Here is a 54,826-nt window from a genome sequence, read left to right as displayed (position 1 = left end):
TGACTCACGTAAATTTCTTAAGTCTTCTGCGTTCGCCATGTTAGAGGAATTATATTGATTCAACTTGGCCTCTGATGTGTAGTGTACTAGAGCTATTCGTTAGAAACATCATGTCACTTACGCAGATTATTAATTTTTAATGAAATTTTTTCATATTTTTTCTAATGGTCAGCGTTTCGATAAGGGTATTTGTGTATGTGAAGGTTGAAATTCGTGGATAATAAGAAATTAATTAAATTCAACGTGAATGGTAAGAGATTTAATCGAATTCAACGTGGATAATAAGATAATTAATCGAATTCAACGTTGATAATAAGAGAATTACTGTAAGGATCGGACTCATTCGCATTTGAATTGAAATCTTCACGTCTCCATTTCATAATTGTAATTTATCATCACCAGCTCTCAGGTTGAAGAATTTGTAATGCTTTTCGATCGTTGCGTGATTTATTTTTTAGCATGCTGACATTCGAACATGGATACGACACATTTCATCAGTGTCCGTCTGATTCCGACACTTAATCGTGTAATTGATAAATTTATTGTAAATGATAATTATTTACGTTTTTTCTGATTGACGCCAAACATGACATTGTACATCTGATTATGTATGACGAGTTTCACAAGTTCAGTTACAGCTTACTTACTTGATGGCGAATGATCATAGCTTCGTCTAGTCTGTTTTTGAAGATGTTCATACTCGGAGCTTCAACGATGCTATCAGGGAGGCTGTTCCACATGTAGTATCAGAAGGCAGAAAAAGCTTGTTTCAACGCGGGTGGTTAATGGCCAAATGGTGGGTAACTACAGGATTCTGAACTAATTATGATGGTTGTCTGTTAGTGGGGCGTCTTGCTGAGTTCGGTCTTGAAGATCCGGCGGCAAAGATGTGTATGAATACAGGATTCCGGGCTAATTATGATGGTTGTTTGTTAGTTGGACGTCTTGCAGAGTTCGGTCTTGAAGAACCAATCGTAAAGATGTGTATGAATACAGGATTCCGGGCTAATTATGATGGTTGTTTGTTAGTTGGGCCTCTTGCTGAGTTCGGTCTTGATTAAGAACCGGCGGTAAGATGTGTATGACTACATGATTCCGGGCTAATTGTGATGGTTGTCTGTTAGTTGGACGACTTGCTGAGTTCGGTCTTACAGAACCGGTGTTAAGATGGGTATGAATACAGGATTCCGAACTAATTATGATGGTTGTCTCTTAGTGGGACGTCTTACTGAGTTCCGTCTTGAAGAACCAATGGTAAAGATGTGTTATGACTACAGGATTCCGAACTAATTATGATGGTTGTTTGTTAGTGGGGCGTCTTACTGAGTTCGGTCTTGAAGAACCGGCGGTAAAGATGTGTACTACTACAGAATTCCTGGCTAATTACGATAGTTGTTTGTTAATGGGACGTCTTGCTGAGTTCGGTCTTGAAGAACCGGTGGTAAAGATGTGTATGACTACAGGATTCCGGGCTAATTACGATGTTTGTTTGTTAATGAGACGTCTTGCTGAGTTCGGTCAATTAATTACCTAAAGAACCGGCACCTATAGTAGAGATGTGCGCTAATTCCGGACTAATTATTAAGGATTAATAAGGATTAAGGAATCAAGGATTCCGGGCTAATTATGATGGTTGCCTGTTAGTGGGACGTTTCGTTGAGTTCTGTCTTGAAGAACTGCATGATAGTTAATATGTCTTTTACCATAATATTCCAGACTAATTGGAGAATATGGCGGACTATTTAATAATGCTGGCTTCCTGATAAATTGATAATCTAGATGAATCTGTAATATGTTCGGTGAATTGGCGAGTGCCAACAATTCAGATGGTCAATAGTCTCGTTAAGAGCTTATTATGATTACAGGATTTGGTTTTTAAGTGTTTATGTTAAATGCAGTTACTAGCCAAAGCTAAAATTTGAGACGTTCACTGCTTCTTCTCACTGCGAGACGTTCACTGCTTCTGCTCACTGCGAGACGTTCACTGCTTCTGCTCACTGCGAGACATTCACTGCTTCTGCTCACTGCGTCATTGCATCCAACCAAGCATGTTATTCGACGTGATTGGTTGGATGCTATAATAACTTTGTCTCTCGGAATTTATTGTGTATTTAATGTGAATTCAGTCAATTTCTTAAACGAACGATACAGTGACTGGCCGAATACTGCTCAGGCTTAATTACAGTAAATACGTCAGAGTTAATTACTTTAAATTTTCGAAGTGCTCTGTTAAAATTGTTTTCCCGGTCTGTTCATCTTCTCGACTCCGTGTATGATGAATAGTTTTTTCTCTTATATTTTAAACATTATTTATCTATGATAGAATCTGGGTTGCTAATCCTCCATTCATCCAAAAAATTATGAGAAATATTTTTGTGTTCATTGAGCCGAGTATATCTCGTAGGGCTATTTGTAACGTCACCATCGCTTGCTTTAATATTGACCATTACCGCTCAGTTAGCTATAACCGATATTTTGATGAACAACAGTGCACAGTTCAATTGTCTTATTCGATTATGGTTTTAATATCTTTCTTATTGTCTGCTCGTTTTTCTCGCCTATTCTGCATTGAAAGATTCATAGAGCATGCGGGATCAATTTGCGCAGTTCCCTTCAGTCCGAGTTGAGGTTATGATGTATTCCCTTCAGTCCGAGTTGATGTTATGATGTATTCCCTTCATTCCGAGTTGAGGTTATGATGTATTCCCTTCATTCCGAGTTGAGGTTATGATGTATTCCCTTCATTCCGAGTTGAGGTTATGATGTATTCCCTTCCTTCCGAGTTGATGTTATGATGTATTCCCTGCCGGGTTCGCTGTCTTGAGTAATTTCAATTAAGACCCTGCGTATACGCGCGAGCATAGCAGTAATTTCGGTGCCGTTCTATTGTGATACAAGTCGTGACGCTGAACTCACGCTCCACTCGACACAGCCGGACGTTGCCAGCGTGAGTCAATCATCAACTTTGTTATACTCTTTAGTTTAGTTCTCCTCGAGATACTGTGTAAGAAGTGCCTATAAGAGACTATTGAAAAATGTTGGTTGAAATTAATGGGTTTGAATGTAGATGAAATAACTTGGTCGAAAATATCACAGAAGTTAAGCGGTGAAAATTGGATTTTCTGTCACTTACAGATAATCTGCCATCAAATTATGACGCCACCTAGTTCTTGAACTAGCAATTTGTTTTCTTTGGTGATGCGACCATCAATTCTTGCCGTCAGAATTCTTCCAGTGCGCCATCACTCGCTCCAGTGTTCCGTATTTTTTCATGTTTTTTTTACGCCACGAAGCTCACATCCTCATCCTATTCTATGATTGACGCCACGCAGTTAAACATTGATGTCCCTTTTGAAAGCTTGCCCTCACGATACCCTACTGCGAGTTTCATAACCCATCGCACTCCGACGTCCGTCTGACCCGCAGACAAAATACGATTATTTCACAGAGTAACTGCCGTGTTCATATGTTCCCACACCTTCACCATAGCGCAGGTTTTTCTTGGAGTTCTCCTTACTAATTTTTTTACGGCTCTACTCCTCTTTGCTGATTGTTTTCTTGTACGTTAAGGCCATGAAATAGGCCATGGGCCTATTTCTTCAACGCCGACATTTCTGTTCTATTCTATTCTAAGAGATTTGCAACCTAAGACAAAAGTGATCAACTAGTTGTTCTTGATTGAAGCTACTAACTCGTTAGAAATGCGAGAATTTACAATACGAAATTTTTTCACTGTTGCAAGTTCTACTTCACCATGAACTACCACCCTTCAACCAACAACAACCCTGTTTGACAACCACACCTGGCTAGATTTCATCTCGTACGTTAATCAGTAGGTACTCGGTCATTCATCGTTAATTACCGTCGTATGTGTATAATTAGCTGACAGGTCGTGCCTTTGAGACACCTTATTCCGAGCCCCACCCTAAATCTTGCAGCTATCATTGATGGAAGTTTATCGCCGATGAGCCGCTCTCAAATCGCTTCTGATTTTTGGACTTTTGATTGATCACCTTCAAGTGAAGTTTCGAGAACCACTGTCGTTGATCTAAAGCGAATTGCTGGCCAACGATCGGCCGTCCTCGACTCGACTAAGATTTTTCTACTTATTTTCTCTACAAAGCAGATATTGCTTCAGATGCGACCCGAGGTCGCGGTATTGCGATCCGTGTTCTCGTATCAGTGATCTTGATGCTTCTGATATACATGCCGGGGTAACACGATTCTTTACGTCGCAAATACTTCCGTGACCGCCTTCATTTCTCTCTTAATACCTAATTTAACTCAAGATCTATACGTTCCAAATATTCATACCGGTTTTTAACAATTAAAGTTTAGACTCGTCGATTTAGGCTCTTGTTTCAATGTTTAATTACGATCTTTATGCCTGTTGTTCTGCATATTTTAAGATAGTTTCAATATGTTTGGCAATATGATTGGCCATGGATTTCGGGCAAATTTCAATAAACAATCTGCCCGTCAACGGTGAGTTGTACAACTCTATGCCAAACTCCTGAGAAATCAAACTTATTTTAATTCAGCCAAGTAAGGAAAAAATGTTAAGTCTCCGTTTAAATCATCGTTAGCCGTAGCTCATTGCCGCCTTGGATATATGGTTAGCAATTAAGTTGACTTGTTCAAGCTCTTATAAGGTAAAACTTTGCACTTTTTGACGAATTGGAAGGAAGTGGAAGTCCACTTCCACTTGAACCAGTCGTTTCATATACAATAACCGTCGATCACATTTGGCTCTTAATGCCATCTTGTGTTGATCTTGTAAATTACCGACTTTTACTACGGAATAATCAAATCTTCACGGCTCGCGGGTCGCCATCGTTTGACATCAGTTCGTGTTTTTTTAATGTAATTTGTTAGTCGAACGCTGCGTGGGATCACAGAAAGTGCCTGTTTTATGACTTCCAAGCAGGCGGTCTAGGGCTTATGAAATGCTACAGGCTTTTAAAGATCGTCTCATCCACCATGCTTCCTGAACAACGATTAAATGTCATTCATTCGTGCAATTTTTGTGCAATTTCGTTTCTATGCTGATATTTTCTTTGTTTGCATGGGTTTATGTCGAAATTTCAAAATTTTTTCAACTCCTCTTGTTAATTTGGGTACGAGTGACTTGCGTACAGATCGTGGTGTAGAATTACCATACGTATTGAGCAAAATCACTAGAGAAAATCCAGAAAATTTACATTTCTGGCCTGTTTTTTCTTTAAATTTACAGTATTCGTGATGCGAATTCCTTCTTCAGAGGTCGTTAGTTTTTTGTACTAAAACTGTTCTACCGTACAAGTGTTGACAACACTTGTACGGTAGTACGGACAACACACTGTCAGTAATTAGATGTTAGATCGCTCTGCAATGAAGAGTAGAAAACACAATATTGCCACGTAAATACGGAAAAATATTCTAAAGTCATCGATCATACTCCGTTCTAACCTTCCACTACTTTTTATTCAGTGATATGCTGATATCTTGAGAGCGCCCGCAACTTGTACTTCTTTAATTTTCAGGCAACAAATCATTGGGTGTGGGTATGGGGTGTGGCTTGCTGCGTGGCTGTCAACAACCTCAGATGATATGTGTTACGCACATGCAATAGATGTTTGCTGTCAAGAATCTTGATGTTTGTTGCACACAATAGATGTTTGTTGCATACAATAGATGTTTGTTGTCAAACATCTTGCTGATGTTTGTAGCATACAATAGATGTTTGTTGCATACAATAGATGTTTGTTGTCAAACATCTTGCTGATGTTTGTAGCATACAATAGATGTTTGTTGCATGCAATAGATGTTTGTTGTCAAGCATCTTGCTGGTGTTTGTAGCATACAATAGATGTTTGTGCACACAATAGATGTTTGTTGCACACAATAGATGTTTGCTGTCAAGCATCTTGATGTTTGTTGCACGCAATAGATGTTTGTTGCACACAATAGATGTTTGTTGCACACAATAGATGTTTGTTGCACACAATAGATGTTTGTTGTCAAGCATCTTGATGTTTGTTGCACACAATAGATGTTTGTTGTCAAGCAACTTGCTGATGTTTGTTGCACACAATATATGTTTGTTGTCAAGCATCTTGCTGATGTTTGTTGCGCACAATTGATGATTGTTGTCATTGATGTTTGATGTTGATGTTTGTTGCTCACAATATATGTTTGTTGTCATGCATCTTGTTGTTTGTTGCGTCCAATAGATGTTTGTTGTCAAGCATCTTGATGATATGAGTTGCGCACACTAGATGTCTTATCAAGCATCTTGCGATGTTTGTTGCACGCAATCGACCTGTTCGTTTTCAGATAACATGTGCTGTCATATGTTATCTTGTAACGTCCGTCTATATTCTTCCACTGCAATATACCAAGAGGCTCAAATACAGCATATCGTGTATCACAATATCGTCTCTCTCGCTTAATCTTGTCATAATTATGTATGTTTCTTCTCATTTATTTTTTGTAAAAACGACTTAACTATTTCGTCATGTGGCTAATGCCGAATTTGTCATTGGTTTTTTTATTAGTGCTGAAATGCGAATAATTATTCTGCTCTATGACCATGAACGTATCTGTGGTTTAGCAAGTTCCGTTACTTCATAAATAGTCAGTGTAAAAATTTTTGATGGTCGAAGAACGAACCTCTCTGATGTAGTTGTCGTACTTAGATTGACTTTCAATATGAAATTCTCAGTTTTAATAAAAACCAGTTTTTCTAGAACGGGATTCGCTCCCACATTCTTTTCAGAATCATTTTACCGCCCTCATTTCGAGGTTAGTGTAAATACCTTCTAACAATTTGCAACCTCATTATGCTGCCCGGCTTGTAAAATCCCAGCTCATTCCCAATAGCAGAAAAAATACTGACCTTTAGAGCACAAGGAACTTTCCGAAAATTCGATTACTGTTGAATCGGCCCTCGGACGGATTGGTAGCAGCTGCTGTCACTTCTGCATGTCTTTCTTTGTGTCTCAATTGCATCACTTATTGCAATGCCGGCCTTGACCACACCTCATTACGGCTACAATTACTGGGCATAACAAGCGTCATGGACGATGATGGCTCTTTTTAATTTCTGGTCATTGATTTATGAGTTCATGATTCGGTGGTTATGCTTGCTCGTGTTGGCTCACGACCAGCGCCCCTGAATGCTGGCGCGCCCGTAATTGCGGTCTTGCTCTGTGCCGTAAACTTTTTCCCATCGAAGCTCTAATACTGAGTGACTACGATCATACCGTGTGAATTTTGCATATATTACAGCTGTGTATGTGAAGGAATCTCTAAATCATAGCTTGGTTATAATACTGAATGACTACGATCATACCGTATGAATTTCGCATATATTACAGCTGTGTATGTGAAGAAATCTCTAGCATCGTAGCTTGGTTATAATATCATACATATACTTTTAAAATGTACAATTCATTATACATATAATGTGAATTTTGCATCTTATGTTGTTGTACGCGAAAAAAAGCCATCGATTTAATATCGGTGAACAGGGCTTCGGTATTTATCACACGGTTTGTTAGTGCATTATTTGGTAGTGTTAGCTTAAAGTTGCGTGATTAATTAAACCAAAGACTAGACGTTACGTTGGGAATTTGACAAAATATCAGCTAAATTTCGCGTAAACCATGGAAGTAATATGGAATTATTAGACACCAAAACCCTCAATATGAAGTAGCATGAATATTCTGGTGGCTATTGAGCATTTCAGCGAGCGTCCCGTGGAGTGGATCGAGCTGCGGTCCACTCGGTCCTTTGGAGTGGACCGAGCAGTGAACAGCGACGGTCACAGGGGGCGGCGCGATCTCTTTGTCCTCTGACACGCTCCTCGAGTTCTCGACTCACAACACTCTCGCCCTCGTCATCCGTCCTGCCAGTCCTTTCACGCATTCTTTTCTTGTTATGCCAAGCCAGTTGAAGGTCGATTGTTCCGTCTTCAAGAGACACGGCGCAGGCTCTGGTTCAACACTCGTCCGTACCCTGGCCCCCTGTATACCAGCGCTTGGACTCGGGCATCTCATAACACGTTGGTTTGACTGATAAACGTTTTGCATGACGGTGCAACTTGAAGGAAATTGTGCACTTATTTTGCATTATGTACTCTATTTTAATTAAATAGTGAATATTTTTCAAGTTTTTGTGTATTAAGAATATTTATTTTGCCTGTGGACGATATTGTTGACAGATCTTGAAGAAGTCAGTGTAGGAATCACTGAAGAAATCAGTGCTTGATTGAACTGAATATCAGTAATCCCGTTGTTTTTAAGGCCTCTAAATCAAGATCAAATTCAAGTCTCTAAGTAAGATGCATTAATTTATTTTCTCAACAATCTTTTTGATTTCTTAGATTGTAGCTATCCATGTTCTAACTAATGATGTTATAATAATGAAATATTATTTACTATCAAAAATGCTAATTTTTTAGTAATCACTGTATTGCATATGAACAATAAGAAATCAAAGGATCCAATGAAGTTGATTGATTATGTTAAAGGTGTAGATGTTTCTGGTCATCTAGGTTAAAGAATTGGTAGATGACTAGATTTATGAATGTTTATTCTAAACTAAGAATAATGCAAAGACTCAAAATGGACTAATTTTTGTAATTTGTAATTTTTTATAGAACAGAGATCAGAGGTGGATTAGACGCGACACGCTTAATCGTGCGCTAGAAAATTTACTTCAATTTGCTTTTGAATTTGAACCCATCCCAATTTTTCTAAAAAATTTCGACAACATTGGTTCCTTGCTTGAATCCAATTTCCTATTGAATTTGAACCATCCAAAATTTTCTTAAAATTTTCGACCCAATTGGTTCTTCTCTGCGTAAATGCACCGAAGTAATGAATACCAAGTAAAGTTCTTTTTACGAAAGTTTTGGTTATCTAATCTAAAGATTAAGGAGCAAGAGAAATTTGTTTGCCTTACATATATATATATAGACGATGGCTGGGCAAATTTTAAAACGAACGAAGTAATGTTGTTTCGTCAATCTAGCAAAAAAAAATGTTACACAATTGTAATCGGAATAACAAGTTTAGCTATCAGGTACAGACCATGTTATTCATTAAAATCATTGACATTTTATGAATTATATAGATGAAAAGCATTGATATTTGTGAATTATCTATCACCTATTGAATCAATAATATGCGTAGATTCACCGCAACCAAGTTTAATCAACTTTTCTCATGTAGTTTAGTTCACATATTGTCTTCTTGGTTTCTCATGATAATCTTTAGTAAAACTTCCAATATTTAAATTATTTCCACTTACACAAAAACTATCATTTATTATTTCAACTTGGTTACAAAACGATCTTTTCCACGCTCGTGATTCGCTTTCCTTTCTTGCATGATGTACGACGGGTTTTACCACACTAATGCGACGAGGTGGAGTAATATTTTGTTATCGCTTACCTAATATCGAGAGTATAGGGTGGACCTCGCTAACGGTGCTGAGATGAGGGGCGGCAAGGCCCTTAAGTCTTTATATTTTATCTGCCAGCGACTAAAGCGGCTTCAGTTCTCGTGGCGGTAAGCTTTGTGTTCTGCTTTGTTGCACTTGGCAGTCTTGCACTCAGAAAAATCAAAGGGTAATTTCTAGATAGTGACTCACTTTCCGCACGTAGCACTGATACGCTCATTACTCTGAGTGTAGGGAACTCTTTGCTGCCATGGAGATCCCCAATTAAGACTGTGACATGTGTACGCTCAACTCGGTTAAGTTGGTATTTACTGCAAACTGCAAACTTTATTACTATCCAGTAAATTATTCTTATATGGTCATTATATATTAAGTAATATGTTGAGTAAACGTGATCATATGTGAAATTTTACTTCATAGCCTTGTCTGCGGTGTTTTAATCTTATATTAAAAACAAGAGAACGCAAATAATTGCAGCTATGTATCGATGGGTACACATTGCGGCATAAGATGAAATTATGGTCGTGTATGAATACGAGGATGATGCTCCCGAATGAAAAATACAAATTCATTCTCCAACTACATATATGCAGATTCATAGGTGCCATGTCCTAATGATGACACATTTTATGCACGTATATATAGCACAGATACATACTTTGACAGGGCTAAACTTAATTAGGATGGACCCACACGAAGGCAAATATTGCATCGCTATTTGAGATAAAGTATCATTTATATATCTGAGTGTAGTTTTTGTCCCTGTGACCTCAGACGGCACACTTCGAGTGCAAATGGTTGGCGACCGCCGCAGTCGGAGCTGTCGAAACCCTCGCGTGACTCCTGACCCTCAGCGACGTGCCCTCTGCGCTGCAAGGCTTATCTCGCCCGGGGACCTTAATCGCGCTGCCTTTTGTGTGGGGCGTCTTGCTGAGTTCGGTCTTGAGGAACCGGTGGTAAAGATGTGTATGACTACAGGATTTAGTATCAGAAGGCAGAAAAAGCTTGTTTCAACGCGGGTGGTTATTGGCCAAATGGTGGTTAACTACAGGATTCTGAACTAATTATGATGATTGTTTGTTAGTGGAACGTCTTGCAGAGTTCGGTCTTGAAGAACCGGGGGTAAAGATGTGTTATGGCTACTAGATTCCGGGCTAATTGTGATGGTTGTCTGTTAGTGGGACGTCTTGCTGAGTTCGGTCAATTAATTACCTAAAAAACCGGCACCTAGTAAAGATGTGCGCTAATTATGGACTAATTATCAAGGATTAATAAGGATTTATTAAGGAATTAAGGATTCCGGACTAATTATGATGGTTGTCTGTTAGTGGAGCGTCTTGCAGAGTTCGGTCTTGAAGAACCGCGTGATAGTTAAGATGTCTTTTACTATAATATTCCAGACTAATTGGAGATTATGGCGGACTATTTAATAATGCCGGCTTTCTGATAAATTGATAATATAGATGAATCTGTAATACGTTCGGTGCATTAGCGAGTGCCAACAATTTAGATGGTCAATAGTCTCGTTAAGAGCTTATTATGATTACAGGATTTGGTTTATAAGTGTTTATGTTAAATGCAGTTACTAGCCAAAGCTAAAATTTTTGATATTTTTAATTTTGTTACGTGGCTGCTTGCTCATGATGTGAAATTGATTCATATTTACTTATGTTAACATGTGATGCAAAGCAAGTGTTGATGTTATGTTACTATTTCAGCTATAATTTCAAAGGTTTTGAGTAAAAATTAATGCTCGAATTGTTCGCTGGAGGGTAGCGTGAAGGAAGAATAGCAAACGCTCCTCAATATTTGCCGGGTAAACGCTCCCCTGTTTTGTGGTGTCGCGGGTGAGAAGTGACTTAACAAGTGAAGCGAATATATTCATATATATTCATATATTCATCGGTCGAAATACGGTGCGAGGGCAGCTGGGATCTTGCAAATGTCATTGCATGTGATTAATGGTCAGCACGGCGATGGGCGTTAGACGAGTTCTTCTTAATTGCCTCCCACGCCTCTGCCAAAGACTCTTTTATAATATTTCGGGTCACACGTGAACTCGCAAGTAAAAGATATTTTTCAAAGAAATGACTAGACATGAAGACATGAGAAGGACTTGGAAACTTTACCATTGGTTAAAATTTACTTCGTGTGATTTTTTTCCACTCGTTTAGTTCGGAGGACCCTTTTGGCTTTATTCCAGCGTGCATGAATAAATGTGTCGCATCGTTGAACTCTGAGAAATTTTCCCATTTTGGGATGGATTACGCTATCGAAGTGGCGTCGATTGTGCCGTTAGCGATTGAAGGTCGGTCATTGCATTGTGTAACGAATCTGAAAATCAGACCAATTCTTCAGAGCAGGTCATTGCGTCATCCATGGTAGTTTTGAACAATTGTCCTACTTGCGAAAGATTGGAAGCGCCCAATCAATGGGAATCGCGGCGGCGTGATGGTCGCGATTGCATGTCATGTGACGCGGACTAACGGGACCATTTTTACTTTAGTAGTCTTCTTGATTTTGTCATTATTGATCTCTCTAATCAATAATGTTGCGCTCGTAGCAAATGCAAAGATAACCATGAGATTTGAAAGGATTTAATGATAAGGTTTAATGTTTAATTAGGAATGGATATTGTTGAAGGAATTGTGCTTAGCACCATACCACACATATGAGGTACGCTGTGACTGCCACACACACGTACATTGGCCATGTACCGACACTTTCTGCAAGTAGCACTGATACGCCCTTTTACTAGATGCAAATTATTTCGCTAATTGGACAAAGTCTCATTCTTTTTAGCGCATTTTCTCATTTATGGAAAAAATGCACTATTGTGCTCGCCATATGTCCGTCTGTCTGTCCGTGATTTCACATTTTCGTCGACGAGAAAATGCGCTCTCTGTCACTCACTGCAGTGAGTACTGAGTTATATTTTTTCTGGGTGCACTCGTCAGCAAGGTCCCGGTGGGCATCCGTGAGATGTGGTTCAGTGTCACCGCTTGCGTAAGATGAGTTTCGGTTGGTCGGTCACGGAGTGCGCGTGAGTCAAGGGTCAGTCTTAACAAGCTTCAACTAATGCAATGCGCGAGCTTCTTGCCATCACGCTGTCTAAAAAGCCATCCACCACCAAGGTTATCTCTCCACTTGTATTTGGAGTATTGCAAAACTATTTTCAAGTTTGCTTCTTATGTTCATTATTCGATGCTGCTGTGATTTCTGATGCATTTCTTTTGGCTTATTGAGCTAGGATACCACAAGGACATAATTAGAAAAGAAATAAAACTTAAAATTTTTGCGGCTAAGGTTTGGAAATGAATTTTAATGAGGTCAATATTCAGGGAGAATACAATGAGCGTGAAATGGCCAGAAAACGTCACACTTATGTAGATGACAGGTTAGATTGTACTCTTCAAATAGCGTTCTTTATTGAAATACCAAAAGACCTTTTGCAATTGCCCTTTCGTACTGGCTTTGGCCTAATACCTCAAAAAGGAAATCGAGTTTTTTCTTTCCAGTGTTATCGATAATTGTTTATATTGATACCCGTAAATGGTAGTTATATTGACATCTTTTGATGCAAACCCCCGCGTTGTACCACGATGTCGTCGGAGGGTTTGGGATTATTTTTGTGTGTGAATACTTGAAGTAATTTGCATTACCATGGGATTTTAAAGTGTACGATGGTTGAGGATAAATAAGACGGTTATTTGATGATTGTGAAGTTTTTTACCTTGGATGGAGTTTATGCTTGGACTAAAAGGCGACCCGCATTTGCCAAAATTTCGGTTAATTGTGGGAAAAATGGAATGTCTTCGATATTGGTCTTTAGCGTAATTTTATACGCTATTAAAAATGTATCGTTCTGTCATCAAAGTTTCGATAGTAATCATGTCTACCTATGCGGGGATCCTGTATCTGTATTTTAAGTTTCCGTTACTGAAGAGTTCTTCACAGTGACGACGGCGAAATATTTAATAAAAATCATATTTAATTTTTTTTCATCAGATTCCACGCTGTTAGCGCCGCCTCTTCGGCCAAAGAATGGCTCACTCTCGGGTATTATTGTCTATTTATTTGACAAGGAGTCTTTTTAAAGACCTTTTCAAGGCCCCAGAACTGGAATCTATGAGAACTAAACTCTTCAGTCCATGGGAAATAATGCGACTCATCTTTCGGCGCAGCACGAACTTTACGCAGAATTTCCTCCAGCTGAAAATTTACCAACTTGCGATATAGAAGACTGCGGGACTTGATTATTTATTGATTATAACTTATAAATATCCGTTAGTTACTTTATTTATCCATGGAAGCGATGCTTCGGGTGAAAAAAATACGTTTTATGTTTTCGAAGCTTCTCAGTAAAATATCTCTAGTGGCATCGTCAATACAGCTGTAATATACAATTGGAGTTTCACCGTAGAGAGATGATGGCGTGCGTTATAGAGAATGACCATAATTCTGTATCGAGATCCTCTTAATGGCGTCCAAGTGGCTTCATCAATTCGAGAGTTTGAATGTCGTACCCTTGGTCTTCATTTCTTTGGTTAGTAATCCTTCCCTTATCATGTTAATCTTATTCCGCTCCTCTCCATGCTGTGGATTTTTCCTTGGTTGGGGTTGTGCTGTTCGAGGGCACGCAGAAATTTTGCCTTACAGTTTTAGCTATCGCCTATAAAAAGACTAAAAATTTCCAAATTACTGGAAAATTATGATAAATTTGTCTTGTCATTTATGCAGTTTTGCTGGGTGAATTTTGCTTTCTCTTGATCTGTCTGTGCTTCAGCGAGAACAGCGAGTGTTTATGAGTGTACTGAGTTTCAGTTTTTAGTTTCAGCTCAGTTTGGTGAGTTTTTAAGAGACGTGAACTATGTTCAGTTTGTGAGTATTCAGAAGACGTGAACTATATTCAGTTTGTGAGTTTTCTAAAGACGTGAACTATATTCAGTTTGTGAGTTTTCTAAAGACGTGAACTATATTCAGTTTGTGAGTTTTTAAGAGACGTGCACTATATTCAGTTTGTGAGTTTTTAAAAGACGTGAACTATATTCAGTTTGTGAGTTTTTAAGAGACGTGCACTATATTCAGTTTGTGAGTTTTTAAAAGACGTGAACTATATTCAGTTTGTGAGTTTTAAAGAGACGTGAACTATATTCTATATTCAGTTTGTGAGTTTTTAAGAGACGTGAACTATATTCAGTTTGAGAGTTTTAAGAGACGTGAACTATATTCAATTTGTGAGTTTTAAGAGACGTGAACTATATTCAGTTTGAGAGTATTTAAAAGACGTGAACTATATTCAGTTTGAGAGTATTTGAAAAACATGAACTATATTCAGTTTGTGAGTATTTAAAAGACGTGAACTGTATTCAGTTTGTGAGTATTTAAAAGACGTGAACTATATTCAGTTTAATTGTGAGTATTTAAAAGACGTTAACTATATTCAGTTTGTGAGTATTTATAAAAGAAGTGAACTATATTCAGTTTGTGAGTTTTTAAAAGACGTGAACTGCGAGTATATGCATGGTGTGTAGATTTTGGGCTTCACTTTCCAATCTGAATATCCCATATGTTTAGAACAGAACTTATTTTACGAAATAGAGGATACTTATAAAGCATCTTCTTTCTCTCAATGAAAACTTTTGTTCTTCATCACGCATGGGTGAAGGTTCAAAATTTTGTATCCTTCCATTTGACACAATTTTCCGTCGTAAAGCCGTTATCATTACTAAACTCGAAGATCTAATGATTTTGATGCAATTATTTTGACCATTTTCATTTCGCGCTCTGTCACATAGTAGGAAATCTTATTTCCCAACATCGATTGATACGAATTTTGCTTAATACATGTCCCAAAAGTTCCTACTCAGTTTACAATAAGTAACTATAAGTAACTGAGTTATCAAGTAAAATATATGTCCTTCGCTTTTTTGCAATGACTTTGAAATGCCTCACAGGAAAACATTGGCCACACTTTGGATATGAGGTTCTTCTTGACAAATTATTCGAAACTGCTCATAGCTCTCGGTTTCTTGGTCAAACAGATGAACATTTTTTATTTCATGACCTTAAAACATTCGGCTTGTTTTGGGAATAGGCCTTTGTACGATTATATTCCCCTCTTTGTACTGTGATTAAATGACAAATTTTTTACGATTCTTAAAAATAAAATAATAAGTCAGGCATGATGGAGCTGCATGCTATAGTCAATGCATTTCTTCATTGATCTATTATATTCGATTGGACACGAGTTTCCAAAAAGTATAATTCTTCGTTTATTATATTAATATTATTTTTTAAGGATAAATCTATGTAGATTTTGTTCCTTTCCTTCTTAGTGTTGCGACGCTTTGCAAGAACTTGGTTTCTCATATTCCTTTTTCTTGATCTGAAATATCTTCTCACGAGAATTAAAAGATTTTAAATCAATATGCTGAATGTGTGAGCAACAATAAAGCCTTCTATTGTTTGCTGGACTCTTACGCAAGACTGTTTATCCCCGCGTCATATTCTTCTCTGACCTCGCGCGCATCAACACACTCGTCTTTCAATGGAGTTGCTTATGTGTCTCAACACTCTCGTCTTTCAATGGAGTTGCTTATGTGTCTCAACACTCTCGTCTTTCAATGGAGTTGCTTATGTGTCTCTTTGCAGCATCGCACACTATATGCATGGAGCTTGCGTAATACTGGGCATGCCAACGTCGCGACGTACGTCTACTGCATGATGGTATGAATGAACGCCATTTCGTCTGTTTCTTCTAGCAGAAGTTAGTAAATATTTTTATAGTAAATATCTTTATCTCATCATTCCTCTATAGCAGAAGTTAGTAGATATCTTTATAGTTTATATATCGAAAATGTGTTGCGTTACACACGGTGAGTTATTTTTATTTTTATTGGTTGCTATATTAAAGTTTTTAATACTCTAGGCCTTCAGATGAATCCATTGTTATTGCAACGAGTTGTACTGTATTTCTTTAAAAAGTTTTTCGATGCGACTTATTACTACTGATCAACATGGGAGTACGGTTCAAATTTGTCTTCAAGGACTGTATTAAATTTATTACGTTAAAATTACATGAAGATATGGCGCGAAGTGATTGAGAGGAATTTAAACCTGCTAGCTTGCGTTGGATGTCACATGTTATTATATTTACTAGCGTGAGTTATTAGTCATATTACTTAATAATTGCTTCTTGCACTGCGATGCAACTTCGATATCAATCCTCTGGTGATGCACTCATCCGATTGCTGTTACCAGCAGACGGTGTAGCTGTTGTATGTTCATTTTCTTGCGGTTGGAAGTGCTGTATTTTTCCTTCACTGTAATGGGAGAAATTTTAAGCTTTGCTTATTGTCTACTGGGACACAATATTTGGTGACCAGGTTTAAATAAAAATTAATACGTATATTTAATTGAAAAATTCAATTGTATTCGAACGACAACTGAGTTGTTATAACTGGACTAATTATTGTTTTATTGTGTCTTTCCAGTTCGTTTTTATGGTGTTGAATATATTATTATAGTTGTGTATAATTTTTCTATAAAAATAAAAGCTTCATATGTAAAGCTTTCAGTGTATTTTTAGTTTTATGTGAAAATATTACGCTATTAGAGAGCTTGATTTTACATTGCACTCATTCTGCATTAAGGTCGAAAAGTCCCCGTTATATTAAAGATTAACTCTGAATTTCGAGATGTGGTTCACGTCGTGCTGTCGTCCGTATTTCTAACAGCAGGTATACTCTTAGGAACTCAATAATGAACTTGTCAATTTACATGGCCGCTCGACCTCATATAATTTCCTGTTCATTTGCATTAGAGCATTAATAATCACGCTGGGAAGTGGCATGGTCTCTTACATGCTATCTCTCGAAACCCTGGGCACGGTCTAAACCTGACCAGACAGATTTATGTCATGTATTCTGATGCAATGTCCCCCAGAAAACCTCTATAAGAAACTGCATGGCTATTTTTCCTGCATGCTTTTAGAAACTTGATGTTTCGAAAGACGTTTCCTCATCGAAAGCCGATCTCTCGAAGCGACCGCCTTATGTTTCTTTCGAACTTGTTGAGCAGGATTGTGTTCGGTTCAGTTGCGGGAACTCTGCTCTGTAATTACATCATAATTCTCGCACCTTCCAGACATTATGAACACGCTACTCCCTTCGAGAATTCATTCTCGTGTCAATTTTGATGACCGACGGCATCATGAAGCGGTTTTTATAATCTTAAATATACTTAATATTTATTAAATGTATCTAAATATATTTAACATCAGTGACCTAGGTCGTATTGCATATGTTTTAATTACATTAAGAGCATTCCGATGTTCTTCGTATTATTCATTACAGACTTGACACGAAATCATGCGGTTTTGTGATTCAACGTATCCCATTCTCCCGACTATTCTTATAGCTAAAGTTCGGGTAGTTCGGGTCGCAGAGAGGCATTCGATGGATGAAAAATGTGCTCATGTGGTCGTTGTTTTCTCGGCCCGTGGAAAAAAATGTGAGATCGTTTAGAAATATCCTAATAATGTATAGGGAACTATAATTAATACAGATTTTTTCATGCTATTCCAGATTATTATATGAATCCTCCTAAAAAAAGTATGCAAATTATATATTTTGGTTGAACTTATATCGAAAAACTGAGCGTGGTTTTACCTCATTTTAAAGAAATATTGTGCTCGGCTGCAAAAGCATGACAAATGCATAATTATATTCCACGCTCTTGCTGTGTTGGGTGTTCTCGGGGGCGCACATTCATAATGAATGGAAGGTCTCACAGGTTGCATCACCTGCACCGCCATGCTCGGCTACCAAAACTATAGAGGTGAACTCCGAGGATATAATATTTTGTTGTAAACAATGTAACAGTGAACACCGATAAATAGTACAAGAAGAAGAAGAAAAAAAAGAAGAAGTGACTGATTTGTGGAAATTCTGAAAGAACGGAATACACGATGAAAAGAGTGACAAGATGACATAGACTCGTGCAAATTTCTGCTGAACGCTAGAAATGAAGAAAATAGTAACATAAAAAGAGGTATACTGTTGGAAAATCCCACTGTTAACAATATCGGTGCTAGCTCGACGGTAGGCCAATCATAAATGATTTTCACTTTTGATTAGGGTTTTATTTTTATATTTTATAAAATTTTCATGTTCAATTCTGTTCAAGATAATTAAAGGTTTATTTTTATGCCTGAAAATTTATGCCCAATTAGGATCCTTTCGTGACAGTGTCTCAGTTTCGTTACGTAAGCCAGTCTTGCTAGTTGAAATGACTAGTTGATGTGGAAAGCTATACAGACGAGTGGACGAAATTCTTTGAAAATCATTCGGTCGATTCATACCACACATCATGCCTAATGTCAACGTAAATTTTAAGGGAAAAATCGGAACCAACTATCAAGTCAATTTCGTTTTCTCGCAAATTTGTGTGCAGTGCTTATATAATTTTTCGAACAATGAATTGTTTATAATTTTTATAAAACTAGCATTATTTCAATTATGCATCAATAACGAATTCTGGTGTTGAATTTGCAGGAAGAATACAGTTTTGTCTTCACAGCGCAATTCGAGGAATTCTTATTTGCACGAGATAATAACATGAAGTAAATAAAACATTACTTGCAAATTGTTAGAGGTCGTAATGATGGTTGGAGTAGCTTAGTTCCCTTAACTAACGACCACTAGCTTCGTATTGCGAATAAGTTTCTCACTAAGACCAAGATTAATTGGTCTCTCAAGACGTGAATATTTAAGACGGTAACATTTAGGTCATTTTTAAAAGTGGCTGGAAACTAATTCAAAGTAGAATGCATATTTTTACATTGGATTGTCATTTAAGTTAAAGTAAATTGTCCGAGTAAACGGAGATTCTAATAAAAAGATTGCAAGCACGAGAAAATTGTAAAGTGCAAAGATTCAAAATTGGGACATGATAAAACTGGTCGATGACAGACTCTTAAGTGAACAATTCAAATAATAATGCAGGAGAACTTTTTCTGTTGCCCCGTCTCAAGTCAGAAATTTTCCGTGATTTTTCGTTTATTAGATAACTTTTCGTTATCGAATTATTCTCTTTAAAAATCACAAATCGCTCGCATAGATAAAATTACCGTTTCACTGCCCTCCAAATTACCTCGGAATTTTCTTTGCCCTTTAATTTAATGAGCCTTTTTTATGAGTGATCTTTAATATTTATTATTACTTGCCATCTTTCAGTTATGTTTAGTGTTACTACATTTTGTGAAAAATGTATTGTGATCATTAATTGTGCATATCAAAGTGGGGCCGAATAAAATTTTGAAAGGAGCTCTCTCTCCTCTAAATTTGTATTTCTCAACTTCGTTTCACTTTCAAAGTGTCTTACTGAATTAGTCCTAGAATTTTATTTTGTGTAAATTGATGTCAGAAGTCTCAGTTCTCTGGATCTGGAATACCATCTACGATTGGTCACCCATTTTGACTCGCCGTTCTCTCTATCATTGTAAACACTTTCCCTCCCAAATCCTTGCTTGCATTAACAAACGACTTAGCTTCCCCATGCATGATCAAGTTATGCTAACATCTGGCTGGGTTTGAGCTAATTTCTTATCAGTTGAGCAGCATAAACGGTGGAATATTTGCATTTGTAAGCTCTTAGGACGCAGCATGCGTCCTATTTTCCCTCGTCTGGGACACACAAAGTTCAGACCTAAACTTCACGAGGAGGTCAAGCGCCGCCGTCTTGGATCCTATGCTTGCTCAACTGCGCCACGCCGGTGATAGGCCAGAGGCCACATGCATTTTTCATGCAAGTTCCTTTTCATTCCGTCCTTTTATTACTTGTTTTTTTTTTAAACTTTTTCATATTCACTACAGGTTTAAGTTTTTTTGTGATCACTATTTTGGAATGTTTTTTAATCGAGTTTTTTTCCAGAATCTCAGTACCAACTATCCTTTGTTATTTTTTTAAATATTTTATTATTCAGTACAGGTTTCAGTTTTTGTGATCCCTAATTTGGAATGTTTTTCAATCGAGTTTTTTCCAGAAGCTCAGGACCAACTATCCTTTTATTTTATTTTTTTAACTTTTGTTATTCAGTTTTTTGTGATCACTATTTTGGAATGTTTTTTAATCGAGTTTTTTCAAGAAGCTTTGTACCAACTAAGGACACTGCTCGACCATCCTCGTCTAGAACGGGATTCAAGCTTTCATTTGAGGCTTATTACCGGAGAAAAGTTTGCGAAGAATCTCTTGTAGACCTCGTCGACCGCTGTTAGTTTGGTAGATCTTTTAATTTCATGAGATGACGGGAGAAAAATTTTCTTACAGATTTTCTTTCAACAAATTTTTTCTAATTCTCCGACCATGAAGATATGGGCACTAGCTCATTCATTGCATCTTTGTATGTTGAAATTAAAAAGATGAATAATCTTGAAAACCCTAATTTTTGTGCGTAGATTAGACAAGGCAAATATTGAACTCGAATCTAAAGAAGGCTATTAAATTTTGCACTGGTTGTTATCAAATAGTTTGAGAGCACGAAGAGCTTTGTGAAAATGACTGGATCCGATAATATATGGCTCGACAATAATAATAATTTTAAAAAATCATCCCCTTTTTTAAATTTTCGTAAGTATTGATGTATCAAATTAAAACTTAATTCACAAATTCGTCTATCTGTACTCTTTTTGGTAAGCACCTACAACGCTTTGAACGGCGTTGGGAATACGCATTCATGCAAGTAAAATCGCAAATATTAGGGAATACGCCGATTGAAGCGTAACTCGAGCGGTCGAAGCCTTACGTAATAGTTGATAATCTAACCCATAACTATCACGGATATCGAAACGTCTATCTGCTTTCAGTTCCAGACAGTTGAACACCTGAAGAACTGAACACAAAAACTCTTCTACTGAAAAACACACTCAAGAATTGATGAACACACACTCAAGAACGAAACACACTCAAGAAAAACACAGTCGTTCAAGAATTTTCTGACATCTGAGCAGAACAGTGTTGCTTTGTTTTTGGTTCGAAAATCGCATCCCCACTTAATTAAACTCACATAATTTTATTAGAACTGTACCTTGATGCATGCGGCATCTTGATATTACAACTATCGTTTTCGAATATTGTCTGAATGAACTACTACAACATTGTGCCGGATAAGCGGTATTTGTCCTTTGATTGGGTAACTACTACACTATTGTGCCCAATACGTAGTATTTCTTCTTAGGTGGGTTACTTTGAATGGGTAACTGCTAAACCCTTGTTCCCGATACGTGGTATTTCTTCATAGGTCGGTTACTTTGAATGGGTAACTACTAAAGCATTGTTCCCAATCCGTGGTACTTGTTCTCAAGTCGGCTAATTTGAATGGGTAACTACTACACTATTGTGCCCAATACGTGCTATTTGTTACTTTGATTGGGTAACTACTACACTATTGTGTCCAGTACGTGCTATTTGTTCTTAGGATGGTTATATTGATTGGGTACCTACTAAACCATCGTTCTTAATACGTGGTATTCGTCTTTAGGTTGGTATCTTTAATAAAAAAGATAACTACACTATTATGCCTAATATACGATATTTGTCCAAAGATTCTTTACTGTAGCCGTGGTCAGTGGGTCGCGTTGAGCGAAGGGCACCGCGCTGACAGCCATTAATTTTACTGGGAGTTGCTCGTGATGCATCGGGAAACGATCACGCCAATTGTCCGTCTTAATTTGGCATGTTTGTTGCGTTTGAGTCCGACCTCTTGGGCTGATGCTTCCACTAAACCTGCAATCAATCCTCCTAGGTGCTTATTATTCCCATAAGTCTTTTGTTTCATGTAATACCAGAGAAAGAACTCTTGGATGAATATTCCTATTAAGCATTTGGGATGTCCTCCCACCATTCAGAGCTTTCCATTAACAAATGCTCTTAGAACTGAATAAAGATTGTTTCTTCGCCTCCAATCGTTCCCGTTTCTTTTTCAATGGATATTTGAGCCGACCCTCACCCCTGACAATCTCATTGCGTTCCAAAATTCTCGTCACTAGTAGCACTATCAGTCTTGAGTTATCGTATAGTCGTTTATTTTCACCCGCTGCACCGACAAATGAAGTACGGCATCTCGATGGCGATTTATTAAGTGTGCCCTTCTCTGCATGGCTGTCCTCGATCGCGTATGGGGCAATGCGCTCAACCCGCTTAGGGTCAATAGCTTATCCTTTCGCCTCCCTTGTAATTGTAACCTTTTTGTTTTGAAGCGAATATCTTGTATTGCGATGGCGATGATTTCATTCAATAACACGCGGTATAATCAGTTTCTGTTATAATGTGATTCTGTTTTTTGATGATGAAGATTGCATTCTTTCTTTGTGATACTGTAAGTCTTATGTTTTAATTTGTAAAAGATAGTATCTATAGGAGTTCATTCAGTTCTTTTCAATGCGCTGATATTTTTTATGGCAGCAACTGAATGAAAAATTTGAATTTACATTGTTGCCAAGTTTATGTCCGACGCTATCATGTCTAAGTCTTTCATCTCCGAGTACATGGTACATAATATGTGTAAGTATACCACATATAAGTATACCTATTATGTCTTATGGCCATTAGACACATAACATGTTAACAGTACACCATGTCTGAGTCACCTATCGCAGTCTACCGGGGCCATACTTTCAAATTTCGCTAAGTGAACGTAAGTACTTGCGCTCTATTTTATTGTCTGTAATTGGTGGATTTTGCTTGAAAGGCCGTCAATGATTTGCTGACAAACTTACCATCTCTCAACTTTTTTTGAAAGTATAGGCCCTGCTTATTAGCGCGATGCCTAATAGTGTCTGAGGATTATATGAATGTGTGCATATGGCAGCCGCTGTCGGGTAGCAGTTTTTCCAGATCTTCTCGTGCATCCGATATGTCTACAAGGCTACCCTCTCATTGAGTGGTGCCGTGCGTGGCAATATCTTCATTTTCTTTCCTGGCCATAGGTTAAAATTTTACCAATAGTGAAAATTTTACAATGCTTGGTGAAAGCTTTTCGTTCATCGTCCTTTCAGGTGTCGTAAAATTAATTGCAATTGCCACATATGTGATATTTTGTCGATTTTTTTCAAATAAAAATTCCATGTTAATTATATAATTATTGACATAAGGTATGTTAATAAGTGAATTCTTTTGTGATATGCATTGAAGAAACGCACAAACGACGGCATTCGCCAGATGTTATCGCATTTGCTTCTTATACCGCAACACTTGCATATCTCACAAATCAATACCTGTATTCACTGCAACCGGTGCTGCATTGCTGTCGAATGATGCTATCGCTAGCGAATGTTGTCAGTTGCGCCGAATGTCTCGTGCAGTGATAGTGTCAAGAAGAAGAGAGAGGAAGTGACTGATGACTTTTCAGTGGCAGGTTGTCGTAAATAATGAGTGTTCAAGACACTGCTTGACGACCGGTTATGTGAGCGTTCAACGTCTGCTCAAGTTTTGTTGTGAAGATTTGCTTGCTATTTTGTCACCATTAGAAATGTATAATTATTTGTGGACCTTTCTGTTAGCTCAACTTGCTCTGAATAGAGCATTTAACTATGGTAATTGACATAGGGAGCATAGACTTACTTCAGGATTTGAAGATAGTAACTTGAGTTCAATAAAATAAAGATATTATATTAACGTGTACTGCCTAACTCAGGCATTTAGGGATTGTCTCTGGAAGATATGTTAAAAAATTTCTATCAAATCTGTAAAGTGTGGTTATCACTCCAAACCAAAAGTTATTCACATTTTCAGATTATTCGGTTTTTCATAGCTAGTATCTGACGTTAAATTGTATCCCGGGTTTCTTACGGACGAAAAACCAATTCTTTATTTTTATTTTCAACAGATGTAACTTGTGAGACCTTGCGCTTTGAAACTTTCGTTGTGTTGGCATTGGAAAGTGTGTAGGTTTTTGCTTCGCTGAAGTCGTTTGTCTCTAATGCCTGACAAATCGTTTGGTATCGCCGTTGAAAGCTATCTAGGGAATCTGTTTGCTCTTATTGCGACTCGGATGACCGTGACGATTATTTTTTCTCCAGTTTCCGATCGCTTCATAATTGTGCAATTCATTCAGTGAATTGTGGATCGTTACGGTCCAATTGGCGGTCGGCTTGTTAATCAAATGGAAATAATATTTACAGGCTCAATTATGGATTAAAAAAATCGATGATTGCTACTATTGATTTGCAGTGCTTCTTATATTGTTATATTTTTAATTTGTTCGATTATTCCTCTCAGAAAATCCGCTCTTTATTATTTTTCAATAAATATAAAGGTTGATGATTTCATTGGTTGCGGTTGTTCGTTCTATTAATTCAAGTCGTGCAAGCGTTTATGTAATTTTCGTAATTTGCACTTTTTGCACCTAATTTACACTCTGTGCTTCTTTGCCGATTTATAGTTTTGCAAGAAAAACGTTTTAAATTTATGGGTATGGTCTCGGTATGAAACACGGAAAATTGGTACGCATTTCAGCGGTATGAATAACGGAAAATTGGTACGCATTTCACCGGTATGAATCGATGAATATTGGTACGCATTTCACCGTATAAATCACGCAAAGTACATCATCAGAATAATTTTATAAGTTGGAGCAAGTTTATATCGTCACATGGTCATTTCCATTAGATATTTTGTATAATTATGAAACTTGAAATAAAAGTATAACATTAATCAACTAAACATGAACCGTAATTACCCAACTCATACTCTCCACAGCTGTATACTTTTGATATTTTACGTGCATGCAAGGGTACGTTACGATACGGTATAGAGCTTCACCGTAAACGAACCGCACTGCAGATAAACTGCTGTAAGACTCTTATTCTGTTCAAAAATTTCCGATAGCAACTTATATGGGTCCTGAATGTGCTGATAGAGGCCCTAGATGTGCTGATATGGCCCTAAATGTGCTGATATGGGCCTATATGTGCTGATATGGGCCCTAGATGCGATGATATGGCTCTGGATGCGCAAGTATTACGAGATCGTGGCTACTTTTTTTATTTAACTTTTTGTTCATTAGTGTGCCTTATATGCTTACTTTCAAATCAGCGCTCTTAAATCGTCTCTCTCTATAACCTTTTAATGAATATATAGGAACCACCGCATAACGTATATCAGTCACCTTTATAACAGGCTTTATACCGTATAGGGTTACCTTCTTTGTCTCTTGCCCGGAGCTTGGAAACTTGACATTTTTCTGATCCCTCATTACATAAGCGCGGAAATTATTGGTCACGGGACCAATAGGAGGACATTATTGGTCACGTAATATGTTTAATGTATCCTTGGATACATGATTATTCAGTTTTTAATGATATTTTTGAAACACGCGTTACGTTATTTCGCTCGCTCGTCTGCAGCGTGCGCCCAACGTCCTCGGCGACGTTATCTTCGTCGTGCTGTTGTGCCCCCAGCGCTTTATAATCATTCTTATTTACTGCAAATTCAAGTCCTCGTAATAATCTTTTATTATTAAATTAGTATTATAAGTTAATTTATTTGATTGTTTATACTGTTAATTTGTTCCTCAAATGCTCGGTTAATATTTTCATTCATAAAAGTTCCATAGAAATTTTTAATAAAATTATTTCTCGAAATTAATTTCATGTAGGATCCAAACCATTGTAGGATCTTGGGTTATTGTAAAGGTTCACTTTGAGGTTAACTAATCTCACGAATTGATAAATTTGTTGAGTTAAATTATTTGATAGAAATTACAGGTTAATTTCTATTTCTTTAAAGTTGCCTGAACTTCAGATGGTATTTCAATTTTCGATGCGGGAGGATGAAATTCTTTGTTGGAAATTGGAATAATACTCAGAGACTTTATTTATATTTTTTTATTAAAGTATCTGCGAAAGTAGTTTTTCGCTCTTTTTCATGCTCGGTATATCAGATTAAAAGAAGCTATCAATTGTAGAATTGCGTTTAAATGTTTCCCTAAAGCAAGGACTATCGTCACGTAACTATTCTCATGTGTACAAAATATTTAGTCAATATTTTGCTTTCCAAACTGCTGCCTTGTCATTCTTAAACTATACATCGTTTAACGATAAGAAATTATTTACCTTTAAACTTATTGCTTGCTTAAATTTTCATTCGTAAATTTTTGTTCAATATTGAGCTATCGCAAGTATTCTTATCTGTCCTCAATTTTAACTTCAATATTATTCGAATTTCGTAAGTCGATCTTTTCCCAATAGCTATCATTGAATATCGCATCTTATTTTGACTACACAGAGACTTTTTCTGCTTCGAATGTTTTAGAATTTCATAAGGAGATATTTTTTTCTATCATATATAACGTTCCATATCATGCCCAGATCAAGACTTTGTTCTGGTTGAGCTTGTTCTGCTCGTTCTCTAGCCATGCACTTCCGCATTTGATGGTCAGCTTGAGGTTCGCTCCCGCGATCTCTTCACGCTATGAGCATACAATCCGAATAGTTTGCACAACGAGTTGGAGCAAGTTTCTGTCACATGGCCATTTCCGTTACATATTTTGAAGAATTATAAAATTTAAAAAAAGTATGACATCAATCAACTATGCATGAATCGTTATAACCGACTTCTACTCGATTTCACTCTGTATACTTTTAATATTTTATGTGAATGCAACGGTATGTTACGTTACGGTATAGAGCTTAACCGTATATGGCCCTACATGTGCTGATATGGCCTGGTTGTGTAATTATTATGGGATCGTGGTCACTTCTTTATTTAACTTTTTGTTCATCCTTGTGCCTTTTTTTATTACTTTCAAATCAGCGCTATTTAATGGTCTCTCTCTAAAACATATTAATGAATAGGGAACCACCTCATGCAGAATGTGTTTCAGTCACCTTTACAAGTCTTTATATGGGGTTACCTTCTTCGTCTCTTTCCCGGAGCTTGGAAACTTGACATTTTTCTCATCCCTTCATTACATAAGCGCGGAAATTATTGGTCACGGGACCAATAGAGGGACATTATTGGCCACGTAATATGTTTGATGTATCCTTAGATTTCATGTATCCTTGGCTACATGATTATTCTGTTTTTAATGATATTTATGAAACACGCGTTACGTTATTTCGTTGGCTCGTCTGCAGCGTGCGCGCTACGTCCTCGGCGACGTTATCTTCGTCGTGCTGCTGTGCCCCAGCGCTTTATAATCATTCTTATTTACTGCGAATTCCAAGTCCTCGTAATAATCTTCAATTAATGCCATATTTTATTGCACGTATTTCTACTGGGAGCTTTTTTTTCTAGCAACTAATTCTCAATAAAATATGGTTCCCGGCCCTATAGGTTTCCCTGGTGTATTATAAATTAATTTATTTGATTGTTTCTACTGTTAATTTGTTCCTCGAATGCTTGATTAATGTTTTCATTTATGAAAGTTACATAGAAATTTTGAATAAAATTATTTCTCTAAATAAATGTCATGTAGGATCCATCCCATATAAGTATCCGGGGTTATTGTAAAGGTTCACTTTGAGGTTAACTAATCTCACGAATTGATAAATTTGTTGAGTTAAATTATTTGATAGAAATTACAGGTTAATTTCTAGCCATGCACTTCCGCATTTGATGGTCAGCTTGAGGTTCGCTCCCGCGATCTCGCGTGCCCTCAACGGAGGACATCTTGTTTGTCATCTGACCTGAAGACGATCTCGGCAAACCCGGACACGCGTGCAACTATGTCACCTTGACGGTTGCCCCGCAAAAATTTATTTAACATCAGATTCCCTTGAGTTTTGGAAAAAAGGTATTTTAATTTTTTAAATTTCCGAAATATCGGTGCTTCAAGATATCAACAGTTGAACTAAAAATATTCATTTTTTAAACGCTTCGCAGAAACTCGTCTCCCACGAACGATGATGTTGGACATCTATGTCTCTTTGTGGGTTACTCCTTCAGAATTTATTTAATACCGTGTATGAAGTTTCCTTCTTTCTTATCAGCACTACTATGTGTTTTTATACATAAAAATTTCGTATATTTTTATTTAGAAAACCAATTTTTCTACAAAATATTATTATTATTTATAATTAAATATTTTAATTATTGTTACGTACGGAATAAAATTTTCTTTTTGGGCATCAAGTCTATTCGTGTCTCGAAAAATATTTAATATATTTTTTACCCCGCTTTTCCACCAGAATTTTAGAAAGAGACTCCTATGTTTTTGTTGAATTTTAGAGTGTATTTACTGAGGACTCGTATATAATGAAAGTTAATTTTACTTTTTACCATATTCGAATTTGTTTCATAATAATTTTATGTTCCATTATTGTTCTGGTTCTTATTGTGCCAATTTAAATTATGGAATAATTCTAAGAGAATCTAAGAATAATAATATCTTTCATATCAATATTTCTCTCAGTATATCTAACTATATAATTATCTTGTTAAAAGCATTTAAATGACAGTTTGGATAAACGTGGTTTATATGGCAGAATAGCTCAGTCACTTGACGACAGGGGGCCGTTGTATCAAAAATAGTTACAAGTTCGATCTCAGTCAGCCAATCACTGACGGCCTTTCAAGCTAAACCCACCAATCACTGACGAAAAATCAGCCGCTACGTGTACTTAGGCCGCCACGTGTGCTTAGGCCGCTACTTGCAGGTAAACAAGTTGTGATAGTACGGCTGCAGAAGCGCAGCATCCTTAAGCCCAGCAACGCAGCATCCTTAAGCCCAGCAAGGCAGCATTCTTAAGCCCAGCAACGCAGCAGAATAAAAATGCTCCCCTAAGCGGCTTACGGTACCGCGGCAGCTCGGGAGTGAGGACATGTAATGACTCCTTACAGTAAAGTTCATCTTCAATTCATCAGAGATCTTCCTAGAGGAACATCTGTGCCCTAAAGGATCCCACGGCCCGTGAATGACGTCACGATTGGGTCCTAACTCACTTTATTGGCGCTTATGCCTCTTTTACTGCCCGCCATCGTCTCTTTATGGTCCATGATGAATGGTTTCGGCAACTGTGTCTATCACGCTCAGCTCGCTGAGTAGCTCTCCACGTCGAAATTAAACGCTCTGGGGGTAGTCGATATCTTTTTTTGCCCATTTGTGTAATCGAATCAATAACTTTTGGTTTTTAGCGATTTAATTTTTGTGTGAGATGGAATGCCCTTCTGGGTTGCTTGAATCTTTGTTTGAGATAATTGCTTAATAGACTCCACTTAAGTTTTGGGGGCACTGGTCTTCAATTTACATATGTGCCTTTGTCATATGGTCCATTTCCAATTTTTTTCTAGTTTTTAGCTAGTTTTCTTCTGGTGTTGGCTGAAACAGAATCGTTACCATAGCAATTTCGTGTTCGTGTTTTGGCCTTGTATTGAATGTTTTTGAGTGAGACACGCAAATATAAACGAATTAGTTCTCCATGAAGCGTCAGCACATAACATAAGGTCAAGCGCACAGATATTTATTTTAGTTTATTTTGACATTTTAAAAAAGTAGATAAGAAACACTCGTTTCCATCAAAAACTAAGTGAAGCTAGATAAGATCTTCTTATGTACGATTAACAATGAATTATTTTTTTTAGTAATCGAAGCCTAATTCTGAGTTTGTTAACTATCGAATTAGCAAGTGGCCAGCAATTTTGCTCTTCGTCAAGTCCCTGGAATACGAGTGTTGCCTCGCGTTTTCTTTACCTCTGGTCTTAGTCCAATGTTTTCTCAAGACGATATATAACATTCATTATTGTATTTATATTAATTATTAATCTCCAATAAAATTTTTTTTTTGTTTTTCCTATGGATTTTGCGTCCCTGCAGTGTACCTTTCACTATTGTTGAACGACGGCAAGTCACGGACTACACTTCCATCACACTTCATAGGCGGCAAATTACCAGGTGGACACAACTGATCGCCCACACTGGTCTTTTATTTATAAACTCGAACCCTACACTAATGTGGGTCTTTTATATATAAACTCGAAGCCGACATTAATGCAGGTCTTTTATATATAAACTCGAAGCCGACATTAATGCAGGTCTTTTATATATAAACTCGAAGCCGACATTAATGCATGTCTTTTATTTATAAATTCAAAGCTCACACTAAGGAGGCAGCTGTACAAAGATTGTCCAATTTGTCTGCTGAATTTCGAAAATATAATAAGAGAAGAGATGGTACAGAAAAACACGTTTCTAGGCTTCATTTCTCTTCAGAAATGTCCCTCATGCTTCCTATTAATTGTGCAATATTTGGAACTGTGTTCTAAATTTCATTTTTAGCTTCATAGGCTGAGCTGCAAATATGTCGATTGTTTTTTTTTTTTTGCAGCTGTTGTACTGAATTCGGTCTCTTGAACTTGGAGTTATTTCAGTTTACATGAATGTTTATTGTTTCAAAAGTGGGGAGAACGTTGCAGCCATAAAGACGTCAAATTTCAACGGTGATGATGGATTTAAAAAAAATTGCAGTTAAATTTTAGCTTGTCCACTTTTGCAAAATGTCTTCCTGACATTTTTTTCCTGACTTGACTAGAAAATCGCTTTATGACTTTAAGATTTTTAGTCAACCGCAACTCAAGCTTAGGTCTCAAGTGTTACTAGCTAACGCTTATTAGCCACTTAATGATTAATACTAACGCTTATTAGCCTCTTAATGATTAATGCTAACGCTTTTTAGCCACTTCATGCTCCTGGGATTTGATTTAAGGCGAATAAAGATTTCATGGTTTCATGTCGCAGTAAAGTACTTCGGAGGCGCTGATAGTTTTTTGCTTCAGTGCAAGCTTTAGGCATTCAAATCTAACCAACACGCATTCTTTATCTCTTTAACTAGCTCGCTATTCGTAAGCAGAAATCTATGTTCATCGACTAAAGCGAAATTCAGGCAGGAGCGTTTTAAATAAGATATATTTATAGTTTAAATCTTAACTGTATGAATATTTACCATTCTAACTCGTCATTGCTTGAAATAGATAATTATAATCCATAACCGGGCCAAAATTCAACTTGATATAAGATTAGTTAAGTAGAGCAGCAGTACGGAATGTTTAACCAGCGTTGCAGTTATCGTAGCACTGCAAAAGTGAAGGGTTGAAACCAACATAGTTTGCATAATAAGAGATGTCGCAGGAAAACGCCTTCATTCAAAATTAAAATACAACGAAAATCGTGGTTCTGCAACCCTAAAGTAAGTTGGTACCTCCTAGGGAATTTGTAGTTCTGAAACCCTAAAGTAAATTGGGGACCTCCTAGGGAATTGGAATCGACATAAGGTAAGGTTAATTTTCTGTTGCGTAATAAAACGATCAGTTATTAATGACTTTTAACATACAATATTTTCTCATTTCTACTCTCTAGATTCGAATTTTATAAGCTATCATGATCATTACGTTTTATTGTTGTATAAGATCTGATTATGATTCATTTAATGACAAGCAGCTAAACTGACAAAGAGTTGGCCGGCCATGATTCCCGAGGTTTTATTGCGCGTAAAAGTTGCAACATCTCACGGCTATAATTAACAAATTGTACTAACTAATAATAAAAAAGTACAACTAGAGCCACAGATGTTTAGTGGTCCAGGGTAGAGAATTCATCGCTAGCATGCTGGTCATGAGAGAGAAGCGAAGTTTTGTGGCGAGTGTTTTGGTCTTCATTACCGGCCATTGTCTGATACTCAGCTAGGGGCTCCGCGATCATGCATGCATACCGGCTTTTTATTCCTGTCTGGACACACATAGCCAGGAACGGTCTTTTCTTAGAAACCCTCTGGTCTAAATTGAACCTCATCAGTTACTGTGTATATGTTTTAGATTTTCGCTACGAATTTATCACCATCTAATGATTGATATCTAATAATATTTCGAGGTAGAGCAGCAGCTGTAGGGACAATCTCTCCCTTTTAAAGATACGTCGCGTCGTGGAGTCAGATTTTGCTATTGGTATCACATAAAAAAATTTTTTTTGTCTCTGTATTATTTTTTTATGGAATTGATCTCACCGATTCCTTCATTCACATTTATTCATTTTTTTTACTGGCTAACTGCATTATTACTAGAATTTCAATTACCTTTAATTCATCAATACTTTGCCTCTACAGAAGAATATTTGATTATTAGTAATCTGGTAATTGTTGACTTATCGAATTACATTCATCTGATGAATGTGAATGAACTGTGTAAGATTTTATCTGACTAATAGATTTCGATCTGTTTAAACTCTGTATAGCTGACGATGTTCGTTAGTGCAAGCTCCCTCGATCAGAAGTGAATTGTCTCTTTTTTTTTCAAACGTCGTTGTGTCGATTCTGAACATCAAGATTTTTCTCTATTTTATTCTCATGTATTGACACGTCGAGACATGTTATGCCCTCATGTTTTGACATGTCGAGGCATTGTAAGGCAGTCGCTGCTTCATGGTTTATAGTGAAACGCTTGTAGTGCAGTCACTGCTTCATGGTTTACAATGAAACGCTCGTAGTGCAGTCGCTGCTTCATGGTTTATAGTGAAACGCTCCCAGAGCAGTCGCTGCTTCATGGTTTATAGTGAAACGCTCGTAGTGCAGTCGCTGCTTCATGGTTTATAGTGAAACGCTCGCAGTGCAATCGCTGCTTCATGGTTTATAGTGAAACGTTTGTAAGGCAGTCGCTGCATCATGGTTTACAGTGAAACGCTTGTAGTGCAGTCACTGCTTCATGGTTTGCAGTGAAACGCTTCCACAGCAGTCGCTGCTTCATGGTTTGCAGTGAAACGCCTGCAGTGCAATCGCTGCTTCATGGTTTACAATGAAACGCCTGCAGTGCAGCCGCTGCTTCATGGTTTACAATGAAACGCCTGCAATGCAGTCGCTGCTTCATGGTTTGCAATGAAACGCCTGCAGTGCAGTCGCTGCTTCATGGTTTGCAATGAAACGCCTGCAGTGCAGTCACTGCTTCATGGTTTATAGTGAAACGCCTGCAGTGCAATCACTGCTTCATGGTTTACAATGAAACGCCTGCAATGCAGTCGCTGCTTCATGGTTTACAGTGAAACGCATGCAGTGCAGTCGCTGCTTCATGGTTTACAGTGAAACGCTTGCAATGCAGTCGCTGTTTCATGGTTTGCAACGATGCGCCCGCAGTGCAGTCACTGCTTCATGGTTTATAGTGAAACGCCTGCAGTGCAGTCGCTGCTTCATGGTTTATAATGAAACGCATGCAGTGCAATCACTGCTTAATGGTCTACAATGAAACGCTTGCAATGCAGTCGCTGTTTCATGGTTTGCAACGATGCGCCCGCAGTTCAGTCACTGTGATTCGGATTTCATCAGACCTCTCGCTTGGCATTATCGCTTTGTATTATCATTTGGCATCTTCTTCCCTAAACATTGACCTTGCAGCACTCGGGGATGGATCATGGCTCGCGCAGATAGGCGCTTTGCATAAACATGGCTTGGAACCCAACTGCCCTCGATGATTTTCGTTGAGGGAGCTGATAGATTTCGTGACTTCTGCGAGCGTTAAAACTGTCCGTCAAATTGGCAGTCTCAAGGACTTTTCTGTGTAAAATTCGTTCGGAGTAAAGGCGAAGTTTATCGAAATTGCTGCAGTTTTTGACTTTTCTAAGTTACCCAGCGTGGACTTTTTTAATTTAATTATTCGTGCTGCACTGTTATTAACTATTAATCTAAATAACCTGATATTCTTGCAGAGAATAATTTTCATGTAGGAATGATGTAAATTGGAAGTTTCTTTAGTCCACTTTCAGGATTGTTTCATTTGAATGATCCTATGTTTTTATCAGTCTGAAACGATCTTAATTGTATGTTTCGAGGCAATAAACCCATCCGTTTGGCGGTATTGACTGTAAAATTTAGCGTGATTATCTTGGCCTACAAACGATTACTATCGGTAAATTTTTATTGACAATCTCTTGTTATCATCTTACAAATTTGGTTATGAATTAACGTCTAATTCTAATAATGAAATTACACTGCATGGCTAGATTCAAGTGCGTTTTTTTCACGAGTTTTTCAAGGTAGATGATATTTTTTTCTCACTTTGTACTTCTCACGGAACTCTCAACTTTTACATGACTGACATGAAAAAGCGTGCATAACTTCATGCTTAACCGACCAGTAACGCGGCACTTTCTTGGTGGCGTGCGTCGTGGCCGTCACTCGACATGACGTGAGTGACATTTGGGTCTCACATGGTGAGAGCAAAAGAAGTGCCCTCACCTCTGCTGATGCCCCGAACCGTTGAGTCGTTGACAGGCGTGAGAAAAGGGCATGTGACCTGGCAGTTAGGTGCTCTTCTGTTCTCGACGAGCTCTACGTTATTAGTCCCGTGATATTAAAAAAAAAAGAAAAATATATCTTAGTCCCGTGATATTGGAAAAAAATATTTCGTATGGAAAAAAATATTTTCGTGATATTTTTTCCTGAAAATTGGAAAAAGAAACGGTTCACAATGAATTCATTATTCATTAGTCGATTGTAAAAATTACAGTCGATGTTGTTTCATGCAAATAAAATGCAGATATTATGCTATAATAAAGTTGAAATCGCACGTTTCAATATATGGAGGAGAGCAGATTGTACATATTCAAAAACTGATTAGCAGTTAGCTAACTACTTTTCATGGAAAATTCCTACAGGTCTTGGTAAAATTTGTTCACGAAATATATCGCCACAATATTCTGTTCTACTTTATAATATAAAGGCCTTGCATTTGATTACGAGCTAAGCAAAATGTATTCAGCATTATTTCATTCTTGACTTATTTTGTCTACCTTGATATGTGGCACATCAGTTTCATGTAAATATTTTAAATCTTTAATTTCACAAGAAATTGAAAAGTTTTGGCGGTGATGGTTCATTTGATCTGAATTTTAGTGCCTTAAGTCGCTCGCGTCATAAGCTTCGCTCGCATGAGTTGGAAAGCAGTGGGGCCATGCTTTCAAAACTCGCTACGTTAACGTAAGTACTTACGCTCTGTTTTCTTGTCTATGATTGGTGGATTTTGCTTGAAAGGCCGTCAATGATTGGCTGATGAACTTACGATCTCTTAACTTTTTTTGAAAGTATAGACCCTGAACAAAAGCTGGCCACCGTAAACAGAAACTCATAACACGGCGCCTTCACTGCACATGGCAAGCAGGCAAGTCACTTGTTCCTAAAACAGGTGTAGATTAGGGCCAGAAATATGCTCGAGCACATGCCGACTACTTCACTGAACTCTTGGCTTGTCGCCATTGTCTTGGAAGGAAAAGTTTGAAACATTTGTGAAAAGAGGTCCGTTTATGAAAGATCGCACGGGTTCAGAGTAATGTAAAGAGGAATAAAATAATAAAAAAAGTCAGCGATGGTGACATCGCTAAAGCTCTGGTGTTCGCTGATTGACGTTTAACGGTTTTTTTTTTGTATTGAAACAGATTTCTATTGCATTATATTCCCTGTATTAAGTTGATGACTCGATATTTTTGACACGAGTTGCAGTTAGTTTTTATATATTAACTTGAAAATGTTGTGCCTTATTTCGAGTTTTATTATACCTAGACATGCTCGTACTGAAAAAAATGCTATGGATATCCTACAAGAACGTGTAGTGCTTGGGAACGTAACAATCAAGTTGTGTTTAATTAACGGGAACGACATGCTGTTGACGAGTCGAGCCAGCCAGCAACCCTCAGGTTGATGCAATAGGCACCCAAAGAAATTAGTTAGACTGTCTAAACAACGATGCATTTTTTCCACTTAATTTTAATTGTATGTGTCATTCTGGCTTAGTTCGGTTCGGATAACTAGCGTATCAGTGCTACGTGGATGAAGTGGGCCACTATTTCGACAGTATGACTCGTCAATTTTTCTGAAGTTTTCTAGTTTCAATTCTGGAACTCAAAGACAATTTCAATCACGAAATTTTAAGCGATACTCAAGTAGTTAATTTTAAAAACTTCAGTTAAAACATCTTGGATTTTGTGTGTAATCTGCGTTTGTGGGTATCAAAATTGTTTTTAATTGTTTTTGGAAGAATATTAGTAGTTTTGGCGTTTTTATAGGTTCATTCAATCGTTTCATTTGCAATTACGATATTTTTGCAAATACGCGCCACGGGTATATAACATGATAATTCTCTCGAGTTCGTTTCGGGCGCACCTATTTCTCGTTTCTATTTTCACATTTCTGGCTGACGTAAAATGTCAGCAGGTCGACAACTTAGCTGTGACCTCTTCGTCTCTTCATCTGGCCAATGAATGTATAACTTACATGTTTAAGTTTTTCTGAACCTATGCTCATGTGATCCTCTCTTCATATTCCATGCATCATTATCAGTCGGATTATGGGTCGTTAGATTTCCATGACTCTGGGTCATTAAGAACTAAATATTTTTTGGCTTTCACAATTCCGTTGAATTTAGTTCTTTTTATGGCCTCGTGAAGGCCGATGATTCGTCATCAGAAATTTTCTTACTAGAGAACATCTTCGGTCATTATATCTGAGTATAATTTGCCTTCGTGAAAAGGTGATATTTTTATTGTTTGTTCGTGAGGAGTGATGTTTTCGGAGTGTGGCAACATCATGTGAACATAAATTGTTCTGTAGTCCATCCATAAATTATACGAAAATTTAGTGTTCTTGCATCGCCGTTATACTGTATTTAAAACGTGTTTTGTGATCAAATTATTTATCCGGGACGATGTTTGAATATATGACACAGCATTGCTACCGAATTGGATTTTTTATTGCAATCATCAGTGAATATAAGTATCAATAATTATTGATTTCTAGTAAGACTGTGTTGGGTGAAATCCTATCTTACAAATATATGTAACAAATACTATATTACTTCACTAGCTTAACTTGAATCTTTCAATCAGTGTGTTATTATTTCATCTGTGTCAGCTCGTAGCTAGAAAAATTCAATATACCCTGATCTTATATGGAATTCATGGAATGTTGTATACTTATAATTTATTCGTTGCAGAAGCACCATAATGCACTTCCAGATGTACACTACAAGATAGATGTGATTGTTGCGTGAACGGTCAAATTCCTTCAATCTTCTGATGTATTTTATTTAACTTTTCGGATGAGTTCGTGACGATGTCGGCACTTTGGCCTGGGACTGCTACGTCCGAAACACATACGAAGGATAATAAGGATGTACCTATTTTTGATGCAGCTTGAGATTAATCTTGTGTTTAGCAGACGGGTGATGTGGATATTATTTAGCTCTTCCTATGTTTTCTTGATTACGCATATATTTATGATGCAATTTGAGATTAATTTTGTATGTTTAGCAGACGGGTGACGCGGAGATTATTGAGCTTCTCCAATGTTTTCTTGATTACGCGTATATTTATGATACAGCTTGAGATTAATTTTGTATGTTCAGCAGACGGGCGAAATGGATTTTATCTAGATTTTCCAATGTTCTATTCATTATCTACATATTTTTGGATGCAGCTTGTAATTAATATGGTAATATACTTACAGATGGGCGAAGTTGAGACGTGCAGCGCCCTGTGTGAGAAGCTTATGGCGCTGGGACAGCCAGAGTCCTGGGAAGTGTGTTCCCTGCTGGCTCAGGACACGTCCTACACAGACGTCCCAGCCAAGACCAAGCTTATTGACTACGCCCTCACGCACTGTCCTGCACAGCACCTGCCGGAGCTACTCAACCTCAGGTGCTCTTGCCTTCTGCACTCAATGATATTAAAATTAATAGTACAGTGATTACATATATAGAATGATCTTGATACAGTCATTACATTGAATGATCTTAAATAGCAGAGTGATTATATTGAATGATCTTAAATAGTACAGTGATTACATTGAATGATCTTAAATAACGTGTGGTGGTTGCATTGTATGCTCTTAAATAGCTTGTAGTGTCTTGCGATCTGCACTCAATGCTCTGAAATAGTACAGTGATTACATTGAATGATCTTAAATAACCTGTGGTGATTACATTGAATGATCTTAAATAGCTTGTAGTGATTACATTGAATGATCTTAAATAGCTTGTAGTGATTACATTGAATGATCTTAAATAATGTGTGGTGATTTAATTGAATGATCTTTAAGCGCCGTTGATACTTACATTTAAAGCTCCTGAATCGCTGTTACTAGCTGCATGGAATTCCTATTTATCGCTTGAATTATATGAGATTAGTACTAATCTATCACAACAGATCAATAAATTACGTACAACGAACTCTTTCCGGCCTTTTTTGTCCTCGTACGGAAAGTTCTGTTCCAACTCCTGAATCTCTGATTAGTTTAGTTCTTGTAATCCGTTTATGAATGTGTCAAAAACTTCTTACGTTTCTTAACGTGTAGTAATTTTATCCTCTAACTTGAATAAATCACCGCACTGTAAGATTATTTATTGACTTAAATTATATCAAAGAGTTATTGCCGTTGAACGATTTCAGGTGTATAATATGAATTTATTCATTGGAGGCAGGATGTACTGTTATACGTTATGAGTGAGTTTAATTTTGACTGCGTCTAATTTGAGTGAGTTTAATTTGAGTGAGTATAATTTTGCGCGAGTTTAATTTTGAGCAAATTTAATTTTGAGCGAGTTTAATTTTGAGCGAGTTTAATTTTGAGCAAATTTAATTTTGAGCGAGTTTAATTTTGACCGAGTTTACTTTGAGTGAGTTTAACTTTGAATAAGTTTAATTTTGAGTGAGTTTTATTTTGAAAGTTTAATTTTCATTGTACAGGCATTCAGTGGAGCTGGCAGCCGTGTACGAGGTTGTCAGAGGCACGATGGCTCGAGAGGAGCTCGGTGGAGCAGAGGACGTCTTCGTGGACGCCCGAGAGGTGCGCGCGCGTTTTTAATTACACGCTGTTACAAAAAAATATAACTCAGTACCCAGTGCAGTGAGTGACATAGAGCGCGTTTTCTCGTCGACGAAAACGTGAAGTCACGGACGGACAGACAGACAGACGGACAGACGGACGGACATGGCGAGCTCAATAGTGCATTTTCTCCATGAATGAGAAAATGCGCCAAAAACGGTAAAAAATATAACTCGATACTCACTGCAGTGAGTGACAGAGAGCGTATTGTCTCGTCGACGAAAACGTGATGTTACGGACGGACAGACGGACATGCGAGCACAATAGTGCATTTTTTCCATAAACGGGAAAAATGCGCTAAAAACGGTAAAAAACGGTTTCACCGGCCTCCCATTGGCCGGCCGTCACCTGAAAATAAACCGTTTATCAGTTTTTTCAGATGTTGTATGGGTTTCTAGTGTTAAATTTGAATAAAAACGGTCATACGGTGTATCTTTTCACGTGCCGACCGGCCACTAGAACACCGGTGAGACCGTTTAACGGTGATTTTTCTTAGTGTATAAATAATATCTTTATGAATTATCAGCCGATTCATTTTACGACTGCTTCATTTCATATTTTACGTTTCCATTCGAGAACGTGTTGATCGCGTTTCTAGAAAACCCCGTAATTACTGAGTTTAATATTATTTATAACCACTTCCTGATATATTTCAGTCATCGTGCGAAGTAGACGAGCCATCCGTGGTCACATTGTTGAGGTTCTCTGAACCACCAACTAACCTTCATGATCGTATAGGTTCATTAATGCACGATAATTAAAAGACTTTATTACACCAATTTTTCAAATAAACAAATAAATAATAAGGAATGACACTAGCAAGTTCACTTCATGGCTTTCATCGTGGTGCTTAGCTCTTGAAGCTTGATCTCCAAATGAATCTAACTCTCCGATTTGAGGCTAAATTTCCACTCGAGTCTAACTTTCCATTTTGAGTGTAACTCTCCGATATGAGGCTTTCCTATAAAAGAACCAAATAAAAATACATAAATGACTGCTAGTAAACAAACATTAAAATACATATAAACTTAAAAATTAAAATACACAAATCGATTCCGCATTCGAACATTAGAGAATAAAATATATTCCAGTCATCATCTGAAGTAGACGAGGCACCAGTGGCCACACCAGGAGGCGGTGGGGCACTGCTACACGCCACACTGGACGCCACACACGCCGTCTCTGCCACAGCCTCGTCGCTCCTTGCCACCGTCAGCAGGGCCTCCTTCTGGACCTCCGCCATCAGGTATATCGTGTCTTGTGCTCCTAAATTATGGTAGTTAATTGAAATAGTGTCTTTAGTCAACATAATTGACTCTAACTTTATATTTCTGCATTGTGTCCTCCGCCATCAGGTGAGTGTATCGTGTCTTGTGATTCAGGATTTAGGTATTTAATTGAAATATTAACATTAGTCATGATGCATGTCTTTATTTTCCTTCAATATTACGCGCGTCCTCGGCCATCAGATGGATATATCGTGTCTTGTGCTCCTGCATTTAGGTATTTAATTGAAATATTAACATTATTCAACATACTTGACTTTATTTTCCTGCATTGTGATATTACGTGTCCTCGGCTACTAGGGTAATGTCTGGAATACGGTGTCTAAACTTGAGCTGCAGCCTTCTGGTATATGCATGGTATATTAACGTTAATTAATATATCTACAACATTATGATATTATGTGCGACAACATAATATCAAAAGACCCCTGAGGTGCTGGACGCCAAAGAAGAGGCTGTCGAGAAAGGTGTGATGAAAGAATCTTGTTACTAATTTCAATGTCCCAATTCTGCATTAATAGCTTGGTTCTTGCCGACGATAAAACTGTAAACATCAACGTGAAAATAATTTACTTTCGCAAGTTATTATGTTTTAACGCTTTATTTCGCATTAGATCTTGGGTAATCAGCTTTACAATCATATGACGAAGGAAAGATCCTCATGATCAACTTGCAAAAATGATTGGCATGATTCGTAATTTTTTGTCATTGGGTTCACTGACGCCAGTTTAAAAATACGTTTGAGTTGCTGGAGTATTTGGAAACAAAATTTTGTACTGTATAACAACATGGGAAGATCTGCAATATTGTAACGTGATAGAAGATTTTGTTAATTTTTTGCACGCATGCAGATAACTATTTTACTCTGGACTAGCGTGATTGTGTAATTTGATTTTGAAATTTTGATTTGATTTTTTGTAATTTGATTTGATTTTTTGTAATTTGATTTTATTTTCAGTTTCGTGGTGCCGCTCCGTGATCGCGCACTCGACCAAAGCGATGACGAAGACAGAGACAACAACGCGGACTTCCAGAGGCAAGGCTGCCATGCCTTCTACCTTGACTGTAACCCACAGGCGCACTGCAGCAACATCGGTGAGTTGCACGCAGACTTCTGTGACCTTATGATGAGTTTGTAACTTCCTAGTCCCCGGTCACGCTGATGCGCCGCCTTCGTCGTCCTCCGTCTCCGAGTCGTCGCTAGGCAGGTCACCCCGCCCTCGGGTCCGGATATAACGTTGGACGTGTTCCGTCTATTTGCCCTCCTTTGGGCCAGCTGATGCAAGATGCTGTTGCTTGTCACTTGCTGATGGTAGTTTCCCATTACTGGACAGTCCGGGATCTTTCTCAACCACTTGTCCAGTCGTCTCTTGAATGTTGCAAGGGTGAACTTCTCTCTGTATCTCATTACTTCGAACTTGGTGCCGTTGAACTGCATATTGTTCGCTAGGGCCCAATCGTAGAATATCGACAAGTCATCTTGTAATCTCTCGCAGACATAGAACATCTGTTATCTTCATCAGCACTCTTGTATCGTCCGCAAATGACGATGTATGGTTGCAACGAGAGAATAATGATTGAAAAGTCTAGTGTGGAGAAAAATCTCGGAGTTTACGTCAACAAGGAGCTGAAATTTTCCAAGCATTTTGAAACGCAAGCTAATACATCCAACAAACTTTTTGGACTAATCAGACGCTCATACGAGTTCCTATCTCGGTGACCACACAACGTTTCCAACTCTCGATTCGGGCGCATGACAGCAACAAACAACTGCTCCATCATTAAATGCGGATGCTTAACTTCCCTACCTTATATTTTACCTGCTTTTTTCCAACGCATTAAGCTAAAATGATGAGTTTTTGGTTTAATCTATAATTTATTCATAAATTATACATTAAACTGAAGTTGGTTTGTTGAAGCTGTAATGTTTGCCAGGTTACAACTACTGGGGCTACAGCAACACCACCTTCAGCAGCCCCAGCCTGCGCTTCTCCATGGCGCTGCTGAAGGCCTTCATGCTGGAGCGAACCATCGCTGCTGCTGATGCTGCTGCTGTTGGTGCTGCTGACGCTGCTGCTGTTGGTGCTTCTGACGCTGTTGCTGCTGATGATGCTGCTGCTGACTCTGGCCAAAAGACCCCTGAGGTGCTAGACGCCAAAGAAGAGGCGGTCGAGAAAGGTGTGATGAAAGAATCTCGTTACTAATTTTAATATCCTAATTATGCATTGATAGAAATTAATAGCTTGGTTCATGTTACAGCTTGATTTGATTGTATTTATCATGTAAAAGAAGGAATGCTATCTGCGCTTATTTATTTTCTTCCATAAAAATAACTGAAGAGCTGGCCACATTTAATGGTGGCAGAGATTGAGAATGCACATGAACAGTTGATGACAATCCTGCAAATAGTTTAAATAAATGGAATTATTCTTAAGTAATAAATTTATCGCGATGTTAAGAACTGTCTAATTCAAATTGGCATTCATAATGGCGGTTAATTATTATTCATTATGNGGTACGGCAGTATTACTACTACTTGATCACTATTACTTGTTCGGTAGGTACGGCAGTATTACTACTACTTGATCACTATTACTTGGTCGGTAGGTGCGGCAGTATTACTTTTACTTGATTATTATTACTTGGTTGACAGGTGCGGCAGTATTACTACTTGATAACCATTACTTGGTTGACAGGTGCGGCAGTATTACTACGCGCTGCAGATCTACAGCCTCCTGCACCCCTGGTCTCAGCCTCGCCTCGCCCCTCTGTACCTCCACGACCCCGCCGTGGTCATCGCCTGCGCCGCCTTCGTCACCCTCAAGCACCAGCAGTGTCATCTGTCCTCAGATGCCAAGCCCTCAGATGCCAAGCTCTCGGGTGCCAAGCTCTCAGGTCCTAAGACCTCGGATGTCAAGACCTCAGATGCCGAGACTTCGGATGCCCAGACCTCAAATGCTAAGCCCTCAGATGCTAAGCCCTCGGATGCCAAGCCCTCAGATGCCAAGCCCTCGGATACCAAGCCCTCGGATGCCAAGCCCTCGGATGCCCAGCCCTCGGATGCCAAGCCCTCGGATGCCCAGCCCTCAGATTCCAAGTCCTCGAATGCCCAGGAAGCCTCGAGACGTGAAGAACCAAAAATGGGCTGCACGCAACTTGAAGTGGACGGCGTCAAGTTTCTGACAGGCAACGACAAACTTGATGCAGATCTGATATTGTTGTATGAATATTTCCGAGCTTCTGAAGAACTTCTCGACGATTACGTTCAAGGCGAAGCGTTGCATCGGCTGGACGCTGGGGTTGACACCGTACGTTTTCTGAGCGACGCTCGCTACAAAGAGGACACTGTGCTAGGACTCTGCCTGACCTCAGATGAAGAAATGCTGGATTTAGCCTTCGTGTTGGCAAAAAAATATCAAGTGTCGCTGTGGGAAGTACATATGACACATCTCCAGTATATGTTCAGTTCGGATCTCTCGACGGACCAAATTAAAGATAATATTCGAAGAAGAAACGCCATGCTTGAACTCAAATCTAATCCAAAATCTTTCGTGGAGACCATGCAAGAGAAAATCCTTGCGCTCATCGACGGTACTGATCATGAGAGATTAATTTTATTTTATTCACTGATTAACGATGTTGCTGTTAACTCCCAAGACACTGTCGCTGCTGCTGCTGCTGAACAGCACATTAGTGTTCTTAATGAGCTGCAGCAGCTGGCACCCGCACTCAACTATCACTATTTGCTGGGCAAGCGAGCAGACGCCATGCAGCATCTCGGTGAGAGGCTAGATAAGTTGTTTTGATCGTCATACCGTATAATAATTATTTGTTTATTTGAATCTGTTTTTTATCTTTTGGTATTTCGAAGTTTTCTGAGCTCATATTTAATTTTCCTGATTTGTTTTGAATGTATTTTTCTCTTAATAATAGTTACAAATACTACTGAACTGAACAAATGGTTCTTTCGATTAGGACGTCTCGTTGGGTAGAATTTTCGGATAGGAATTAGTCGGGTAACGTTACCCGACTATTATGTCTTTATTATGCGTGTCGTGGATTGTGGCTAATGCTGCGATTTTTTTTGATAAATGCGAGTTTTTGATGGGCTGCGAATAAGTGTCTGTGTTTGCTAAAAGGTGGAATACAAATTCATCTAGTCTAATTAAAATCTTATTAATGATGAATCGTTTTGTGCTGAATTGATCAGAACTGAAATAAAAAAGACTGACTTCTAAACAAATAAACGCTAAGTTCATTGTTTGTATGTCTACAGTTAAATAAAGCGATTCAACACATTCTTGTTCAATTCTACTTATGAAAATATCTGAATAAACACATCGTTATTCAATAATTCTGCTAATGAAATAATATTAATATTAAAGGATAGATTGAAATTGAAACGCAGCATGTAACGTTGTTGTTGTCAGGCGCGGTGGTGACCGACAGCAACATCAGGCCCCTTGCAGCTCTACTGCTACGTGTTCCTGCTACGACTGCACCGGTGTCCTGTAGTAGCCTCTACTGCGCCTACTGCATCGAGCGCTTCTTCTCTACGGCTAGGCAGACAAAGGCGCCTATGAGCGTACAGCAGTGCAAACAAGCGTGCGTTCCCTCCATATCTAATTTGCACTCAATACTGAAAACTTAAGCCTAAAATTTAGATAAGTTTTTCCTACCGTATAACTCATATGTTTACACTCGTATTTATTGCGGATGTGTATACTCGTACATCTGACTCATACTTATTTCGAATGTGAAACTTTTTAATTTTGGATATTGAATGAACCATTTCCTATATTAGAATTTTATTTCTCCTATCGGAATATCCCTATTTCATTTGATAAATACATTTTGTTGGATCAATGTAGGTTTTGACCCTCTCGTTCTCGGACACAGAAAAACGAACTTGTTCATATTATTCTGATGAGATTTAATTTAAATAATAATTCCTGCTTTTTTTTGGATCCATGTATGTTTAGACTCTCTCGCTCTTTGACATAGAAAAACGAACTGGTTGATATTACTCTGATGACATTTAATTTAAATAATAGTCACTTGCTGACATAGAAAAACGAACTAGAAAAATAAACTTGTTCATATTATTGTGATGACATTTAATTTAAATAATAATTGCTACAGATACGAGGGCAGCGTGGGGCGGCACTGGGGGGCGCTGTGCCCCAGCGACGCGCTGGTGCTGGTACGAGCCCTCGCGCTGTCTGACGAGGCCTTCAAGCTCCTGCCCCTAGCGTCGCGTCTCGTCGTCGCTAAACTAGCGCGTGACGACGCTGAAAGAAGCAGCAAACAACCACAACAGCAAGAGGTCACTTGAAAAGAATTTTAATTGATTTGTCTAATTTATTTTACGAATTATAATGTAAAATCCTGCCCCTGGCGTCGCGTCTCGTCGTCGCTAAACTAGCGCGTGACGACGCTGAAAGAAGCAGCAAACAACCACAAAAGCAAGAGGCCATTTAAGTAGAATTTTAATTGATTTATTTTTAGAATTGTAATGTAAAATCCTGCCCCTAGCATCGCGTCTCGTCGTCGCGCAACTCGCGCGTCACGACGCGGAACAAAGCAGCAAACAACCTCAACAGCAAGAGGTAACTTGAATAGAATTTTAACTGATCTATTTAAAAAATTATAGAGCATTTTTAGACGTTGCTTATCATATAGTGTAATTTTTTGGCGCTAATTTCCACGCGTCTGAAGTGGGTGGCTCTGCAAGTTGGCTAGCGTGAAGTTCGGCGAGCGACTCTGGTGGTGTGGGGTCAAAACAATCGATTAAGACCCGACACAAAACTGTACTTCCCTCGGGCTGTCGTAGAAATAAGAAACAAGGAGGGTCGTTGGAAAGAAAAAAAAAATGTGTGAGTGTTTTTCTTTGATACGGTCGCCTTATTATTGGCAGGTGAGATAAGGAACCGGCCTCCGCTAAACAAATGCATTAAAAAGCGAAGGGACCTACTGTGTCATCCCTGAATTTGAGCCGGGCAATGAAGGGGAGTCTATTAGCGAGTCCAGTAACTCTGCGTTGTTTTCTCTACAGCAAAAATCGCAAACACGAGCGTGAATTGTGTTGTCTGAGTTTTGACGCCCTCTTTCGCTCATTTTATTTTTTCGCTCATTCGCGCAGTTTTATTGTAGAGGTGTGTAGGGTAGAATTTGTTTTGTGATTACCAGAGCCTTTTGAATAATTGGCGTAGTATATATACAGTGGGTGGTCAAACAAACGCTCTTCGTGCTGCGTGAATTTCTTGTTCATTCTGAACATAACTTGCAAAGCAGTTTAAATTGAAGGATTCAGACGGGTAGAAATTTATCTGATTAAAATTCAAGCATCAACATGTTTGATTTCCTATTCATGTGTTTGAAATTAAAGTTGTAAATTTTAAAGGACATTGTTACAATCATTGTAAGATAAATCAATGCACATGCGTATGAAAAAATTTGAATATTTCCACGTGATTTAACCTTACCTTTTGTTCGAAGTGCTGCTTTAGGCAAATTGTAATTACCACTGAATATTTATGAGTAACTATTCAGCTCTAATTTTGTTACGTTAATTATCGTCGATATGTAGCAGATTGGTAACTATATGCGATTGTGGTATAACTCTCGTAGTGTGACAATGTTTTGGTGTCACATTGACATTGTTAACCTTCACAAAGCCTTGGAATATTGTACAGACGTCAACATGTGTCTTCTTTAAATTGTGCAAGTATTCCAAATTAACTTTCGTTTACCTGCAGCGCATTGCGCTCTTTTTTTAAATATCAGTAAATTGTATTGGTTACTTTAAAACCTAGTTGCAATAACTATTCTTATCTCCGCATCCTTTGTTAGTTAGTCCGCATCCTTAGTTATTTAGTCCGCATCCTTTGTTAGTTAGTCCGCATCCTTTGTTAGTCCGCATCATTTGTTAGCTAGTCCGCATCCTATGTTAGTCCGCATCATTTGTTAGCTAGTCCGCATCATTTGTTAGTTAGTCCGCATCATTTGTTAGTTAGTCCGCATCATTTGTTAGTTAGTCCGCATCATTTGTTAGTTAGTCCGCATCATTTGTTAGCTAGTCCGCATCATTTGTAAGCTAGTCCGCATCATTTTTTAGTTAGTCCTCATCATTTTTTAGTTAGTCCGCATCATTTGTTAGTTAGTCCGCATCATTTGTAAGCTAGTCCGCATTATTTGTTAGTTTTGTTAGTTAGTCCGCATCATTTGTAAGCTAGTCCGCATCATTTTTTAGTTAGTCCGCATCATTTGTTAGTTAGTCCGCATCCTTTGTTAGTTAAGCTGCTTTCACAGCAATCTTTCACACGAGGCGATTTTTAACGCTGGAATCTATCAGTCTAGCAGTGCTGTTTTATGCACCATCAGTTCATCTCTATGTTTATGTAACAATATTTCTTTTTGAAATATCCCGATATTTATGTAACAATATCAGTCTATAATCTATCAGTCTTGCATTGCTCTTTATTATGCACCCAAAATACGGCCCCACTGTCTGTACCACACTAGGATATGGCGTAAAAAATCGCCTAGTGTGAAAGATTACATTGAATACCATAACAAGCTAAACTGTTGCGGCAAATCTACCGCCGCAGTCTTAGCAGGACAAACGCGGGCGTCAGGCGTCTAATTCTACGCCGCGTTAAAAGTAGTCGTGTGTGAATAGCAGTTCACAATTTCGTATGTCCGCTAAGGTTCGGCGGTAAATACCGTCGGACGCTGGCGGTATTTACTGCTCTGTGTGAAAGGGGACTTAGTCTGCATCATTCCTACGCACTTGCCTCAAATCTCTTTTTCAAAATACCAGGTTCCTTCCTAATTTCGTTCACAAAAAGTCACGCTTGAGCAGGAGTGGAATAACGCTGTGTCGGAACTCGAGGCTTGGGTCGCACACCTCACGAGATTACAGAGTCCTGCCTTCACAGCCCTCATCTCAGGACCTGACCTCGCCCTGCGACACTACGCTAAAATGGTGGGTGTTCTGCTCCTGCTCCTTCAAATTTATTCCCAAAAATAGGTAGTGCTACAGACTCCTTGAAATTTTATTCGCAAAATTAATTTATTATGCGGCTTCCTTGAAATTTTCTTTGTAAAATTTGTTCGTGCTACGACTTCCTTGAAATCTTCTTCGTAAAATTTGTGAGTGTTGCGGCCTTCTTGAAATTTTCTTCCCAAAAATGGTGGCAGCACTGAACTTTCCTCCCACATATAGCCGTCCCAGCAGCTGGTTTTGCAACTTTATCACATCGTTATCTTAATCTTCTTGTTGTGTGCAATCATTTCGAGTGACGCTTACGATAAAAGGGAAAACTGCTTTTAATTCAACAACTCCTCCGACACATACTGTAAATTTAGAGCTTTAGCCCCATGATGATCATTTAATTTGTATGTTTCTTGTACACGAACGAGTTGTTCTAGCTTGCCATACGAGTCTCATCATAATATTATTTGAATCCTATTATTTTATTACGTTTCCCAGTACGCCACTAGTGAAGGCACTCCTGCGGCGGCGACGGCCGTATGCAACGCAGCGCTGCTGGGGGGCTGCGACCTGCAGGTGCTGAGGGCGCTGGTCGAGGTGATGCCCGAGGGCGCCGCCCCTCAGCCTGAGGACGCCCTACACGGCCTCGTGCAGCGCGCCCTTGACGCACTGACGCAGCACTCGGAGGAGGTGGGTCACTGTGTTGTTAATTTCTTTAGCTTGTAGAAATTATTTAAATTTTGGTGCCTTTTCTCATTTATGGAAAAACTTATAACTCAGTACTCACTGCAGTGAGTGACAGAAAGCGCATTTTCTCGACGACGAAAACGTGAAGTCACGGACAGACAGACAGACAGACGGACATGGCGAGCACAATAGTGCATTTTTTTTACAACCTGATCTATAATTTTACAGCCTGATCCATCACTCCCTGAGATGCTGCATCACAGCAGCACTGAAGAGCAGCACGGGTGGTGGGTGGAGCGGTTGCAGCATTTGTGCAGCGTGCTGCGCTGTGAGCTGCAGCACGACAACGACCTGCTCATGGAGGAGCTGCTGCTGCAGGCGGCCAGGGAGGCGGCCCTCTGTGACACCCTCGCCCTGCACCACAGGGTCGCTATGTTCTCTGCATTTGTCAAGGTTAGGGAATATTTATACAAGTTCATAATACAAAAGATATTTGTTGAGGAAGATAATTGATGAGCGCTATGTCACACCCTCGCCCTGCACCACAGGATCTCAATGTTCTCTGCATTTGTCAAGGTTACTGGTGGTAGGATTCCTGAATTGTTTAGCAGGTACTATAGTAATGCTTGCTTATTATTAAGGTTTATGTTGCCTCCGAAGGAAAATTTTATAAGCATCCCTTTGTTAGATTTTATTTTTTCATGAGTAATCGGATCATGATCCAGACATGATCAGGCGATTCACAGTTAATTAATGAACGTTTCAACAAGTTTATAATCTAAAATATATTAAGTGTGGAAGATAATTGATGAATAAAAATTTGATGATCTAAAATACGTGTATTGTGGAAGATAATTGATGAATAAAAATTAATCTATTTTGGTAGATAAAGATACAGACTCGCTATGTTCTGTGCATTCGTGAAGGTTAGGGTATATTTATACAAGTTTAAAATCAAAAATACATTTTGGATTATCACTTCATGGGATTATCCTCGAAAATATTAATTATTATTTGTTTTCCGGGATCAATTAGTTTCGTTCAAATTATCCGGGATTACCCTCGCGCTGCACCACAGGGTCTCAATGTTCTCTGCGTTCGTCAAGGTTACTAAATATTTATACGAGTTTATAATAAAAAATACATTTATTGTGGAAGATAATTGATGAGCGCTCCGTGAAACCCTCGCCTTGCACCACAGGATCTCAATGTTCTCTGCATTCGTCAAGGTTACTGAATATTTATATACAAGAATATACAAGTTTATAATCAAAAATACATTTGTTGTGGAAGATAATTGATGAGCGCTCTGTGACACCCTCGCCCTGCACCACAGGGTCGCTTTGTTTTCTGCATTTGTGAAGGTTAGGGAATATTTATACAAGTTGATAATCAAAAATACATTTTGGATTATCACATCATGGGATTATCCTCGAAAATATTAATTATTATTAGTTATCCGGGATCAATTATTTTCGGATCAATTATTTTCGTTCAAATTATCCGGGATTACCCTCGCGCTGCACCACAGGGTCTCTATGTTCTCTGCGTTTGTGAAGGTTAGGGAATATTTATACAAGTTGATGATCTAAAATACATTTATTGTGCAAGATGATTGATGAATAAAAATTAATTTGTTCTGTAAATGAACATGTATGCTCATTGCTCATGTATTTGCAATGAGGTGCTGCAAATACATGAGCTTTTCGTGAAGGTTAGTGAATATTTCAATAAGTTTATAATCTAAAATACATTTATTGTGGAAGATAATTAATAAATAAAAATTAAATCATTCTGTAGATAGAGATGTTCATTGTTCATTTATTTACGATAAGGTGCTGCAAATACATTATCTTATGCCATACTTGTTATTTTGTCAATGTGTGAGAATATTTGGCTATACCTGACTTTCACCATTGCTGCCTATAGGTAATGATGAGATAGAGATTCGGTTTTTATAAAGATGATGCCTTATATTCATATAGGGATGAAACTAATGCAGTTTTTATGAAAAAAAAAATTTAGTGCTCTCGCTATCTGCGCTGCTAACCACCTCAGCTTTTTAAACTTACCAATCAATGCACCCTACATCATCTATCGATCTTTTTTTCTTTAGATGCGTCTCGAGAAAGTATTACTTACTCGTCCTTTAGAAATAATTTTAGTGTATAAGGAAAATGTGATCATTCAAAAATAATATTAAGGAGTGTGTATTATAAAATATTTATAAAATATATATTAATATATTAATTATTTAATTTAATTATATAATATTTATGATAAAAATAATAAATATCATGATGCAATCCGTTATCGTGTTCAGAACCTGCCGGCGTCAGACGACGACATGAGCTTGTTGCTTTATCTTGAGACGCGGCGAGTGTTGAGCGCTGCTAGCTTCCCGGTCACCTACGACCAGGAGGACGATACGGCAGCAAGAGGTCGGTGCAAACGCTTGGGGAACTTTAATTAAGTCAAGAGGTTTAAAAAAAAAAAGTCAAGAGGTCGTTTGAAACGCTTGGGGAGCTCTTGAGAAAATTAAGAGGTCGGTTGAAACGCTTGGGGAGCTCTAAAAAAAACAAGAGGGCGGTTGAAACGCTTGGGGAACTCTTAGGAAAATCAAGAGGTCTTTTCAAACGCTTAGGCAGTTCTTGAGAAAATTAAGAGGTCTTTTCAAACGCCTGGGGAGCTGTTAAGGAAATTGAATGGGCGGTTCAAACGCTTGGATAGCTCATGAGAAAACCAAGAGGGTGGTTGAAACGCTTGGGGGAGCTCTTAGGAAAACCAAGAGGGCAGTTGAAACGCTTGGGGAGCTCTAAGAAAACCAAGAGGGCGGTTGAAACGCTTGGGGAACTCTTAAAAAAACTGAGAGGGAGGTTGAAACGCTTGGGGAACTCTTAAAAGAGGGAGGTTGAAACGCTTGGTTAGCTCCTGAGAAAACTAAGCGGGCGGTTGAAAATAAAGTCTTGTTTTTAGATGGTAAATTTTTTGATGTTAGCGCAGGAGCAGAAGACTATTACCATCATAACATTTATTGTCTTGATGTGAGCGCAGGAGCAGAAGGGCTGTCCAGCGCTGTGGTTATGAGCGTGACTTCAGTTAGCACATCAGGCGAGCGCGAGGCGCTCTTTGAGGCGCTCACGAGCGTGGCGAGCAGCCGTGAGCACACAAGAGCACTTCTCGAGCTGCTACAACTCTGGCCGCCCTTCAAACAGTCGGTCCGTACACTTAGCATGTATTGTTCACGCTTAATTAATGTCTCACTGCATATGTAGTACATCTCTACATGAACTCGGTGTGATTATAACGTTAAATTATGCAGTGTGTCGAGGGTTAAATTTTAAATTATTTATATATCCTTTGTATGCATGAGGCTGAAGGTAATATTTATGGTTGAGGTGCACTAGGCTGAATATGGTTCACTGCATGAGGCTGAAGGTAATATTTATGGTTCATGTGTACGAGGCTGAAGGTAATATTTATGGTTCAGGTGCACAAGGCTGAAGGTAATAGTTACGGTTCAGGTGTACGAGGCTGAAGGTAATATTTATGGTTCAGGTGCACGAGGCTGTAGGTAATATTTCTGGTTCAGGTGTACGAGGCTGAAGGTAATATTTATGGTTCAGGTGTACGAGGCTGAAGGTAATATTTATGGCTCAGGTGCACGAGGCTGAAGGTAATATTAATGGTTCAGGTGCACGAAGCTGAAGGTAATGTTTATGGTTCAGGTGCACGAGGCTGAAGGTAATATTTATGGTTCAGGTGCATGAGGCTGAAAGTTATATTTATGGTTCAGGTGCACGAGGCTGAAGGTAATATTTATGGTTCAGGTGCATGAGGCTGAAAGTAATATTTATGGTTCAGGTACACGAGGCTGAAGATAATATTTATGGTTCAGGTACACGAGGCTGAAGGTAATATTTATGGTTCAGGTGCACGAGGCTGAAGGTAATATTTATGGTTCAGGTGTACGACGAGGCTGACGGGTAATATTTATGGCTCAGGTGCACGAGGCTGCAGGCAATATTTATGGTTCAGATGTACGAGTCTCTGATGGGTAATATTTATGGTTCAGGTGTACGAGTCTCTGACGGGTAATATTTATGGTTCAGGTGTACGAGTCTCTGACGGGTAATATTTATGGCTCAAGTGTACGAGTCTCTGACGAGTGAAGTTTATGGCTCAGGTGTACGAGTCTCTGATGGGTAATATTTATGGTTCATGTGTACGAGTCTCTGACGGGTGATATTTATGGCTCAGATGTACGAGTCTCTGACTGGTAATATTTATGGTTCAGGTGTACGAGTCTCTGACGGGTAATATTTATGGCTCAGATGTTCGAGTCTCTGACGGGTAATATTTATGGCTCAGGTGTACGAGTCCCTGACGGGTAATATTTATGGCTCAGGTGTACGAGTCTCTGACGGGTAATATTCATGGCTCAGGTGTACGAGTCTCTGACGGGTAATATTTATGGCTCAGGTTTACGGGTCTCTGACGGGTAATATTTATGGCTCAGGTGTACGAGTCTCTGACGGGTAACCCGTGGGAGGCGCTACTGACGCGGCTCGTGGGGGAGAGCGACGCTACTGGCAGGGGCCTCCCCGCTGACCTTATATGGGACATCGTGCGGGAGGCTACGGACAAGCAACAGGTAGCAATAGCACTGAACTTTTTGTCCAGATAACAGGTGATGTTTACTGGTACGAATAACACTAAAGTGATATTTTTATCAAAAGCGGCACTGGCAGTACATCTAATTTTTTACTTAGAAATTTGCATCTGCTGTCATGGTGGCCGATTAATCGATGCATAGCCTCAAATTTACGAATTTAAGTAAGAATAGCGTTGAATCTATCTTCTGCAGAAGGCCTTTACTTATAAATTACTAACGTAATTGGTTCTATGAGCGCAAACCTGCTTTGTGAAATACCGTATTGTATTTATGATATCTGGAAGAAATGTATGTGGTTGGTTCCACTGATACTTTGAGTAGAAGTTTGAGATTGTAAATAGATACCTCATTAATTAGTTATTTATCTTATTACGAATGGCATTGCAGATTTCCAATAACAACTCATCACCACATCAGCTATAAAGTTGCTTTGACTGTTTAGTAAATAAAATGTTCAATTTATTCATTACATTAATCGGAATAACATTGTGATGACGTTACAAGCAGAACTTTATTAATTGCTATCTGGTAACGAAAGGTATTATGTGCACATATTGCCCACTCATTTATTCGCATTGGTCAAGTCATCAATGTCATGATTTTCCATAGACGTTTTTTTATTATTGAATGATAAGTTTTAGCATAAGATAATTAAAGTTCGCAAGCAATTATAGCAAAATCTTTTAGTTGAAAAAAAAGTTGGTACCAATTATTTATTCATCTGTAGCTGTTGTGTCCATAGAAGTTTTTAAAGTTACCCACGAGGTTAATAAAAATATTCATTTTTCATTACCTGTGTGCGTTAAATAAAAGTGTTTACAGTCGTTCATGCGGCTGTATGAGTTGCTCATGACGGCCATGAGGCTGTATGAGTTGCCCATGACGC

The 54,826-nt window shown here is 38.4% G+C and overlaps 1 protein-coding gene across 1 annotated transcript; it reads left to right on the top strand.

Moving 5' to 3' along the window:
* Nucleotides 1-23,798: 23,798 nt before the first annotated feature.
* On the top strand, nucleotides 23,799-53,919 carry LOC108670142 (NBAS subunit of NRZ tethering complex; the record flags this gene model as incomplete). Its single annotated transcript, XM_018157594.2, is given in 15 exon segments — nucleotides 23,799-23,860; nucleotides 37,920-38,110; nucleotides 39,158-39,257; nucleotides 40,388-40,542; nucleotides 41,541-41,677; nucleotides 42,518-42,636; nucleotides 43,279-44,362; nucleotides 45,013-45,187; nucleotides 45,725-45,908; nucleotides 48,447-48,569; nucleotides 49,077-49,268; nucleotides 49,494-49,718; nucleotides 51,589-51,706; nucleotides 52,320-52,483; nucleotides 53,785-53,919. Coding segments are annotated over 15 exon segments (3,120 nt in total), but the record flags the coding sequence as incomplete, so codon positions are not given.
* Nucleotides 53,920-54,826: the final 907 nt, after the last annotated feature.

This window comes from Hyalella azteca, unplaced genomic scaffold (genome assembly GCF_000764305.2).
Source record: "Hyalella azteca isolate HAZT.00-mixed unplaced genomic scaffold, Hazt_2.0.2 contig7660, whole genome shotgun sequence".
Classification (NCBI taxonomy): domain Eukaryota; kingdom Metazoa; phylum Arthropoda; class Malacostraca; order Amphipoda; family Hyalellidae; genus Hyalella; species Hyalella azteca.
The sequence above is the reverse complement of the archived record's forward strand: the minus strand, read 5'-3'. Positions and strand labels throughout refer to the sequence as shown.